The sequence below is a fragment of the Pinus tabuliformis genome, chromosome 4_1, assembly GCF_031772625.1.
Source record: "Pinus tabuliformis cultivar Carrire ecotype Pingquan chromosome 4_1, CPIR1, whole genome shotgun sequence".
NCBI classification, from domain to species: domain Eukaryota; kingdom Viridiplantae; phylum Streptophyta; class Pinopsida; order Pinales; family Pinaceae; genus Pinus; species Pinus tabuliformis.
The window spans coordinates 199428208-199500296 of record NC_142303.1 but is presented as its reverse complement, the minus strand read 5'-3'; positions in this window follow the sequence as shown (position 1 = coordinate 199500296).

Sequence of the window (72089 nt, the reverse complement as noted above, 5' to 3'; positions counted from 1 at the left end):
TGCACTTTTGAAGAAATTGAATAAAGCTTTGATGTTCTCAACATGGAAGGAGATGTGAAGTAGATGTCATGGAGCATATTAGGATGTAAGTAGATTAGATTTCATTTTGTAAATATTGCTTTGTAGAATGTAAGGTAGATTAGATTTTCATTCATGCAATTTTAATTTATGCAAGTGTGTTTAATTTTTCTTTGATTTCATAGGTAGAAGGGGGCCCCTGCCTTGTACAGTTTGAATTACTGCATTTTATTTTCTCCCGGGATTTTGTGTGTTGTATTTGCTTTAATATCTAATGGTAGTTGCAGTTGTCTTATTCATAGTGCCGCCCTTTTTACTCTGTTTTCTAGATTAGCTTTTAGTTTAGTTTTACAAGTTGTATGCTAACTAATTTATGGTCTCTTTATCATGAATTATTTATCTTTAAGAGAACCGAATACTAATGAATTACAGATTGTTTTGAAGTATTCTTGGCTTGTAGCACTAATTCTTTTTCCACTTGTTACACATAATCATGTATGTAGGAAGCAGTATGATGGAAAAGGCATAGTAGTGTTATAATTTTTCATTTAGAGTTTTTATCATTTCTTGGATTTGTCTTTAGCTACTTCCTAATCGTGTTTTACACAGTACTATGTGATAGAAGCAGGGAGTTAGGGAGAGATAACCATTATCATCAGTCCTTGAAGTGATTTTCTTATTTCTTTTATTTGCAGCAATATGAGTAGTGACTAATGCCATTAGAATGTGGTCATTTACTTTCAAGTCATTTCAAGTTTCTTTGCTTTCAGTTTCATTTCAAGTTATTTCTTTCAAGCTCTTTCTTTGCAAGTTTAAAGTTTGATTACTTTCTAGACTTATTTCTAACTACTTCTTAATCGTGTTTAACATAGTACTATATGTTGAAGCATGGAGTTAGGAAGAGTTGAACATTATAACTGGTCTTTAAAGTGGTTTTTCTTACTCGTCACCTTAGAGCTTGATTACTTTTTGGACTTATTTCTAATCATGCTTAACATAGTACTATATGTTGAAAGCAGAAGGTTAGGAAGAGTTGAACATTATAACTTTATAAAACAACGAAGTAAGAAAGAGGTTAACTAAGCACATATAGTGCACCACACTTCATCAGTTTACGATACCCGGATTGATAATTTATGTAGAGAAATTTAAGACATTAAATTGACTAAACATTTTGGCGCCGTTGCCGGGGAAGTGTAATTAGGAGACCTTATTTCTTACATCTGAAAAAAAAATTAATAATCCTTGAGTATGCTCTCCTCCTGCACTTTGTGTGATCTAGAGGATCAGAAAAAGGATTGTTAAGTAAAAAAAGACAAAATAATAATTCTTGAGTATGCTCTCCTCCTGCACTCTGTGTGATCTGGAGGATCAGAAAAAGAATTGTTAAAAAAAAAAAAAAAAAAAAAAAATAATAGGAGACAAAATAACTTCAACATTTCAATTGATGCAATAAAAAAAATGATGATAAAAAAATAAAACTCAAGTGCTTTGATAGGTTCAAATTGTCCAAAATTGTCTGGTTATGCTTTGTAGTGGTCTTCAAAACACTGTATCTTGTTCAAATGAGGTTTTGCAACTTAGTTGCAGAAACTGCCCTGATCCCGCAGCTATCTGACAATCCCGCAGCTATCTGACAATCCCGCAGCTGTTTCAAGGTTTAACAGGTTACATGCATCTAATGAAAACACCGACCACATGGGCATCTCCAGAATTGTCCTGACATGGATCCTATCCTAGTCATCCAGCTCAGATCGATGAAAAACCAGCCTAGGACCTCAGTCAAAGTCTTGGTTTTAGCATGTTTTTCTTGAAGTGTTTGCTTGCCCTCTTTCTCTCTGTTACTAATGGAAACCTAGAGGGAATTAGTAACTTCTGATTGAAGAACCATTTGCTGATCAACGGCTTAGTAATCTGCTCCCCCAAGTCTTCTCCTAGGGTTTTAAAGTCCAGCCCCACATACTCTTCGTCTCCATCTGTGACACTTTCCCTTTCACCATCTTCAAGCACTCCAGTGGTATCCAACACACCTTCTGCCAGCTCATCATGGTTAAAAAATACCAGAACACTGAGTAATATAAGTGGGAGTTCTGAAGCTGCAAAAGAAAAATTATACAGAGGGAATTCACACGTAGAAACTCCCTCTATGGATCTCGGCAGCAATTCTGGTACAGTAGACCAAAACAAGAATATTATACAAGAAATGTCTATGTTCTTGCAGCATTGCAGAGAATTGGATGAGAGGCAACAGTCATGGTTGGTGCACAAGAAAGAAACTTGCTGGAGACTGAAACGACTTGAGCAGCAGCTTGAAGCTGAGAAAATTCATAAACAGCCGAGTGCAGAACAGAAAATTAACTTAGAAAAAAAAACGCAAAACCTGAAAAATGTCAAACTTTACACGCTCTATTTTCCCAAATGGTAGGGAATTTAAAAAAAATAAAACATGGGTTTTTTTTCCAGGTGGGTTAATTAGATAACCCAGAAACCGTTTGGGAAAATTCATGGTGGTATGGGAGAAATGTTCGGTTCTTTGGAGCCCATTTTTTACTGCCGCGCGTGAAAAATTGAGTTATTAACTGGTTGTTTGAATAACTCCGCGTGCCTGAGGGAAAGAGTTCTAATAGGGATCAATTACATGCAGGCATAAACAATAAATTACACGACTTTACACCTGTTAGAGACGTGTTTCAATTAAACACGACTCTCTGTCATTAATCGCTGCCGGTTAAATGTTGGGTATCCAAAACACTAACCCTCCTACGCTCATAACACTCCATTTCACGCTGTTCCATTCTCTCATTTCCTTCATTCCGTTCCATTCACTACGTTGCCCCCATAAACCATACTCTGTTTTCTCCTCTCTGCTAATTCTGAGAAACAATGAATACATATAACCAGTGAACGTATGTTACGGTTGTATTACGACTGCTAAGCCACCGTTCCACTGTGTTAAAGCTGTTAATCCACCTTTTCACTATGTTCAAGCCGTGAATTCACTGTGTCCAAGGCTATTGCTGAAACCATACAACCTCTTTTCCACAAAATTCTGAACAGAGCCGAGAATTTACTGTGTAAAGCCACCATTGAAGTAGTGTTTTAGAACAGAGCCGTAGAGTCAATGGGGAAACTTTTAAGGGCTGAACCAGAAGGTTCAAAATTCCTGGAAGCATATCCTCAAGTTGAGGAGGCATTGCAGAAAGCCAACTGGCTACAGTGCATCAAGAAATTTAAAGGCTACCACAAGGAGGTTACAAAAGCCTTTGCAAGGTCATTCAGAGATAAAGACAGTCAAGTGGAGGTGGAGGTTATTAAACCCCGCAGCTCTGTTTCAAACTCCACAGTTCCATTTTTCAGCCGAAGTTTGAGATGGAGAAATTGCTTAGCTTGTTCGCACACAGCCACTCCATTTCACAGTATTTTTTTACACTCTGTAATCCCGCAGCCATTTAGTGATCCCGCAGCTGTTTTGTTAAACTCTAGGTTGTAGGTGTCATCAGGCAAAACAGGTCACATGGGTAGCTAGGGAAATGTCAGTACATGGATGGTGTCCTATTCATTCGGTCAAATTTGATGAAAAAGACCCCGGTCAAAGGGAAGTCAAATTGGGTGTTATCACAAAGTCGCCACACTGAGTCGCCACATTAAGTCGCTGCATGTCAAGAAAAAACAATAATTTTGAATCAATGAAATGAACAAGTTATTTTCTCACTTTTCTGAAGGTATTGATTAATTTTGGACTGATAATGAAAATTGAATGGCTAACTTTTTATTCAAGATTTTTAGCTACAGAACTGTTCCTCAATTCCGCAGCCAGAAAAACCTCATTGTTCAAATCAGCCTATCTTTCTCATACAGAATCAGATTTTGATGATTTAAGTACCATTGGAAAGATCTCAACAAGATCTATACAATGAGAAATATATCATTAGAGTTTGAAATGGCAAATAATGAAATAAATTGCTGAAAAGAAGCAACATCAACTTGAGGCACTAATTCCAAAGCAGGTATAAATTCTTTTGATTTTTCCTTTGAGAACTTGTTTCATTAATACAAATTCTTAGTTTTGTGTGTAAATATCATAACTAGAGAGATTGATCACCTCTCTCCTTTGATAATCTTACATTCCATTGCAGAAGAAGTATTAGTTTTTTTGCAGGTTCCAGGAGGAAGGACAAATGACTACAAGGGAATGATGTCTCTCTAAGAGACCAATTTGTTTCATAAGAGAATGATCAGCAACAAAGAGGAAATATGTTGATGCAAAATCAGATCCAAATACTTGAAAAACTTTCAGATACTATTGTCTCCATCACATCCATACTCCATAATAAACCATTCACCTCATTCCACTCCATATTTTCCATTTTCATTCACATACACTTTCCATCTCTTTTTGTCCATTCATAACCCACCAATAAAAGCAAAAGGCTCATTCACATGCTTATTGCCCATTGTCATTTCTGTTCTCCATTGCCATTTTCCATTTTCACTTTCCATTCCTTGTCATTTTCATTCCGCAAATAAGCCCTGCTTCAATGCAAATTATTGAGTCCATAGTCCTTTGAGTCTAAGTTCTTTGTAAAAACACCTTGAGACTTGCATGCCTTAATGGCAAGTTCTCATGCTGACAAACAATGGGAATACATTAATGTCCCTTGTTCGTTAGATCTTCTAGGTGACTCGACATCAGCAAATTCATTCGTACCTAGCAAGATGTGTTTGGGCATCTTGACTCTCATTGACATCGATGGTGAGAGTACTCGTGTTGACTAGTGGCATCCATTAATGGCCACTAAGCCAACAATTTCCTACTATGTTCGACATCAGAACATCTTTTCACATAGTAGGAATTGTGCCAATGAGTTTTGAAGACATGAAGACTATTATTTTTAGCATTTTGGAGCAGATTCAGCAAGTTTTAGTAGAAGCAATAAAAAGCCATCTTATCTCTCTATCCATGACTCCTCTTGTTCAGCCACTTGAAGAAGAATATGATCAGAAGTTTTCAGCCACCACACACATACAACTCATCCATTCCAAAGGGTAAGTGAAGGTACGGCATTTTCTAACTTTTAACCATAGAATTCCATAAAAAGCTAGAATGATACTTGTTGGAAAAACATTTCTCTTCCTCATTTCATAATATTGCCAATACCATCAGTTGGGGGGGGGAATACATTCATATTCATATCTTTCCATGTCCATAACATATTCAAGAGCTCACATACTTCCAATATATATTAATTATTACATTGCTATTATGAGCATACAATGGCTTTTGAAAAAATGCTTAAAGGATAAATTGGATACAAACAAAATCATGGTTGTCACACAAGAACCATCATGCAATCCAATAAAGATATACTTTGCAACAATAATTAAAATATCATTAAGCAAAGTTCAAAGATCAAAATAGAAGGCAACAAAAAAAAAATGGTTGTAACACAAGAACCAACCATGTTGCAATTCAAGTGAAACACTTTGCAGAAATATGAAGTTATCAAATGATATCATGCAAAGTTAAGCCAAAGCTCAAGAATCAAAAGAGTCAATGTAATATATGTTGCATGAGGACATGCAATAGCTTCAGTTGGGGGGTATGTTGAGTCTTGAAAATGTCATTCATTTGCATTACACTTTCACTATTATGTCCATTATATCACCTCTATTTCACCTCCATTTCACTACTATGTCACCACATTCATCCCACTTTCATTATCATTGGGCTACCTTTATGTTTTTCCAATATTTATTATTTCTAAGCCTTTTAAGTGAATTTGTGGTTAAACATTAGAAAATAATGTGCATATGCTTATACCTAACAAATGGGTTGAGTTTGTTGACATGTGTAGGTTGAAAGGAGACTTCTAGAAGACCCTTATGTGGCACTCTAAGGCCAAATTCGAATTTGGTTGGAAAGAATCATGGGATCATGAGGATATGTGTCACATCTCCTAATTGTATTGTAACTCTCAAAAGACATGTGTCTTATCAGTTCCTATTTTGATTAGGACTCTAGAGGTAGAGGGAGAGATTCATGGACTATCATTAATGAGATGGCTCTCATCTTTTTGTATAAATAGGAGATCTCTCTCCTTCATTAGTTAGTCTCTCTTTGGTCTTTCCTTTAGTCTTTTCTTAGTCCTTTTAGTTTGTTAGTCCCATGGCTTTTGAAAGCTTTGGAGAGCTTTGTTGTACTTTGCACTTTTGAAGAAATTGAATAAAGCTTTGATGTTCTCAACATGGAAGGAGATGTGAAGTAGATGTCATGGAGCATATTAGGATGTAAGTAGATTAGATTTCATTTTGTAAATATTGCTTTGTAGAATGTAAGGTAGATTAGATTTTCATTCATGCAATTTTAATTTATGCAAGTGTGTTTAATTTTTCTTTGATTTCATAGGTAGAAGGGGGCCCCTACCTTGTACAGTTTGAATTACTGCATTTTATTTTCTCCCGGGATTTTGTGTGTTGTATTTGCTTTAATATCTAATGGTAGTTGCAGTTGTCTTATTCATAGTGCTGCCCTTTTTACTCTGTTTTCTAGATTAGCTTTTAGTTTAGTTTTACAAGTTGTATGCTAACTAATTTATGGTCTCTTTATCATGAATTATTTATCTTTAAGAGAACCGAATACTAATGAATTACAGCTTGTTTTGAAGTAGTCTTGGCTTGTAGCACTAATTCTTTTTCCACTTGTTACACATAATCATGTATGTAGGAAGCAGTATGATGGAAAAGGCATAGTAGTGTTATAATTTGTCATTTAGAGTTTTTATCATTTCTTGGATTTGTCTTTAGCTACTTCCTAATCGTGTTTTACACAGTACTATGTGATAGAAGCAGGGAGTTAGGGAGAGATAACCATTATCATCAGTCCTTGAAGTGATTTTCTTATTTCTTTTATTTGCAGCAATATGAGTAGTGACTAATGCCATTAGAATGTGGTCATTTACTTTCAAGTCATTTCAAGTTTCTTTGCTTTCAGTTTCATTTCAAGTTATTTCTTTCAAGCTCTTTCTTTGCAAGTTTAAAGTTTGATTACTTTCTAGACTTATTTCTAACTACTTCTTAATCGTGTTTAACATAGTACTATATGTTTAAGTAGAGAGTTAGGAAGAGTTGAACATTATAACTGGTCTTTAAAGTGGTTTTTCTTACTTGTCACCTTAGAGCTTGATTACTTTTTGGACTTATTTCTAATCATGCTTAACATAGTACTATATGTTGAAAGCAGAAGGTTAGGAAGAGTTGAACATTATAACTTTATAAAACAACGAAGTAAGAAAGAGGTTAACTAAGCACATATAGTGCACCACACTTCATCAGTTTACGATACCCGGATTGATAATTTATGTAGAGCAATTTAAGACATTAAATTGACTAAACAGTACCTAGGTAGAAACATCCCTTACCCAAGTATGTAGAAAGAGTATTGCCCAAATTTGACCCTAAGAGGGGAAACACCGTTGATAACCATATTCACCCTTTCTTCCTAGCCGTGCGCATGTTGGGGGTAGCCGATGAGGATGTGGTATGTCATTTGTTCCCTTTTACTCTGATTGGTTCGACTTCCACATGGTACTTTAGCTTGAGAATAGGATCGATTACCTCATGGGGTGTCTTTCAACAGGCCTTCTTAGACAAGTTCGATGATGAATAAACACCTACAACCTTGGTTTTAGAGCTATCCCATTTGAAAATGGACACCAAAGAAAGGGTCAAGGATTTTAACATCTAATTCAATACTTTGTTCAACAAAATCCTGGCCACCGCTAGACCTACTGATGAGGCGCTCATGGAATTCTACATCTCTACTCTCCCTATCCCTACTGCAATGTCGGTCAAGAGAATTAATGCACAAACCTTACAAGGTTCTACTGATGAAGCAATAAAAATCGAAAATGAAATGATTAGTCTCACAACATGTCATTAGATGACCAAAGGAAAGAAAGCTTCTCAGTCATCCAAGAAGATTAGTGGGAGTGATAACAAAGTGGCTTAGGGAAAAGAAAGGGACACCATAGATGTGGAAGGTTTTCATCGGATCATTAAGAAACTAACAAACACAATCATAAATATGAAAAGGAATTCTGAAGAGAGTACTAGTGGTAATGGAGGAGATTATAACAATAGAAAACCTGTGAAGCCTTTCTATCGTAAGAATACAGAAGGTGGGCATGGTCAACTTGCACTTCCTGCACCACCCGATGAAGGGAATTTAAACATGGAAGAGTTGGCTCTTATTAGATCGTTCTTTAACAAAGAAGAACCTATAGTGGAGCCAGAGCCAGAACAAGAAAATGAGGGAGAATATCATGTAGAAGAGCCCTTGGACGAAGAATCTCAGATCAATGTACTGTGGGATTTCTATACAAATGAGAATGATGATGACAAAGGAGATAGTTTGGTAGAAATCCAGACTAATTAAATCCACACACGAAGTAAGGGGCCACTTGCAGGTGTAATGAAGCCTGTAGACCAGAAAAAGAAAGATGTTCACCCTTTGAAGGCACCCGCTCCAAAATTTCTTGTTGAGAAGGGTAGGCCTAGTGGTCAGACCAAGAATACCCTAGTTGCAAACCATTCAGAAAAAGATAATACATCTCCCACTGTAACGAAGGCGACTCAAAATGGTAAACTCCCACCTAAGACCAACAAAATTGGTATGTTTACTCTACCCTGTCCTATTTATAACATTGATTACAATATTGTGGATGATCTTAAGAAATCTAGGGCTAACATCGCATACTTTGATTTGCTAAAATTAACGCAACAAAGAGATCTGCTCCCGAAAGCTATGAATGAGTGGAACTGCAAAATTCCGACCATCCCAAGTAGCCAAACCAAGAAGTTAGTGTCCAGAGCTTTCAAAACCTCCATTACAGCCCAAATGTCATCCACTATGGAAGCCACTATGTCCAAAATGAATCAAATCCCCCAAGACATCATTGCAGCCATGATAGGGAGAAAATCAAAATCCATGACCCCACCTTTCCTTATCACATTTGAAATTCTCAACATGAACGTACACAATTTCTTGGTAGATTTCGGTGCCTCATACACTGTGATGCCTTATGCTATTGCTAAAAGACTGCAAGTGATACCCAAGAAAACTCGGACTCGAATTATGCAATTGGACAAGACAAATGTGAAAGTAATTGGAGAATTGAAAGATGTGTTGATTCGGATGGCTGCTAAACCACAATACACACATGCCATTGACATAGTGGTAATCGATATACCCGAGGCTTATGGAATGCTACTTAGTAGGGACTAGTCAGCAAAAATGAATGGATATTTCTCAACTGATTAGTCCCATCTCTTGCTCCCTCAGAAGGGAAAAGGTGATATGCTGAGAGTTGATCAAGAAAGATACATGTAGTATGTGGTAATGGAATTAAATGGCCCCAATGAACCTATAATGTTTACCAACTCTATCCTTGGGAATTATAGTTTCAATGTTTATCACATGGAGACCTGTTTTGAAGAATTCCATGCAGAAACAATTGAAGAAATTGCAATAAACACTCAGTTGCAAGCTCTCCCCTGTAGCCCAATTGATGAACCACCTTGTAATATAATAGATGATAGAACTAATTTCATAGGAAGCAATTCAATTAATGTAACATTAGACTCTACATTTTGGACACCCTATTTTGATGGCTCTAACTGCCTTGAAGGTGTAGGTGCTGGGAGCATTCTCATTGACCCGCAAGGGAACCAAAATTTGATGACCAACCTGGTGGGCCCCAGTATTGTAGCAATAATGCTACAACTCCTGGAACTCCCTTCTTTAATTTTATCAACCCGGTAGTTCGTAACAAACTTGGAAGCGACGGTGCTGTATGCACAAGTACTAGCTCTTGCCGCAGCTGTCACTTGGTCAGCTGGCACAAGTCCACTAGGAGCTTAAGCCAACTTCTATGAGCTCTTAGAAGAAGCTTTTTAATTGATGGATGAAAGCTAACTCGAAGGAAGCTAATCTAATTGCAAAAAGAAACTGAAAGCCAAAAAGAAACGCAAACCCTAGCAAACCCTAATTCTACCAGCTAGTCCTACTGACGCAAAGGAGAGCATGCAAACTACTAAAAGAGATGCCATTACTTCTACGAAGGTAAAATACATGTGTCTAGACTACCTCTATCTGAAGAAAACATCTTTTTGTATTTTCATTTAAGTTGTTGGAATTATCATGCATGTGCTTCTAACTATTTTTTACTGTGCAGAGGTGGATCAAGGAGGAGAAATGCTTGGAAAAGGTTGGGAAGGTTCCGAGAGGGTCTAAGGGGTCCCTAACACCCTTCCAGAGAGTCTCACAAAGTTTGGCTGCCAAGAAACCGTGTTTATGAGCTTCTACAGGAAGTCTGCAGGGGTTTCTACAGGATGTTCAGAGATTTCTACAGGATGTTCTCAAAAGAGGATTTTGGAGAATGGATGGAGGGAAAAAGATGGAGGAATGAGTATGGAGGTGAAATAGGGGTGTGAAGAGGTCTAGGGCTTGGTGGATGAGGCTAAGGAGCGATTGGATTTGTTCAAGGATGGATGAAGCGATGTTGCACAAGAAGATGAGAATCATGGCAAAGTAAGCGGATGAGGCAAATGTAAGGTAAGGGCTACAAGTGAAGGGCGAAGCAGGTAGGTTGGATGGAGTATGGGCAGGTAAGGAAGGATAACAGGTACTCTGCAAGTGGTTTTTCAAACTGACCAAACAAAGACATGCAAGAAAACAAAGATCTAGTTATAAAACCTATGACCTAGTTACTTCACTCTAATCTGACCTAACAGCAAAAGGAAATGAACAAAAGTTTATTTGCAGTGAAACCATGTGAAACAACTATGAAACTAAGTGATCATAAACCTAAGCATGCATCCAAACTGATATCAAGTTCTACGAATGAGATTCAAACACTAATGATTGCATGGTGAAGCAAAGAAAGTGTTTTTGTTTGGGACAGCATGGTTACTTCAACTCCAGCCCCTGATCCAATAAGGAAGAGGTGAAACCAAAAGCGTTTGCTGACCCTTTTTTGGAGATTTTTCCTGTTATTATCCTACCAATATATTCTAAACATAAACAGCTACTTTAACCATCAAAAGAAATCTAAATAACGAAGCAAGATCTAAATCTAGATAGCAGATTTTATTTTAAGAACGCAGCAAAACACATAAAGATAAACAACGGAGGTACTGGGCGCTTGAGATGGGCCCAACCCCAAGAGCTACAGCCTCCAAAGAGAGATTTAGAGTTGGTGCAAAGCTGGATTCATCTTTATTGATCAAGAAATGAAGAGTTACATCAAAACTGTCCACAAGAAGGACTTGAAAATGAGCTGAAAGCAAAGCTAATCTATTGCATAAAAATCGAACTACAAGCTAGCTAACTATTGGCTACAAAATGACTAACCACTAGCTACTATCTACTGGCTAACTAGCTAACATCCACTGGCTAACAAAATGACTAACTGGCTAACCAAAATGAGGCCCTAAGCCTTCTTATTTATACAAATTGAGGACCCAACAGTCCTCCTAAAATTTAGGGACTTGGCTACCCAAGACTTGTAGTTAACAGCAGTCCTACTTGACTTGCTTGGCTGCCCTTGTGCTCATTGATTTGGTGGCCTTTGAACTCCGAGCTGATGGTGGAGAATTCGAGGTAAGGGCCCATAAATGAGGGGGACACCTTCCTACAAATCCTCTAGCTTGTTCTCCCACGAATTTGGCTGCCAAGTGCTCATTAAGACCTTCAATTTTGTCTCCAAGTGGACCAAAAAGGCTACACAAAGCACCCATTAGACTTGTTAGCATAATGACTAACCAAATTCACTCTATTAACATAAAAATAATCAAAAACATGCAATAAACCAATGAGAATGGTGGATTAAGTCAACTTAGGAGGTTGAATGAGCCCAAATAATTGTCCATTTTTCGGGCTCATCATCACCCCCCTACTGAAAGTGTTGCTCATTCAACCTCGTCTTTGATGGCCCTGGTGGCCTCCTTGGCTAAAACCTCGGCCAATTTCTCCTTCTGCTGCCCTTTCTCCAAACTTCCTGTAGAAACAGTTCTCTGTCTTCCTGTAGAAACAGTCTGCTAACTTCCTGCTGAACCAATTTTCTCTGATTTTGCTTGCTTGGCTGGGGGTGCCTTCTCCTTGAACTGTGCTGCTGGTTTGATCCTCATAGTTATTATTCTCGATGGAGCTTGGTGGACTTTGGGATCCAAAAAAAACCATCTCAATGAGGTCAATCTCCCTTTTGATCTCAGCCTGGTTAGAATTAATAGAATTATCACTCATATCATCATCTATGTTACAACCCAATAGCATATCAAGGTCAATATTTTGATCAGATGAATCACCATCTAACAGAAATGGGAAGTTGATGTCAACATCAAACTCCATTTGAAAAGATCCACCTCCTGCTACTACTACCTCAGAGTAGTCAGTCTTGTCTGGAGATGTGACTGCATTGGCAGATCCAGAACCCTTTCCATTACCAGTACCATTCATTACAAATTCACATAGAGGAATGCTATGGCTGCTGTCCATGGGAAAAGGGTTAGGATAGTTTTCTGGGTTGAATGTAAATGGCTCATCATCTCTTTGTGGAGATCCATCATCCTGAATCAAATGCAGGGTACTTGAGACAGTTGATCTAGGATCTCCATGATGGTGATGCAGTTCTTCTTGAGTTTGCATATTCATGATGGAATCACCTCTTTCAATTTTCTGCATATCCCCATGATGGTGATCCTTTTGTTCTTCAGTTTGCATGTTCATGATGGGTTCACCTCTTTCCATTTTCTGCATATTGAAAAACAAAGAATTGTAGGAATAGGAGGAAGCTATATGAACATTTTCTACGTCCCAGGGTTTCCATACAGGGATACTTACCTTATTGTAGTTGTTGGGAGAAGAGGCCAGGCAATGAAACGCATTGTAGTTTTCTTGCTGCAGTTGAACCTGAACCTGTAGCAGCTGCTCATGTTGCTGCCGATCCCCTTGATCTGAATTAGATGACATTGCATCTGATATTGGTACCTCTTTCCTATCCTCATTGCAGGGCACTAATTTCTTCTTCTCGGCTTCTTTCAAATTCCTTATGTAGTCTGTTAAAATCGAACTTCTGTGTTTCCTGTCATCTATAGAGCCATCCAGAGTTCTCCTTGATCTTCTGCGAGCAGTTTGCCTGCGTTTACTTGCATTCCAGTGGTTTTTTATGGCATTCTCCGTTCTGCCCGGAAGACGTTTGGCAATTTCTGCCCACTTATTCCCCACTTCTGCGTGAGCCTTCACCAATATTTTTTCTTCTTCTTCAGTCCACAAATCTCTCTTTCTTCAAGCTCCAAACTTGATGAAGAACCTTAGGCTTCTCTGCTCTGGAAGTCTCTGCTGCACTTTCCTGTAGAAGACCCCACCCGTTTCCTGTAGAGTGTGATTCTGCCTTTGAGTGAGCCTGATGCACGAGTGAAATTCGAGAACAGGTAGGAAACTCAGCGGAGGATGATAGGTTAAGCCGATTGTGGAAGCAGAGGATGTACACTTCGAGTTGAACAGGATGCAAGTGCAAGTTAACAGCAGTCTATGAGTTTCAGCTGAGCGCTCAGATTTCTGCGTGATTTTTGGAGTGAGGTGGCAAAACGTGTGCTGGCCCGGATGAACTGTTGTGCTATCATGAACTGCATGTCTTCTTCTATTTGTTAATCAATTGATGCCCTGTGCACTGAAGTTCAACAAATCTTCCATTTCCTGCGTTTCTCAACTTCCACGTGAATGACTATCCACGCATGCTGTGTGATTTTCTCGTGAGTGCTAGAGAACTGAGTGTCTTGCTACATTCATGGCTTAATTTCACCATTCCATTCGTTCATGCAATGCTTAGACTAGATTCATGCAATAGATGAACAAGGTTTAGTCACGTACCTGAAGTCAAACGGCTGCTTGTGAAGCTTTTTGCTGCTGCATGCTCTGATTCTGCTGCTGCATGCTTGGATCCTTTGTTTTCATGAGGCTTGGCTGATGATTTTGATTGCTTTTCCTTGTGCAGGTGTCCTCTGGCCGGATCTGAGCTGCATGCAATTGTTTTCATGTTCAGATCTGCACCTTCAAGTTGCTGCTGCTGCATGGTCACAAAATCAGAACTTGTTTTCGCCATTGCTCTCAAACGGTAACCCGGATTGATATGAAACTTGGTGAGCATGTTCCTATCATCATTATGCATCTCCCATAGAAAAATCATGATCAATGGATGCACGGATTTCGAGAAAAATGGAAAATGGCTGAAGATTTCAGAGCTCGATTTCTCGGAAACCGTGCATCGGAATCGGCTGAAACTTCTTGGGTAGGTTACTATCACCCATGTGCATCTCCCCATGAAACAAGTTTTTAAACGGAAGCACGGATATGGAGAAAATGCAAAAATGGCAGATGGTGATGGAGGCTGATTTCTTGGAAACCGTGCACCGGAATTGGCTGAAACTGCTCAAGCATGTTTCCATCACCCTTGTACAATTCCCCATAAAATGGTTTGTCAAATGGATGCATGGTTTTCAAGTTATGGCAAAAACAAATTTTGTTCGATGGATTTTTGCCTCAAGGCTTTTTGCAAATGTTTGCATGGAAGGAAAAACTGAGCTTGGGCAAAAGAGATGATGGAGGAGGAGTTGGAAGATTACATGAGGACTTCTGAACCCTTGAGGAAGCTACCATGTTCACCAAACCACTTTTTGAAATCCATGTCTAGTTTCCCACAATTTCTATAGGAAGTTCCTGTAGAAGCACAATGAGAAGCATAATGAGGTGGAAAAAATGATGGATAAAGGCAAGGGATGGACACACAAGTGCTTGTAGGCCTAATCAACAGATTCCCACCATCAAATTCCATTTTAGACTTGAATTTGGTTCGTCCAAAGGTTCTACAGGATGTTTCCTGTAGAAATACAGAGCTTCCTGTAGAAGGCACAAGAAAGATTCCTTTAACCTTGATTTGAGTGCTCCTCCTGTCATGAAACGTCCTTCTTGCAACCTGCAATGTCATTGCTGCAACATGAAATTATTCAATGGATATTAGCTTTATTTTTCTTTTTCTTTTCCTCTTTTTTTTTTTTTGAAAAACAACTAGGGCGCCTCATGGAGGTTTTCACCCTAATTGCCTACCTTGGGCACCTCCAAGGGAGGTTTTCACCCAAAGATCTTATTCTCTTTTCTCTTTTTTTTCCAACCCATTGACCGCCTCATGGAGGTTTTCAATCAATGAGCCAATCTAAGGCGCCTCCGAGGAGGTTTTTCACCTTAGATTTCTATTTTCCTATTTTTTTCATTTTCTTTTTCTTTTTCTTTTTTCTTTTTTTTTTTCTTTTTTTTTTCTTTTTTCTACCCTACCCTACTTGAAAAACAAAATCATTTTCAAGTATAAGAATACTTCCAATGGAGCCATGTGCACATCGAGATTAGAGAAAAAATGATGTGAAGGCTCAAAATGCATGCTTTGACAGGTATCCAGATCTCAGAGACCAAATGATCTGACTTTGAAGGGATCAAACATAGCTGATGAAGAGAGTACTGCTGCAACTTAGTGACTGTTTGGAACCATGTCTCAATATAGCTCTGATATCCTTGGTCCTTTTGCTGATCTGGATCATGTTTCATGTCACCTTCTAACATGACTTCCTCATCTTCCTCTTTTTGCTGATCTGGATCATTCTTCATGTCACTTTCTATCATGACTTTCTCATCTTCCTCCTTTTGTTGATCTTTCTCTGGAATACATGGAATATTTGATGGTAACCATGAGGAAGTTTTCTCGATCTCTGATTCTGATCTCTTCTCTTCATCAAGTGAAACCCATGGTTCTTTGATCTCCTCTTTTGAATCTTCTTTTGCTGGATGTGATCCTTCAATGCTTTCAAGATGATCTCTTTTTTGCAATGATTTTCCTGAGCTATGGTGAAGATCATTGAGCTCAAGAGGAGTTGTTTGCATATGTTGTGCCTCAGCTTTGCAATTGGGTTGAGCTGCTCCATGGTATGGCTTTGGAAATGGTACGGGTAGTTGAGTGGAGGTGTGAAATTGAGATGGAGGTGGATGGCATTGTGGTTGGGCAGGCATTTGGGGTTGCCTTGGTGGAGGAGGAGGCGATGGTTGTGGATGAGCAGGTGGTGGAGGAAACGAAGTGGGAGGAGTGTTGTACTGGGGCCTCCACTCTTGATAAGGTGCATTCCACTGAGGCTGTGGTTGAGCATAAGAGTGAAATGAATGAGCAACTGGTTGGGCATAATATGGATCTGTGAAGGAACAAGGAGAATATGACCAAGGAGGAGGTGTAGACCAGGAAGGATGAGCAGGGGGACCCCAAGAAGGCATGAAAGTGGCTTGATAGGGGTCATAATAGGTCTCGGGTGTCCCTTGCAGTTCTTGCTGGTAAGATCTAGGTCCATGCGGCCAACTTTGGTTCATGTAATAGAGTGATTCAGTGGCTCCTTTGGCTCTCTGATATGCAGCTTTGAATCTGGGTAAAGAAGGGCACTGATCTGTAGGATGGTATTCTTCACAGATGAAACACACTTCTAGGGAGTGCATTGGACATTCGTTCCTAGGATGCTTTCTAGTGCACCTGGGAAAAAAGATGACCAAAGCCCTCTTGGCTTCTTCTTGCTTCTTTTGGATCCGCAAGGTATCCAGTTGCATGGCAAGAAACTGCCTCATATCACTCTTGAAATCTTCGATCTGATTTGCAACTTCGTGTTGGGACAAGGTACTGCTCCCAACATTCCTGCTTGTAGCCATTTGCTTCAGAGGAATGGTTTCTTCTTCTTCTCCCCTAGAGGTTCTTCAAATATGTCTTGATGTCCACCCAGGGGTTCTTCTTAGTCACAGCCATCGAAGAAGAGAGAAGATTGGCCGTGTGAAGCAATGGGGGGTGTTGTGAAATCATTTTTCTAACTTATCTCTACTCCTACAAGGCATGAAATGAAATCTTTTTGGTTGATTTTTGTTTTTTTTCTACTTCTACTTGCAAAACTGAAATAGATTGAACTGCAACTAACTATCTTGCTAAAATGAAAATGCGGAATTGAAATGAAAGCAAGAAAGGACTAATCTATTTTGCTCAAATGAAATTGCAGGAATGAAATGCTAGTCTACGCTTGCAGAATTGAAATGCTAATCTACGCTTGCAGAAATGAAATTGTGGAATTGAAATGCTAATCTATGCTTGCAGAAATGAAATTGCGGAATTGAAATGCTAATCTATGCTTGCATAAATGAAATTGTGGAATTGAAATGCTAATCTATGAAAGCGGGAAATTCTAATCTACTTTTGCATAAACGAAATTGCATAATGGAAATGAAATAAACTACTTAGCAGAAGATTGTAGTGGAAAATAGAAGAAAAGTGACAATCACCAATACTCTGACGCTTCCCCGGCAACGGCGCCAAAAAGATGGTGGGCCCCAGTATTGTAGCAATAATGCTACAACTCCTGGAACTCCCTTCTTTAATTTTATCAACCCGGTAGTTCGTAACAAACTTGGAAGCGACGGTGTTGTATGCACAAGTACTAGCTCTTGCCACAGCTGTCACTTGGTCAGCTGGCACAAGTCCACTAGGAGCTTAAGCCAACTTCTATGAGCTCTTAGAAGAAGCTTTTTAATTGATGGATGAAAGCTAACTCGAAGGAAGCTAATCTAATTGCAAAAATAAACTGAAAGCCAAAAAGAAACGCAAACCCTAGCAAACCCTAATTCTACCAGCTAGTCCTACTGACGCAAAGGAGAGCATGCAAACTACTAAAAGAGATGCCATTACTTCTACGAAGGTAAAATACATGTGTCTAGACTACCTCTATCTGAAGAAAACATCTTTTTGTATTTTCGTTTAAGTTGTTGGAATTATCATGCATGTGCTTCTAACTATTTTTTACTGTGCAGAGGTGGATCAAGGAGGAGAAATGCTTGGGAAAGGTTGGGAAGGTTCTGAGAGGGTCTAAGGGGTCCTTAACACCCTTCCAGAGAGTCTCACAAAGTTTGGCTGCCAAGAAACCGTGTTTATGAGCTTCTACAGGAAGTCTGCAGGGGTTTCTACAGGATGTTCAGAGATTTCTACAGGATGTTCTCAAAAGAGGATTTTGGAGAATGGATGGAGGGAAAAAGATGGAGGAATGAGTATGGAGGTGAAATAGGGGTGTGAAGAGGTCTAGGGCTTGGTGGATGAGGCTAAGGAGCGATTGGATTTGTTCAAGGATGGATGAAGCAATGTTGCACAAGAAGATGAGAATCATGGCAAAGTAAGCGGATGAGGCAAATGTAAGGTAAGGGTTACAAGTGAAGGGTGAAGCAGGTAGGTTGGATGGAGTATGGGCAGGTAAGGAAGGATAACAGGTACTCTGCAAGTGGTTTTTCAAACTAACCAAACAAAGACATGCAAGAAAACAAAGATCTAGTTATAAAACCTATGACCTAGTTACTTCACTCTAATCTGACCTAACAGCAAAAGGAAATGAACAGAAGTTTATTTGCAGTGAAACCATGTGAAACAACTATGAAACTAAGTGATCATAAACCTAAGCATGCATCCAAACTGATATCAAGTTCTACGAACGAGATTCAAACACTAATGATTGCATGGTGAAGCAAAGAAAGTGTTTTTGTTTGGGACAGCATGGTTACTTCAACTCCAGCCCCTGATCCGATAAGGAAGAGGTGAAACCAAAAGCGTTTGCTGACCCTTTTTTGGAGCTTTTTCCTGTTATTATCCTACCAATATATTCTAAACATAAACAACTACTTTAACCATCAAAAGAAATCTAAATAATGAAGCAAGATCTAAATCTAGATAGCAGATTTTATTTTAAGAACGCAGCAAAACACATAAAGATAAACAAAGGAGGTACTGGGCGCTTGAGATGGGCCCAACCCCAAGAGCTACAGCCTCCAAAGAGAGATTTAGAGCTGGTGCAAAGCTGGATTCATCTTTATTGATCAAGAAATGAAGAGTTACATCAAAACTGTCCACAAGAAGGACTTGAAAATGAGCTGAAAGCAAAGCTAATCTATTGCATAAAAATCGAACTACAAGCTAGCTAACTATTGGCTACAAAATGACTAACCACTAGCTACTATCTACTGGCTAACTAGCTAACATCCACTGGCTAACAAAATGACTAACTGGCTAACCAAAATGAGGCCCTAAGCCTTCTTATTTATACAAATTGAGGACCCAACAGTCCTCCTAAAATTTAGGGACTTGGCTACCCAAGACTTGTAGTTAACAGCAGTCCTACTTGACTTGCTTGGTTTCCCTTGTGCTCATTGATTTGGTGGCCTTTGAACTCCGAGCTGATGGTGGAGAATTCGAGGTAAGGGCCCATAAATGAGGGGGACAACTTCCTACAAATCCTCTAGCTTGTTCTCCCACGAATTTGGCTGCCAAGTGCTCATTAAGACCTTCAATTTTGTCTCCAAGTGGACCAAAAAGGCTACACAAAGCACCCATTAGACTTGTTGGCATAATGACTAACCAAATTCACTCTATTAACATAAAAATAATCAAAAACATGCAATAAACCAATGAGAATGGTGGATTAAGTCAACTTAGGAGGTTGAATGAGCTCAAATAATTGTCCATTTTTGGGGCTCATCACAACCAGTTGGAGTTCATGTGCACCAACAACATGATAGAATATGAAGGCTTGTTGCAGCGCTTGAAGAAAGCCATTGGTCTGAAGGTGAAAAATCTTAAAGTTTTTGGTGACTCACAAATAATCATCAATCAAGTAAGGAAAAGGATACACTGCAATTCACCACACCTGGTAAGGTACCGGCATGTGGTATGGAGCTTAATTAACAATTTTGATTCTTTTAATATCACATACACACCTTGAGGGAAAAACCAAGACGTCGATCTGATGGCTAGTATGGCTGCTAAACTTTTCCTTGATTTTAGATTGAAGAAGAATAAATTTTATATTGAATTGATTTTCAGACCATCCGTTCGTGATGACATCTCAAATTAGCAGGTGTTTGAAGATGACGAGAAAATCCTTGAGTTCTTGTACTATGAGAAGGCATTCAAGAATGCAGTCATTGATGAAAAAGAGCATGACAGGCTTATGAACGAGAGGAAAGATAAGGAAAAGGATCAGCCCAATGTGATTCCCAAGTCAGTTGTCAAGATGGATCACTTATATGACTTGAATGATAAATTCAAGAAGCTGAATAACTACAAAATGCATAGCTCATCCATGAAGCATGAATCGGTCAACCTTGGAACCAAAGAATACCCAAAAAATGTCAACTTGGGCTTGGGGTGCTCTCCACATGAAAAGGTTGCATTTGTCAAGCTATTTAAAGAATACAAGGAAGTCTTTGCATGGACATATGGAGACCTAAAAACCTTTGATACTAGCATTATGCAACATGTAATTCCTTTGGAAGAGGAGGCTAAGCCCTACTAACAAAAGCTTCGTAAGATGCATCCAAGCCTAGAACCATTGGTGAAGAAGGAATTAAACAAAATGCTTGATGATAAAATCATTTTTCCTATCAGACACACCCACTGGGTAGCCAACCTCATGCCAATAAGAAAGAAAAATGGAGACATCAGACTTTGTATTGATTTCAGAAACCTGAACAAACCATCACAAAAGGATAACTACCTTGTCCCTTCTCTGGAACACATTCTTCAGTGCATTTCTAGATCTGAAATGTTATCCCTATTAGATGGGTTTTCATGATATAATCAAGTGCTGGTATCTAATGGGGATCAGCTTAAGACAACCTTCAACACTAAATGGGGCACCTACCCATATCGTAAAATGCCTTTTGGACTTATTAATGTAGGAGCCACATTCCAGAGAGCTATGGACATAGCTTTCTAAGGGTTGATTAACATATCATTAGTGGTTTACATGGATGACATCACTGTGTATTCGTATCACAGAAGGGATCATATTTAACACCTGAAATATATTTTTGAAAGATGTCGAAGGCGTGGAATATCGTTGAATCCCAAGAAGAGCATCTTCGTAGTCACAGAAGGGAAACTACTGGGTCATATCCTCTCCAAAGAATGGATTTTTATCGATGCTGAAAGAACAGAGACCATCATGCAAATAAAACCTCCTGCAAATAAAAATGCAATGTAATATTTATTTGGGAAGATCAATTTCATTAGGAAATTTGTCTCAGGTTTCGCAAAAATAGTGCACCCCGTGCAGCTAATGATGAAGAAAGACGTTGAGTATAAGTGGAGTGATGAAGCCAAGAAATCGTTTCAGCGAATTAAAGAGGCCATCACAGAAGCCCCTGCATTGGTTAGTCCTGATTTCGACAAATAATTCCTTTTGTACACTTTAGCTTTTGATGTTTCATATGCTGCAATAATCACCCAAAAAATGATGAGGGAAATGAAGTCCCTATTTCCTATATGAGCTCTAATCTCTAGGGAGCAGAACTAAATTACCCCGACGTGGAAAAACAAGCCTTTGCAGTTTTTGAGGCCATAAAAAATTTCCGCCCTTATTTACTAAAGGCTAGGACTAAAGTGATCATTCCCCATCTTGCTATAAGAGCCCACTTCGTGCAAAAAGAAATGGGGGAATGAAGAGGAAATTGGATAACTTCACTTCAAGAATACGACCTAGAGATTAAGCCGACAAAGATAGTTCAAGGGCAGGGACTGTGTGAGCTTGCAGCAGAAGCCTTGGAGGAGAAATTAGGTGCGCCCAAGGAACCAGAAGCACAAAACCTATAGAATGCACAAGTTGAATGCAGGGGGGAGCCCCTATGGATTAATGAAGTGCTGATGTGGGAATACGAAATGTCAGACACCCTTTTGGACCCTGAGTCGTGGTATTATGACATTCGCTTTTATCTTACACATGGATCATGTCCTGAACACATGGATGCATCATAACGGCGAGTGCTTATATTGAAATCTAATCAGTATCATCTGGTCAATAACACATTATACAAAAAAAATCTATGATGGAATCTGGTTGAGGTGTTTGGAAAAGGATGATGCCAATCATGTCTTGAAGGAAATGCACGATGGCCCAACAGATGGTCACTATGGTGGAGAGACCACTGTTCAAAAAGTACTGAGAGCTGGATATTATTGGCCCACACTATTTAGAGACTCGCACGCCTATGCTCGCAAATGTAAGGTGTGTCAAACCGCTATAGAACGAGAAAGAAAGCTAGTCATTCCCCTCAAGCCTGTTATGATTTTTCACCCATTCCAGCAATGTGGCCTAGACGTAATATGCGAGATCACTCCAAGCTCTTCTCAACAGCATAAGCATATACTCATAATGACCAACTACTTCACCAGATGCACCGAAGCCATCCTGCTTCGGAAGGTAAACAAAGACGAGGCAATATCATTTATTGAGAAATTAATTATCAATAGGTATGGCATCCTTGACGTTCTCATATTTGATAATGCTTCCTACTTTTCATCACTAAATAACTAAATTTTATATTAATAAATAAATTCACATAAGGTATGCATCAAACTATTATCCCTAGGGAAATGGAGTTGCAGAGTCTTCAAATAAGAACCTCATAGGCATAATCCGTAAGTCTGTCGCTGACAACCAGAGTAACTGGCACAATGCTCTAACAAATGCCCTTTGGGATGATAGGGTCACCACAAAGATGGCCTTAGGAAACTCCCAATACTTCCTTGTCTATCGACAGGAAGCCATCCTGCCTCCTAACGTTACCCTTCCCTCTTTATAGCTCTCCCAAGCTTCAAGAGGAACCCCTTCAGCTTTACTTCCAGATCGGATCAACCAACTGATGAGGTTGGAGGAATTGAGAGATAAAGCCAGAAATAAATTTAGAAATCAGTAAATTATCATGAAAAGATGGTTTGATCATCATCTGGCAGGAGATAAAGATTTCCAAGTAGGAAAGCTAGTCCTGAAATGGGACATGATGAGTGAGCCGAAAGGAAAACAAATAAAATTCCAACACTTATGGCTAGGCCCATTCCAAGTTGTGGAAAAAATTGGTCAGGGAACTTATAGATTGAAAAATTTACAGGGAGAAACTAAAAAAATCCCTGTTAATGGCCAACATCTCAAAAGATACTTCTCGTAGCCACCACATGGTGGTTACTTCCTGAGTAATTTAGGATTCATTTTATTTTTGCTGTTAGTTTAGATACATTTCCATCTTTTCCTTTCTTTTTTTTCTCCAAAGTTCATTTTCCTTCTGTTTTGAGTTACAGTCCTTTTCAACCAACTAATTTCGGTCCTCCAATCTTGTTTTACCTTTTTAGATTGCCCTCATTCACCACCTTCAGCTTTTTCCTCCCTCATTAACCTGTTGATGAGTGTACTGATCCTAAACCCATCATTACCTTGCAAATCAAACAAATTTTCAGCCCATGAAAACTAGAAAATCAGCGGTGGAACTCAAACTAAAGCCACTCATTGACATATGTTGAGAACTAGGTGAGATCTATTGATAACCTAGATATTTGGAGCATGTAAGGGCATCTTTATAAAACAAAACGTGTAGCAACAGCTGGACTGGCTAGGAGGAACACTGCATTTTTAAATAAATCCCACTCAGACCTCACCTATGATTGCTCATAAGGTTTACAGTCATCCTCCATTTGTCCCATCCACCACACTAAATTGTCCAATACCTGTTATCTACAAGTAAACCTTCTTTCATGGGCTAATATCACTGTCATATACCCTATGGAAAATCCAATTGTGCTCTAGTCCTTATGCCTGAAATTGGAAGGACTTATTTAAAAGAAAATGAAATGTCAAGCCCTTGTGCCAATCTGGAAGGACAGGTTGCTTGGGAAGCCAATTAGACTAGGGACTATTGTTGGGCTCAGAGTACCAGTTGACATAGCAAGCCCAACCTTGCTTAAGTGGTTTAAAAATATGGCAAGATCCATGACTACGCCCCATTCAATCATATGAGAATATAGCACTAAAATTCTTATATAAAGTGCAGATAAGCATATCTACATCAAGTTTGATGAGCAATAAAGAGCTGAGGTACACACCTAAATAGGTATTGATACATCCGAGATGGCCCAAAAAAAAATTTGAACGTGGGAAACAGGTAAAGGACAGTCAATAAATCCCATAACACTACCATTGGACAATTCCTGTCAAAACCCTATCAGTAAGTAGAAGCTATTTGTCTCTATCCCACCTGACGCAATTAATGTTGAAGTGGAACCCATGCTTGTCCATCTATACAATTTACATTTCAAGTTTATCTCAACACCGTGAGGTTCTATTGATCCAAGGTTACTTGGAAATAGAGATAACTGGTTTGCATAGCAGTTCGCCATTTGTTGTGGCCACAACCACCACCCTATCAAAACATGCCTTTGTAGCAATTTTGAACGGGACCCCTAAAAGTTGATCTTTGACCTCTCCGAATGATCTGTTGTATCCCAGAGACTTTAACTTGTTGCCAAGTCAAATCTCCAATTCCTAATGGTTAATCCCCCCTCTTTAAATATCTGCTAAATGATTCATCTCTAACCCTCTCTAAGCCCTTCATTCATATCCTCATCGAGACATTTTCAACCCTCAAAAACCCTCTATCACACCTTGTTTCCATTTTAACTCTTTGTAATGAAAATCCTCCACAAACATGAGTAAATCACCCCTTTTCGCCTATCAGAATCAACACGAAGGCATGATGCATACCACTATACTTCAGACCCGACGGATTTATTAACCATATTATATAAATATCAGGTTTAGAGCCATATCACATATCGCTATTGATGGGGTCCGGGGCTTATACATAAAAGGTGTGCCACTATACTCTAGAGTCGATGGCATTATCAACCATATTACATATGTATATCGGGTTCGGAGCTATATCGCATATCACTATCGGCTAGGTCCAACACTTATACATAAAAGGTGTGCGACTGTTTACCAGACCCGATGGCTTTATTAACCACAATATATATTTTTCGGGTCCAGAACCCCATGGCTTATCACAATCGGCATGGTTTGGGGTTTTTATATAAGACACACAGCTACCACCCAAACCTGACGATAATTATAGACCAAGATACATATTATTTTGAGTTCGGCCTTATGGCCAGACGCGGTTTTCCCATGTATTTTTGTGTTTTTTGAAAAACATTGAAGTCAGGGTTTTTGAAAAGGAAGGCGTATGTTGCAAATCCGAAAGGATTATTAACCATAGCTCATATGTGTATCGGGTCCACCTCCCCAATCCCTTATTGCAATCGACAAAGTTCGTCGTTTATACATATAGCGATTTGTGATACGGCGGACCCGCCGATAATTATAGGCTATGGTATATAATTTTTGAAGTTTGATTGTAGGGCCCAGCTACAGGGTTTTCACGTATATTCCTGTGTATTCGATAAAATGTTGTGGTCATGATTTTTAATGGAAAATCCCATATGGCGGACTCGATAGGATATAGGTTCTCATCTATAATCCTTCAAGTCCGGATTTCGGGTCCGGTTCGGTGTTATGCAATGATTTTCAGTGTAAATCAGATTTTTGCTTGCATGACTTAATCAATGCATGGGTTAGAAACCAAGGGGAGATTCTTTTGTGCTTGTCCCTTTTGATGTTATAAATGCTTCATGAAGGCAAGATTTGTGTTTTTTTAAGAACTTTTATCATATTTGTGTAAGTACGACTGATGTTGGTTATCTCTGCATGTGAGGACCAAGAGAAGGCAAGCGAGGTTGAAAAATGGATGCATAAGCTTCAAGTATGACTCCAAATAAAAGATGCATGAACGAATACAAAGACTTATCTTTGCAGATATGTTCTATTTAAATATTTGGCTTTAGGTGTTGGCAGTCATGTTTCCAGGTGTTGCATGTGTATTCCGAAGGTGAAATTGCCCCAAGTTTCATCATGAAGAGATGACACACAATCATCCTCTCCTAATAACATCAATTCATTTACCTGGGAAATGAAGCACTCTAGTGATAGGAAATGCCTTCTACATGTCAGCAGTGACAACGATGGCTCTACATTTGTGTATTCCGATCGACATTGAAAAGAATAGGGGAAGACGAAGGGTCATGGAGACGAGGCATAAATATTACCTCCAGATAAAAGAGAAGGGATTTTTGTTTGGAGAAAAATAACTTTGATTTATTGTGAATAAGGAACCTTGTTTGGTTCAAGAAGGAGCTTGTTGTTTCAGATTGATTTTCCTATTCTCTTATATATTTCGAATCAGAATGTTGTTGCTCACATAAATGCTAATGTATATTTGTTTTGTTCATATTGATAACTTATAGTTCATGGTTATGCCTGGTTATTCGAATATGATTCAATATCATGGTTAAATCATGAAAGGTTGTTGATTAGAAACTCTATTAAACATCAGTTGCAAGTGTTATTTGTATGGAAAGGAATGTGTATGCCTGTATAAGTAATTAGATTGTGATTATGATTTAATACAGTCTTGTTCTTATGTGAACTAGTAATTGATTCATTTGAACTTGGAATTTTATATAATGTTTAACCTCCTTTTGTTATGCTCCTGCAGTATAGATTAGGATAGTTAGGACTAACTTAAGTAGTTTAGATAGGAGTTGATACATTTGATGCATATAGGTTAGCTATTTAATTTTTTTTATTTAATTGAATTCTTCCTCCTAGAAGCAATCTTTCAACACATTTAACAGTTTACGGTATCCTTTAAAACCCGTTGGTGCTAGCCATCCCAAACGAAAGTAGATCTAATTGGGGTATGTGATTGGGTTAGTTCCCCTTGTTGGCATAGTGAAAATTCGTCGTGTCAACATTACCAAGCTAAACTATGCCAACTCCTTTCTCCACTTAGAAATAATGTGCCAAGACTTCTTTGATTTCTTTACTCTGCCTTGCAACTATACCTGATTATCCAACATTTGACAGTGTATACAGATCTCTGAATCCACTCTGCTTTTAGTTTTCAAACTCCTTCCAACAGGATCACACCGATCTCGAATAGTGTTACTATAGAATCAACTTCACATTACTTCCTGAACCAAACCCAATAAACTCTCAATCGATTCTCCACCATTATCATTGTTGCATACACATTCGTTATAAGTGAAAACACTTACATCCACTGTTACAGAATCATATTCAAGCATAGTCACAAGTTGTGTGATATATAAACACAGACATTATTGGATTTCCTCCTTATTCACAAATACACGGACATATCCTTCGAATAACCATACATACAGACAGATCATATACAAACCCTCAACCAATATTAACTCAGAATATACGAAACCTCTATTTGCTAATTAAAAAATTACATAAAATCAAAGGCCTCATTTACATTTAGTTAGTCTTTCTCGTTTCAATGCCCATAGGCTCATAATCCAACCCTCCTGTCTGCTAACTCTCTCACTAGCTCTCTCTTTTAAGCCTTCAAGGCTTACAAATTATCCACAAAAGGATTATGTTAACCAATTTTGGTTAAGATCCTGAATAATTTCACCTGAATCCTAAATATCCTAATATAATCCCTAAAATCATGAAACTAACTCCTAGTTCCTCTAAATCACTCACTATTCTTGAAATCTCTCTTAACGAGAATATTTCATTAAAATATTCCTCACTATTATACAACTGTCATAAAAACATAGAAAATAAATAAACAATCACTCTTTATGGAATCAAGTCCCTTGAAACACAAGACCCAATGCTTACTAAAATGCAATGGTTTTTCTGAGTAGGATGCTCCTGCATCAGATTTTCCGTTTGAGTCCCTTCTTTTGATTTATTTCCAGATGAGATGTCATCAAAGGTGAAAATTTACTTTCAGAAAATTGATGTTGCATGGAAATCTAAGCTCAACCTTGGCTCTGGATCCCTCATCACTATTGTGAGGTTATAAGAATTCCTAAAACTCTTGGATTCTTAAGAAATTTTGATGAAATTTATTGATGGCGACCTTTGTGAACTAGTCCTTTGCATTTTGTGTAACACGTCAGAAACTAAGGATTGCCTTGCATTCCAGCTCAGTGACAAGATAATTTTCCAATTTCTGTTTCAACCTGCCTTTAAGAGTAAGTTTAGTTTAATTTTTTTACCACCCAAATTTATCTTACGGTTAAATTCCAGTTCATACTGTATATCTAAAATAAATTTTATACCATTTACGGGCAGCTAGGGTTGGCATTCCCTATTTGGTGAGCTTGAATGTTCATCCATTTTCCCTATAGTGATTTGTTTCAGTTTATGTTCATTTCTAAAATAATCTTCCTTTAGGTTAGGCATCAAAACTTCTTAGTTTCTGGTATATTTTTTTCCTGTCATTCCTTTTCTATCATTTCTTTTTCTTGCAATTTGTATTTTTTCTTGCAACTTAATTTTATAAATTGTTGTTCTAGTTAGAAAATATTTTTAAGTGATCCAGCTACTTCTTTTATATTACTTTTTCTATCTTCATTGTATATTTAGATCAATCATTATTAGTTTAGGTTTTGTTTTATATTTTAAAAACCTTGAGACGGGCATATCAAATAAATATCATCCTTAATGTTGTAGTCTATTCAACACTAATCTATAGCAACTCTATTAAGTTGTGTAGTTTGTAGGGATGTTTGGATGATAAACTAATACAAGGAAATAATCATAGATTTGTTTATATTCTACCTAATAACTATAATATCATGAATCAAACTTTCTTCAATAAATAGTGTTGAGCATATAATGTTAATGTAAGGAAATAACATATCTTATAACAAATCGTTGTCCTATATCTATTCTGAGTCCCTTCAAATTCAATACCAACTCTCTCTCACACCCACACACACACACACACACACATGTGTATATATCTATATATATATATATATGAAATGACTATATATTATACAACTTGAAAAAATTCTTTATTACGTAAACTATTGTTAATTTTAGTTAACAATGGTACTTTTTTTGCTTAGAACAATTACTTCAATGTTCTTTAGGAGCCCAATGACAAATTCCAATTTAGTATCCCAATAGAAACCACATTAACCATAAATCATGGTGACAACAAATTTAGATCCATTATGAATCACAAATATGCAGAAGACAAGTCGAGACAAGAGGCCATTGGTAAATGCCATTGAAAAACCCCAATATGGGAAAAACCCTTTGATCAATTATTTTATTATTATATCAAATGTTGAGAAAAGATAGAGTGAGTACAAAAGTCAGAATTGACTTGCCATTGTTAGGATATTCCGACACATAGGAAATAGTTAAGTATAACTTGGCCTAGTGTAGAGTTAGGTAAAGCGCATTTCTTTACTATGTACTTTTGTAACTTACAATCTGATAGTCATGATATGTAGTGATCCGACGGTTCATTCTCTCCTCAGTATTACCGACACCTTGTCCATGGCTTAACACTTGATTGGTCCATGATCTCTATTTGAAGAGCATGGAGGGTCATTTGTAGGGTAACCGTTCATGAGTGAAACTTATGTAAATTTTTATTCTTTTATTACTAAATTTCCTGAAGTGGTCGCGTTGGCTTAGGCCTTGGATTGTTTCCCTCTTTGAGCATTTTAACCACGTCAACAATACTGGTGTATTGATCTGTGATCTGTTTGTGAGCGGTGTCCTTAGGTATTCTGTATAAGGAACTTACCCTGTAAGTTCCTACATGGTATCAGGGCCAAGTTGAGGGCCGCATCCATTGGTGATCCAAATCTGAAGCCGATAGAACTGCCTCCGACTGTCGTTTCCTAGATCTACTGTTTTTGACTACTTTTGAGCCTAGATTACTGCTCTATTGTGTCAGGAGCATATGTTCCAGTGAGGAACCCCTTTTGTTTCATGCAAAAAGTTTTTCAGTATCCCTAGCTACATCATTTTTAAGATCTAGAGGTATACAATGTTTATTTGTAGTTTTTAGTTATTTTCTTCCTGTTTATTTTGGTTTATTTAGCTCTTTGTTTTTTTTATTACCGGATCTATAGCTTTCATTTTTGCGTATTCTCTTTGCCCCACGACTCTATGTGATCTGGGTAAATCAGAAACAGAAAGGAAGGATTTTTCTCATGCGCATGCTCTTTTCTGCTACGCCTTAGTGTGATCTTGGAAAATCAGAAACATTGAGGAAAATATTTAGTTTCCGGCTAAAGCTAAATTCAATCCGTAAGGTTTGTTTTTTTTTATTTTGTATGTCCATTTTAGGTTTTGTTTTTTTTTTTTTGTTTCGTAGGCTAAAAAGAGCTTTCTCAAGTAAGCAAGCACCCCAAAGGTTGAGTGACTAGAAAAAAAAATGCCTTTCCTCTTTTCCAAAAATTATTAACCTTTTAATCTAGCTCACTTGGTCCAAAGCTACTTTATGAGAATAGAGGTCTTGAGTTCAAGTCTTTCTTTTTGTTGAGCTAGTTAGCTTAAGTTTGGAATGGGGGCGGATTCTTTTTTTAAATATAACATTATCATTGATTTCCACATATTCGCGCACTTCGTCGACATCTTAAACAATGTTTCTTCATAAATCCATAACTTCTTCATCTAGAAGCTGTTCTTTTTAATCAGCCTATTTTTTCGAGATCTTTCCATTGGAAGAATTATTTTCAGAATCTATAGCTTTATTTTCTATTAAAATGGAAAGTCCATGCCAAATTATTCTTGACAACACCAACTACTTCCAATGGTTGTCCTACATTGTGGATTTACTTAGAAGTAAAGGTCTTTACATAATAGCCTCAGGCCAAGAAACCAAACTGAATGATGAAGATAAGGTAGCCAAATGGAAAAATAGGCAAGATCAAGAACGTGGGTTGATGGGGATGTCTATTTCTCCAGACCTTAGATTCTATATTGCAAAACTTGATACTCCTAATGAAGCAATGAAAGAGATCACTAAATTTTTTGGAATTAAAAATGAACTTAGAGCCCATCAACTTGAAAATGAGTTGCTTACATTGGACCCCAATAATTTTTCTTCCATTGAATATTTTCTTTCCAAGTTCGAGACCCTTAGACTTCTCTTAGAAGGTGTTAAGGTTAAGAAATAAGATGGTAACCTTATCTATTCCATTCTTACTGAGTTGGGACTAGCCTACTCTATGTTTGTTTCCACATTCTATTCTACAAGAGAAGCCTTCATTTCTCAAGGACAAGACTACAAGTCCTCTTCCTTGATTCCTTTCGTGATTCTTTAATAAGAGAACACAAAAAACTCTTACACCTTGGCCTTATTAATCTTGGAAACTCTTCTAAGAAAGCCTTAACTGCCCAACAACAATTGAATTCAAAGAATCCTAAGAAGTTGTATCCTAAAAAGAATGGTCCTAAACCAAACAAGGGTCCAAAGAAATTTTAGCCTCAAAATGAAAATTCAATTCAACAAAATGATAAGGAAAATAAAAACAAAGGGAAGAAGACTGATAGAAATTGCCACTTTTGTAATCGAGATGGCCACTTAGAATCCAAATGCTTTAAGAAGATGGAAGCCTTGGAAGCAGCAATGAAGAAGCATAACATCCATTTGGAGAAATCTTTAATTTCAACTTCATCTTCAGAAATATCACTTTCTGCATGTGGTTGTCAAACATCTTGATCTGGATATGCACTAAATGTATCTTCTTCTTCTAATCCTCATGAGTGGCTTATTGATTTTGGAGCTTCTTATCACAGGGCCAAAACCAAAGCCATGTTTTCTTCTTTAAATGATTGTAACACCAAAAATATATATGTTGGTGATGATAGATCTCTTAGTGTTGTAGGGACTGGAACTGTTCATATAGACAATGGTCAATTTAATCATGTATTATGTGTTCCAACCTTATCCTGCAACCTTCTATCTGTATATCAAATAACGCATTTAGGTGAAGGTAAAATCGTTGAATTTCACCTCACAATGTTGTAATTAAGGACCTAAGAGATCCTATATAGATTTTAGCTACTGGAAGTGTTGATGATTCTACAAGGTTGTATAAGTTTAACAACTCTGGGTCATCAAATCTTCCCTCGATATTTGCTACTCATATTGATGAAGTGAGCGAACTTTGGCATGAGCAATTTGGTCACTTAAACTATCACTCCCTTCAAAATCTATGTAAAGAAAATATGGTGACAGGTCTTCCAATGGTATCTTGCAAAGATGGTGTTTGTTCTGGATGTATACTCAGAAAACATCATCAGGATATTTTTGAAAAACATGCCTCTTGGCACGCCTCAACCCCTTTACAGCTTGTGCATAGTGATTTATGTGGTTCACTTCCAGTTGTTTCATACTCTGACTACAAGTATTTCTTAGCTTTCTTTGATGATTTCTCCAGACACACTTGGGTATACTTCTTAAATCTCAAGAGTGAAGTATTTAACATGTTCTTGGCCTTTAAGTCCTTTGTTGAAAAACAATCTGGACATCAAATTCTTAAGCTAAGATTTGATAATGGCGGAGAATGTGTTAACAACAAATTCATCAACTTTTGCATTGAGAATGGAATTCAAATGCAACATACTATTCCATATACTCCACAACAAAATGGTGTAGCTGAAAGGAAGAATCGCGCCTCAAAGGAAATGGTTAATTGTATGCTTCAGTCTAAAGGACTTAGTCTTGATTTTTGGGCAGAAGAAATTAACTATGCAAATTATATAATAAATCACACTCCTACTAAGGTTTTAAATAATATCACTCCAGAAGAAGCATGGAGCTCAATTAAACTAGATGTAAGTCACTTTCGTGTTTTTGGAAGTGAAGCATGGGCCCATATTCCAGATGAGAAACATAAGGCTTTAGAACCTAAGAGTTAAAAATGTATTTTTGTTGGATATTATGCAGATGTCAAAGGATATAGACTTATTCCACTTAAGTCCAAAAATGTTATCATTAGAAGAGATGTAAAGTTTGCTGAAAATATATCGGCCTACGAGCCTAGTTCGGTGGATGTGCCACCTCTCTCTATCTCTTATACTTTTGAAAATATTTCTTCTTCAAGTGATGAAAGTGAGGAAGACAATCCTCCCCCACCTTCTTAGGATCCTCCTTCAGCTCCTCAGCTTCGAAAATGGGTCCATTCTACTCGGGATGCAGCAGGCACTCTTGTCGATGATCCTATAGATCAACGACGTACATGTTCTCAGTTCGATAGAGACTCTTATTTATTGGCTCAAGCTTCAACAAATTATGATCCTGACACCTTTGCAGAAGCTTCGGGCCATCCAGATTGGGATGCAGCTATGAATGAAGAATATCGTTCATTATTGGCAAATGATACATGGGATCTTGTTCCTCTACCAAAAGGACGAAAACTTGTTAGATGCAAATGGGTTTCAGAACCAAGTATGGACCAGATGGAAAAGTTGATAAGCTTAAAGATCATCTTGTTGCTAAGGGATTTTCACAAGTTGAAGGCATTTGACTATACTGAAACCTTCTCCCCTATTGAAAAAATAAACTCTATCTGCCTTGTTCTTTCCCTTGCTGCCTCTTTCAAATGGGAAGTCCATCAGGTGGATGTTAAATCTGCCTTCTTGCATGGGGACTTGCATCTTCGTGAGATGGAGTGGAGGAGTGATGAAAGTGGTGTTGGGGGGCCTCTCTCAACCTTCCCTAATTAATGTATGACCTTTTTCCTTCTTTCTCTAATCAGATCTGCCACCTATAGCAAATGTGTTCCCTCTTGTAACATTTGAGGAAAGCCTCATGTAAAAGAATTGTTTTATCCATATCTCTCAAATGGTAGCCTTGATTTACTTGAATTTTTTTGAGAATGTTTCCATCATTCTTATGCACCTCCCCATAAAATCTCTTGTCCAATGGATGCGTGAATATGGAAAAACATTAAACATGGTTCTAGGTGATGGAGGTTGATTTCTTGAAAAGTGTGCACTTTAATTTGTTTAAATTTCTTGAGCATGTTACCATCATCCTTATGAATTTCCCAATGAAACATTGCGACCAATGCATGCACTTTTTTCAAGATATGATAAGAAAATTTCTCTTTATTTTGGTCTCCTATAGGAAACTATAAACCTCCTGTAGCATTTTAGGACATTGAGGAAAATGCATGAGAAAGGATTGGGAATGATGGGTGGATGTTGGAAACAGATGAGGGTGATGGATTGACATGGTCTTGGTCCTATTGGAGCATCTGAGAAATGGAGAGGAAAGTCAAAGTTTGACTTCCTCTGAAAGGTTGTTTATCAATTTTTTCTTTTGGTGCTAAATTGTTCTTGGTGCTTACAAAGGATGAAGAGCACCTACATTCATCATAGAGAGATAAATGGAACAAATATTTTTTTCCCTTTTCATTTTTCATTTTTTTCTTTTTTCTTTTTTTGTCCGAGGCCTACTAGCTCCCTAAATGAGGTTTTCAACTAGTAGATCTTCCTCGGTGCCTCAAAGGTGGTTTTCACCTAATATATTTTCTTTTTCAATTTATTTTCTCTCTTTTCCAACCCATTGACTATCTCATGGAGGTTTCCAATCAATGAGTCAATCTCATGCACCTCAAATAAGGTTTTCACTTGAGATTTTATTTGAAGTAGAAGTAAGGAAAGGTTGTTTCATTGTTGCATGGAGACATTAAAGTTATTGTAAGGGTTGCATGTCAAGAGAGCATGTGTTTTTACACCGAGTGTATATAAATCTCTACCTCGATCTCTCATTGTAGTTATGATTCTCAGTTCACTAAAATTGTAACAATTGTGAATTATTAACTGTAACTAAGACAAAAAATTTAAATTTATGGGGTCCAATGGTTGTTTTCATGGGTAGGCTAAGGAGGCTCGTTACAATGGTATAGCTTTTTAGGAATAAGTCTTCAATTTATTTTATGGCTAACATGAAAAGGGAGTATTTTTCTCGGTATTACCACTTCACCATAGTATTTCTTATCTTCTTATATGTTTTCCTTGATTTACTATTCCTTTTTATTTTAAGGCACCAAACTTTAGAGCTATGACTTTTTAATTAAGTGGTATAGTTTTTCCTTTTTTTTCATTTTCTTAAATATTTTTTAGTTCTTAGTGTTCTTTGGTTGATTTTACTTAGGATCATCTTGAGTTTTCCTTTCATTTCTTTATCTCACCTTATTGGATGAGGCTTCATTAGTCATTCATAAGAGGGTATTATATTTTATGTGAACTAGATGGTTACCTAGGTGAAACTATGCATATTTTTATGTATGGTTATGATGTGGGATACACTATTAGCCTTGATATCCAATAATATACTTTGAAAAAATTCTAAGATACACTTATACTAGAATACTTGATATATGTTCCCAATGATGAAGGGTGAAAAAATAATAAAATATTTACTTAGTTAACAAGTGTTATTACTTAAAGGGGAGGATTCCAAGATGGGGGTGACTAACTTCAAGATGTGTTTCACGGGTGTGCAATGAATGTTCAAATAAGGCGGAAGGGAAGGAAGAACCCCATTTTGTGAGGTGTAAGGTGGTGCCAAATGCGAATTCATTAATCCTCTAGCTGAATGTGTCCTCGTAAGATTAGTGGGTTAATGATGAAATTTGGGTTCATGGAATGTGATCTTGGAGTGACACTGTGGAGGCTCGTAGTTTTTGGTCGCAGTAATGTTAGTTTGTCTCAATTCTTCAGTTCTCTCATATTTAGGGAGTGGTGTAGAAAATTTCATTTTGCCTTCCTCCACTATGAAAGGCCTACAAAAGCTTCAAGTTCTTATGTGTGTGTGTTTGGAGCTTTTGTCCACTTATAATCTTCTCGTTTTTCCTCTTTCTGTAGTCTTAACATGGAATTATGATACACATCACTAGGTGAGTAATAATTGGTCTCGGAGGTTGTATGGAGGTATAGTGGGAGTCATTTAGAATCCTTTTTGGCTTATTTTTGTCTCTCATCTGTCTGTTCTCAGGCGTTAAGGACTTTCACTCGCACCTCTATTTCGAGGAGATTTCTGAGTCAATGGAGTTGAATAACGATGAGTTTCGCACACATGGTTCATGTTTGTCGATGTCCTCGCCTCCCTCTAACAAAGACTGTGGTGCTTGTGAGTTCTAGGGGAAGGATTATGCAAATTAATCACAGGTGGGTGTCTTGTTCACTTTGGTCCTTAGCTTGCCCTGTGGTTTTGGAGATCATTGTTTGTCCTCCATTAGGGGTGTCTTCTTTGGCTCGTGTTATATGACCTCTACCATGTCATTCGCATTTATAGGCCTTGAGGGGGGGAGCTATGCTGAGTTAGTCGAGAAGAAAATGTTGCTCGGGTAGGGCTATGGAAAAACCTAAAAGGGGTGGGCATGCTGCTAGGGATGTAAGCGGAGCGTCGTCAGAAGATAGTGGTGCCAAACGTGGTGGGAGTTCAATTCAGGGTGGATGTGCAGTTGGTAGTGGTAAGTGTGGTGATGTCATCCGTGGGGGTGGAGCAGGTGTGAGGGGTCGAAGCAACATGGAGGGACGTGCATGCAAGTTTTCTCTAATACCTTCTGGGACATGCACCAGTCCATTCTAGGTCACCTTGATGCACACCACAATATCATAAATGAATAGCATGAGGTTGTCATTGCCACGATAAATTAGGTGTGTTACCCTCAATGCCATGTCATTGAAAGGATTGTGGTGATTTTGCGGGATTAGTATTTGCTCTTAAAAAAGGTAGAGAAGCTCGAAACATGGTTATCTCACTTCGAGCAACATGTTGTGTGTTCATATCGTCCCCTCCCCCTCGAGGGACTAGGCGAGACAATCCAACATCAGTTACTTATGATGATTAAGCATGACCACACGTTTTATTCTCATTTTGTTTATCTTTTGGTGCTTTTCATCTCTTAGGATTTTCTTTTATTTTTTTGTAATATGGTGATAGCATTGGTCAACAAACCTAGTTGGGGTGAGACTACTTGTATTTTGAAAACTAGGTACTCTCTTTTTTATTAATGAATATATCATTAGCTTATAGAAAGAAAAAGAAGAAAGGTTATTAGTTCAAAGTAATTATATGAAAAAACCTCCAAATGTTTTTGTGGACTGCAGGAAGTGGAATATCTCGGTCATATTATATCTCATGAAGGTGTTAATGTAGACCCTAGAAAAATTAAATCCATTAAGGTAAAATCCTAACATCTCCCCTATTGCCAAAATAAACTCTATCTGCCTTGTTCTTTCCCTTGCTGCCTCTTTCAAATGGGAAGTCCATCAGGTGGATGTTAAATCTGCCTTCTTGCATGGGGACTTGCATCTTCGTGAGATGGAGTGGAGTGATGAAAGTGGTGTTGGGGGGCCTCTCTCAACCTTCCCTAATTAATGTATGACCTTTTTCCTTCTTTCTCTAATCAGATCTGCCACCTATAGCAAATATGTTCCCTCTTGTAACATTTGAGGAAAGCCTCATGTAAAAGAATTGTTTTATCCATATCTCTCAAATGGTAGCCTTGATTTACTTGAATTTTTTTGAGAATGTTTCCATCATTCTTATGCACCTCCCCGTAAAATCTCTTGTCCAATGGATGCGTGAATATGGAAAAACATTAAACATGGTTCTAGGTGATGGAGGTTGATTTCTTGAAAAGTGTGCACTTTAATTTGTTTAAATTTATTGAGCATGCTACCATCATCCTTATGAATTTCCCAATGAAACATTGCGACCAATGCATGCACTTTTTTCAAGATATGATAAGAAAATTTCTCTTTATTTTGGTCTCCTATAGGAAACTATAAACCTCCTGTAGCATTTTAGGACATTGAGGAAAATGCATGAGAAAGGATTGGGAATGATGGGTGGATGTTGGAAACAGATGAGGGTGATGGATTGACATGGTCTTGGTCCTATTGGAGCATCTGAGCAATGGAGAGGAAAGTCAAAGTTTGACTTCCTCTGACTCAGTTGTTTATCAATTTTTTATTTTGGTGCTAAATTGTTCTTGGTGCTTACAAAGGATGAAGAGCACCTACATTCATCATAGAGAGATAAATGGAACAAATATTTTTTTCCCTTTTCATTTTTCATTTTTTTCTTTTTTTCTTTTTTTGTCCAAGGCCTACTAGCTCCCTAAATGAGGTTTTCAACTAGTAGATCTTCCTCGGTGCCTCAAAGGTGGTTTTCACCTAATATATTTTCTTTTTCAATTTATTTTCTCTCTTTTCCAACCCATTGACTATCTCATGGAGGTTTCCAATCAATGAGTCAATCTCATGCACCTCAAATAAGGTTTTCACTTGAGATTTTATTTGAAGTAGAAGTAAGGAAAGGTTGTTTCATTGTTGCATGGAGACATTAAAGTTATTGTAAGGGTTGCATGTCAAGAGAGCATGTGTTTTTACACCGAGTGTATATAAATCTCTACCTCGATCTCTCATTGTAGTTATGATTCTCAGTTCACTAAAATTGTAACAATTGTGAATTATTAACTGTAACTAAGACAAAAAATTTAAATTTATGGGGTCCAATGGTTGTTTTCATGGGTAGGCTAAGGAGGCTCGTTACAATGGTATAGCTTTTTAGGAATAAGTCTTCAATTTATTTTATGGCTAACATGAAAAGGGAGTATTTTTCTCGGTATTACCACTTCACCATAGTATTTCTTATCTTCTTATATGTTTTCCTTGATTTACTATTCCTTTTTATTTTAAGGCACCAAACTTTAGAGCTATGACTTTTTAATTAAGTGGTATAGTTTTTCCTTTTTTTTCATTTTCTTAAATATTTTTTAGTTCTTAGTGTTCTTTGGTTGATTTTACTTAGGATCATCTTGAGTTTTCCTTTCATTTCTTTATCTCACCTTATTGGATGAGGCTTCATTAGTCATTCATAAGAGGGTATTATATTTTATGTGAACTAGATGGTTACCTAGGTGAAACTATGCATATTTTTATGTATGGTTATGATGTGGGATACACTATTAGCCTTGATATCCAATAATATACTTTGAAAAAATTCTAAGATACACTTATACTAGAATACTTGATATATGTTCCCAATGATGAAGAGTGAAAAAATAATAAAATATTTACTTAGTTAACAAGTGTTATTACTTAAAGAGGAGGATTCCAAGATGGGGGTGACTAACTTCAAGATGTGTTTCACGGGTGTGCAATGAATGTTCACATAAGGCGGAAGGGAAGGAAGAACCCCATTTTGTGAGGTGTAAGGTGGTGCCAAATGCGAATTCATTAATCCTCTAGCTGAATGTGTCCTCGTAAGATTAGTGGGTTAATGATGAAATTTGGGTTCATGGAATGTGATCTTGGAGTGACATTGTGGAGGCTCGTAGTTTTTGGTCGTAGTAATGTTAGTTTGTCTCAATTCTTCAGTTCTCTCATATTTAGAGAGTGGTGTAGAAAATTTCATTTTGCCTTCCTCCACTGTGAAAGGCCTACAAAAGCTTCAAGTTCTTATGTGTGTGTGTTTGGAGCTTTTGTCCACTTATAATCTTCTCGTTTTTCCTCTTTTTGTAGTCTTAACATGGAATTATGATACACATCACTAGGTGAGTAATAATTGGTCTCGGAGGTTGTATGGAGGTCTAGTGGGAGTCATTTAGAATCCTTCTTGGCTTATGTTTGTCTCTCATCTGTCTGTTCTCAGGCGTTAAGGACTTTCACTCGCGCCTCTATTTCGAGGAGATTTCTGAGTCAATGGAGTTGAATAACGATGAGTTTCGCACACATGGTTCATGTTTGTGGATGTCCTCGCCTCCCTCTAAGAAATACTGTGGTGCTTGTGAGTTCTAGGGGAAGGATTATGCAAATTAATCACAGGTGGGTGTCTTGTTCACTTTGGTCCTTAGCTTGCCCTGTGGTTCTAGAGATCATTGTTTGTCCTCCATTAGGGGTGTCTTCTTTGGCTCTTGTTATATGACCTCTACCATGTCATTCGCATTTATAGGCCTTGAGGGGGGGAGCTATGCTGAGTTAGTCGAGCAGAAAATGTTGCTCGGGTAGGGCTATGGAAAAACCTAAAAGGGGTGGGCATGCTGCTAGGGATGTAAGCAGAGCGTCGTCAGAAGATAGTGGTGCCAAACGTGGTGGGAGTTCAATTCAGGGTGGATGTGCAGTTGGTAGTGGTAAGTGTGGTGATGTCATCCGTGGGGGTGGAGCAGGTGTGAGGGGTCGAAGCATCATGGAGGGACGTGCATGCAAGTTTTCTCTAATACCTTCTGGGACATGCACCAGTCCATTCTAGGTCACCTTGACGCACACCACAATATCATAAATGAATAGCATGAGGTTGTCATTGCCACGATAAATTAGGTGTGTTACCCTCAATGCCATGTCATTGAAAGGATTGTGGTGATTTTGCGGGATTAGTATTTGCTCTTAAAAAAGGTAGAGAAGCTCGAAACATGGTTATCTCACTTTGAGCAACATGTTGTGTGTTCATATCGTCCCCTCCCCCTCGAGGGACTAGGCGAGACAATCCAACATCAGTTACTTATGATGATTAAGCATGACCACACGTGTTATTCTCATTTTGTTTATCTTTTGGTGCTTTTCATCTCTTAGGATTTTCTTTTATTTTTTTGTAATATGGTGATAGCATTGGTCAACAAACCTAGTTGGGGTGAGACTACTTGTATTTTGAAAACTAGGTACTCTCTTTTTTATTAATTAATATATCATTAGCTTATAGAAAGAAAAAGAAGAAAGGTTATTAGTTCAAAGTAATTATATGCAAAAACCTCCAAATGTTTTTGTGGACTGCAGGAAGTGGAATATCTCGGTCATATTGTATCTCATGAAGGTGTTAATGTAGACCCTAGAAAAATTAAATCCATTAAGGTAAAATCCTAACATCCATAAAGCATTTGCGAGGATTTCTCGGGTTGACAGGGTATTATCGCAAGTTTGTTAAGAATTATGGGAAAATAGTAACACCTATAACAATATTATTGAAGAAATATGTATTTTCCTGGAATCGAGAAGTAATGAAGGCCTTTGAATATCTTAAAGAGAGCAAGGTGCCAAACACCGGTCTTATCTATGCCATAATTCACAAAAACCTTTATCATGGAATTTTATGCCTAAGGAAATGGAATTGGTGTTTTTTTAATGCAAGAAGGAAGACCCATTGCTTTTGAAAGTCGTCCAATCAAAGGAAAATATTTATACTATAGTTTTTAACTCTGTAGAGAAATTACCTGCATAAGAATTTGAAAACACAGAAAGTAAACAATAGCGAGAGCATAACACATAAAACAAATATACACAGATATTTCCCCTGGATCCAAAAATTGAGACTACCAGTTTGATTTTTCATTATCTTCCTTTCAGTGTTACAACAGATATATATACATGTTTAATCATCCAATACCATGGACCGTAAACCATCGCACCCAAAACCATTTGAGGAAACCATGCACAAAACAATAGGTAGGTCCCCCCACCTTATATAGGTTCCAAAAAAAATTATCCTGGGGGTTGCCCCGGACCCCGTAGAGGTGGGCTTACCTACCCGCTCAAGCCACCTGTAGAGGGGGTGCTTCTGCCCCCCTGTGACCCCCCCGCTGCACAATCAGCGCAAATGAAGGGGGGGATTCACCCCCCCTCTAACCATTGGGTTAACTAGGGCAGCTAGTCGTGGAAAATATATAACAAAACCCAACATTCTCCCACTTGTTGTTTTCTTTCCACAAGGGGACACATGAGAGATTAGTCATTTATCCATCCCTGCAACACCCATTTTTTATCTACACCAAGAGAAATTCTCAAAGCTCACATATTTTGTCAATGCATCTGCAGTATTCTTCAAAGTGTCCACCTTTACCAACAACACCTTCTTTTCTTCTATCATATCTCTCACAACGTGATACTGAACATCAATGTGCTTTGTCCTTGAATGTTAAGCAGGGTTCTTTGTGAAGAAAATTACACTTTGGTTGTCACAGTCTATCCTTATAGCTCCCTTTAATAACCCCATACTTGCACACAATCTCTGCAACCAAACTGCTTCCTTTCTTGCATGAATGGTTGTCATGTATTCTGCCTCTGTAGTTGATAGTGCCACTACAAATTGTTTCTTAATCATCCAACTGACTGCAACTCCAAATAGGTTAAACACATACCCACTTGTAGATCTTCTCTAACCCATATCTCTAGCCTAGTCTGCATATACAAAGCCACGAATATCCAACACGATGTCCAATCTTGATCTTCCTTGGTGGTACAAACCATAATCACTAGTGCCACACAAATACTTGAAAACCCGCTTCACTATCATCGATTTCTCCTTCCCTCATTTTGACATCAACCTGTTCAATACTCTCACTGCATGTGCAATGTCTGGTCTAGTACAGACCATCACATACATCAGGCTACCGACTGCACTTGCATATGGAACATGGGACATGTCCTCTTCCTCTTCTTATGTCTTGGGACACTATTCAGTAGTTAACTTCATACCTACAGGAATAGGAACCTTCACCAATTTACTATCATGCATATTAAACCTCTGTAGTATTGTCTTAACATACTTCCTCTGGTTTAACCAGAGCTTCCACTTTACCCGATCTCTTTTAATTTCCATTCCCAAAATATAGTTTGCAGCACCAAAATCTTTCGTGTCAAATTTGGAGGACAATTGGGTCTTCAAATCATGGATAATTTCTTCGTCATTTCCAACCAGTAACATATCATCCACATACAAGACCAAATAAATAACAGGGTCACCAATTAAATTAAAATACACAGAGTGCTCTTCTTTGCTTCTGGTGAAGCCATGTCCCCATATAAACGTATCAAATTTCTGATACCACATCCTTGGTGACTGTTTTAACCCATAGAGAGACTTCTTTAACTTGCATACCAGTTCTTTCTTACCGTTCACAACAAAAACTTTAGGTTTATTCATGTACAACTCTTCTTCCAGATCCCCATGAAGAAATGTGGTCTTCACATCCATATGTTCTACCTCAAAATCAAAAGCAGCAACAACAGATAAATGTAATCTAATAGAAGCTACCTTGGCAACATAAGAAAAAATGTCACCAAAGTCAATTCTTGGAACCTGGGAATAACCTTTTTGTACCAACTTAGCATTTGTCTTCTTCTTGAACACCCATTTGTTGCCAATGGGTTTCCTTCCAGCTGGCAACTCCACTAGATCCCAAGCCTCATTTTTGTGCAAAGATGTGGTTTCATCAACCATGGCCTCTTTCCAGAGCTTTCCATCCTATGAATCTACTACTTCCTTCATAGTTATGGGATCATCATCAATAATAGATAAATAAAAAGTTGAATAGAAACCAAATGGACTATACCTTTATGGTTGCCTTCTTTCTCAAACTAATCTTCTCACACCCAGAGTTCATGGCTCTTCGTCTTCTAATTCCTCTTCTGTTGTAGAGTATCATTCTTCCTCCTTTAGCTCAAAATATTTCTTCTCAGGTTCCTTTGGTTGGAATTCATGTTTAATAACATATTTCACCTCTTTGAAGACTACATCTCAATTGTACACAACCTTCCTTGTTACTAGGTTCCAAAGTTTATAACCCTTTAAACCATCCTTATACCCAATAAAGTGCACTTTTCATATTTAATATCCAACTTTGTTTTTTTTCTCCTTTGGAACTTGTACATATGAATCACATCCAAGTATCCTCATATGTGAAAGAGAGAGTTTCCTATGAGTCCATAACTCTTGTGGAGCCTTATCCTCCAACATTGATGAAGGTGATCTGTTGACGAGGTAACATGTAGTCTCCACCACCTCTACCTAGAATTCTTTTCCTAACCTGGCACCACTAAGCATACTTCTTGCCCTTTCCATCAACGTCTTGTTCATTCTCTATAAAACACCATTTTTCTCAAGTGTGTATGGAGTAGACTTCTGTTGTGCTATACCACACTTCTTACAAAATTCTTCAAATTCCTTCTTGCAAAACTCTCCACCATTATCTTTCTTTCCACCAGAGCCTTAAATTCTTTAAACGTGTCAAAGACTTCATATTTCTTCTTAAGGAAACATATCCATGTATTCCTTGAGAAGTCATTTATAAATGATACATAGTAGACAAACTTAACTAGTAATATTTGTGTCACCCTCTTACCACCAGAGAGGAAGCTCACCTGATTCTGCTTCCCATATACACAATTTTCTAATAAATCAAAATCCACAGAGCTATTAGTCATACCTTCTACTATACCTTTACCATGAATTATTCAAAGGCTCTTCTATGCAATATGTCCAATCCTTTGATTCCATAGCATGGTCTTTTCTCCAGAGACCACTATATTTTCTGCTCCACTTTCAAGAGCCACACAACTATTTCACCCATCAACAACAGTGCTACCTTGCAGCTTGTACAAAGTTCCAATTTGAACACCCTGTATCAATACCGATGTTCCCCAAACTATCTTGTAGGTATCCTTCTTGAACATTGTTTTTACACCTGCATCATATAGCTTGCTTACATAAATCAGATTTCTGGCAAATGCAAGAATATCAAGAACACAGAGAAGTTTTGTAATCCTTCTACCTTGCAAATTCAACTTAAATTTTCCGAGACAAATGATTTTAGCCTTCTTGTCATCCCCCAAGAAGACATCACCACTATAATATTTCTCATACTAATAGAACCACTCTCTATGGGAAGTTAAGTGAAAGGATGCAGCTGAGTGAATCAACCATATCTCATGATCTATATGTGTACTTGAAGAAGCCAAGTACACATTCCCACCTTCATCTGAGGTGGTTTTCACCTCTATAGAAGGAGCATCATTAAATCCATTTCCTCTGTCTGGAGCTCTAGATTTACAGTACCTTTTGTAGTTCCCTTCCTTTCTGCATTTCCAACACACCTTTAGAGGTGAGATTTAGATCTCCCTCTAGATGTAGAACTCCCACTCCATGACTTATTTTTGTTTTTGTTCTGGGACCATCCTCGTATAGACAAGGCATTAACATTCTCGCTCTCCATATTTTTCCATCTAATTTCCTCCATCAGTAAGGATGAGACTATTTCATCAAACTGTAAGGCAGTTTAATTGCTACCTATTGCAATAGCTATACTATCCCACAAATCCGGTAGAGAAGACAACAAATTGATGCACTTATCTTCATATGAAATTTTAATATCAAGAGATAGTAACTCACTTACCACAATATTAAATTCGTTCATATGCTCTGTCACCGACTCTCGATCTTTCATCCTCAGGTTATATAGCTTTTTCCATATGAATAGTTTATTCAAGAGAGGCTTAGATTGGTACAAAGTCCCTAACTTGTCTGACAAAGCCTTATCCATAGCTTCCCCTGATACATTAAAAAATACTAAATCTAAGACACACAATTGTATTGTGCTCTTTTCCTTCTAGTCCAACTTCTTCCATTCTTAATTGGACACTCTCATTAGTTTAGTACCTGGATCTATCGTGATAAACTTATATTTATCTACCAATAGATCCTCCGTCTTGAGTTTCCATAACTCAAAGCTCTCACCATTAAATTTCTTGATCTCTATCTTTCCACTGCTCGCCATCTTCTTCCACCACCAGAATCGATCCCACAGATATCCAACAGAACAGGGTCTAGCATAGGCTCGAGCGAAACCCCTCAGCAACAAAGGCATCCCCTTGAAGCCAGAATGGATTTGATACCAAATGTAGGTTCTAACCCTATACAGAAATTACCTACATACAAATTCTAAAACACAGAAAATAAACAATAGTGAGTGCATAACACATAAGACAAATATACACAGAGGTTTTCCCATGGATCCCAAAACCGAAACTACTAGATTAATTTTTCATTATGTTCCTTTCAATGTTACAATACATATATATACATTTTGAAGCATTCAATCCCATGGACCAAAAATCATCCCACCCAAAAGCATGTGCGAAAACCATGCACAAAACCATAACTAGGTCTGCCCACCTAATATAGGGTCCAAAAAAAGATTCCTTGGGGCACTTCCCCGGACCCCATAGGGGGGGGGTGTAACTGACACCCTCAAACCCCCCATGACCCCCCCCCCCATTGTGCAATCACCACAATGACGGGGGGGCTCTGCCACCCCTCTAGCCCACAGGTTAACTAAGGCAGCTAGTCGTGAAAAGAATATAACACAAACCAATATACAAAAAGCTATTTATGACAAGGAAATGTTGGGAATACTACATGCACTTAAAAAATGGTCACCTTACCAAATGGGAAGACACTTCAAGGTAAAAACGGATCACGATAGTCTTAAATACCTTTTAGGACAAATATTATCTTCAAAAGCATAGCAAAAATGGGTGACAAATATGTTGGGTCATCATTTTGAAATCATCTACAAAAAGGGGAAGAAAAATGTTGTTGCACATGCACTCTCAAGAAAGGGTAAGGATGTGAAATAATTTCTTTGTGCCATTTCTATCATCCAACTAGATTGGATAAACAAATCAAGGGATGAATGGAAGAATGACGAAGAAGTGTGGGGACTCATTCAAAAGTTGCACCAAGGTCCGAGTACATATGTACATTTAGTAGGAAATATGATTTTTTATGGTACAAAGATAGCTTATACCTCTATAAGAATTCCCAACTCAGACAAAATATTCTTCTCGAATTGCACAGCTCTCCCTTAGGACAACACTCAGGTTTTTAAAAACTTACGAGAGGGTTAAGAAGGATTTTTTTGGGATGGCCTTTTTTGTGGCAGAATGTTTGGTTTTCCAACAAAATAAAGTTGAGACAATTAAGGCCCCGGGTCTGTTACAACTTTTATCCATTCCAAGTCAACGTTGGGAGCGGGTTTCAATGGATTTTATCGTAGGTTTACCCAAGTCCAAAGGAAAGAGTGTCATCATGGTGGTAGTTGATATAACTACCAAGTATACACACTTTTTTCATTATATCGCCCATTTAGAGCCCGCACTATTTCTACTGCATTTATCGAAACAATTCAAAAGCTACATGGAAACCCAAAGATTATTGTAAGTAATAGAGAACCCATTTTCATTGGAAATTATTGGATTGAATTATTTTCTTGTGTGGGTACTTATTTAGCTCATAGTTCATCTTATCATCCTGAATTTAATGGGCAAACTAAGATAGTGAAAAAAAAATTGGAAGGATATCTTTGTTGCTTTGTATATGATAAACAAACATAATGGGTTAAGTGGTTGCCTCTGGGTGAATGGTGGTATAACACTTCCATACTATACCAAAAATGACCCCATTTATGGCACTTTATGGATATCATCCACCGTCCATTGCAGCATCTTTAAGAGAAAATTATAAGGTTCAAGCAGTGGAAGATCACAACGAGCATCAACAACAGGTTCTCCATCTCTTAAAGAATAACCTCACTTTGGCACAGAACAGAATGAAACAATAGGTCGATCAACATCAAAACAAAATAATTTTTGATGTAGGTGACTCGATATTTATACTACTACAACCATACAAACAAATGCCCCTCCACCAAGCTAAGAAGGATAATAAATTATCACCAAAGTATTTAGTCCATACAAGGCATTGCAAAATATTAGTACTATGGCATATAAAATGGAGCTTCCTGCATCTTCCTCAGTGCACCCATTTTTCCATGTTTTATAGTTAAAGACACTTATAGGTGACAAGCTCCGATTTTAATCAATATTTCTAGAACTTGATGAGGAAGGAAAAATTATATTGGAACCTGAAGCAATCACAGAAATAAGAACTCGGTAGCTATGCAATCAATCAGTTTTAGAGTATCTCATCAAGTGGAAGAACTTACCCACCGAAGATTCCACATGGGAGGATGTAAATTTTATACAGAAGCATCGAAAACTACTCATGCATTGAGGACACCACCTTTTTGAAGGAGAGGGGCATGTTAGGTCCCTATAATACTAGTGATTCCACATTACTATTGTTATTGTAGCCCCTTATTTTTATTTTTGTGCCCTAGTTCTTCCCACATTATTACTATTGTGCCCCATAGAAGCCCACTATTGTTATTGTTGTGCCCTTTATTATTATTGTTATGTTGGCTTTGATTATATTGTTCCCCCTTAGACTCCTATATTTAGAAAGGAGGCTTTGTCATTTGTATCTTACAAGAATTTTTCATTTGCGTAATGTAAAGGAGGTTTCCCACTTAAAGAGGATTCTTTTGAAGTTGTTGATTTATCCTTTATTCTATTTTGTGAGCTGGTTGCACAACATTTGCTATGAGAGCTTTGGATTCTAAGGTTTCGCTTCTCCAAGCAGGCCATCGTGGAATTTTCGCTACGAATTTTTTATACAATGTTTCATAAGATAAAAGTAAAACCCATTCGAGTCAAAATATTGATGACCCTTGGGTCTTGTAAGAGCTTGTCTCACTATATTTTTAGATATATGATCCAAGGAATTTAGGTTTTGTGCAGGATCCTGAATTACATCCCAAATATGTGACCTTGGGAAAATAATCATAACTTTCTCTGTGTGTATCAGATTGGAATTGGCTAAGATTTTATAGAAAGAGTACATATTGTAGTTTTTTGTGCATCATTTTTAGGTCCAAAGATTGAAACCGTGACACGTGGAACTTTGTACAAGTTATCTCTATTTAAAATGTGTATAATGAGGTCATTTTGGTAGTTTGGGAATATATCTTTCTTTGAGAATCCAATTTTGATCATACTGGTTGCATCGAAAAGAGGACTTAGTGGAATACCACAGTTCACAATTTCATACTTTGGAGATCCACAATTTTAGAGATACATCAGATGCAATATCGAGCTTGTACAAATAAAGAAATTGTGTGTAGTCCTTTTAAAAATTTGCATACGTTTTGTTTGAAAAATTAGTTTGAAGTGATTAAAAGGGAATACTGAAGATCTTTAGTTGATGCCCCAAAGAAAGAAAATGGAAACACCTAGTAAGAAAACCAAAGGCTTTACTATGACACATGAAGGAGAGGAGAAAGTCCAATAGGATTTTACCTTGTGATTCGAGAAAATCTCCTCTATCCATGTCAACAAAATTTGATCATGCCACAGGGTGTTGAATGTTTTCTCAATGCTTTCGCAAGTGAACCCTGTTGGGAATTATCAATTTTGAAGCAACTTCAAATTTCAACTTATGGAAGGAGGAGGAGGAGTGATTCTTGTTGATGAGTGAGGTATTCCAATTCCAAAATACATGTATTTTCTTATTATAAGTCTCATACTCACAACAAAACTCCACAGTTAAAATATTTTATGGTTATGCTATAGGATGTTTAGTGCAGGAATTTAGCAAAAATTCACATATTTTTTGTTTGTAAGAGGTGAGAGATAAAGTAATTCCCCCTTACTTGCAGCCTCCTTCAAAATTATAGGGTTTTGATTCCAACAATGTTCAAGATAGGGCCCATTTTTTCCTCTTGGGACAATCCTATAAAAGACAGACTATCTCCTTTAACACCTACTCTATGTCTTGTAGCACCTTTGTTTCTCCTCTAACGCCCATGCATGATCTTATAGCACCTACAAATAAATTGTATCTATTCTCTAGTACCATAGGCATCCCATGGTAGCATCTAGCTCTTACTTTTGTACATTCATGGCTTTCTCCAACTGTTTCTTGGGAATGAGTAATTGTGAAAATGAATTTGAGCATATTACTTTTATTCCCTTTTTTGGTAATCACTTAGAGTGTTTTTAGTGACTTGGCCTTTGCATAAATTTCCTATTTTTACCATTGTCCCCACTCCTCATAACCATCACCCTTATTATTTGACTTTTCCACATTCCATGAGTGAGGTAGTTAGCTACAATTAACTAGCTAAGGGTGGTCGAGACTCGTGACCTATACCTAGCATATAAAAACTCATCTCCCATGCATTGGAAACAAATTTATAGCCATAATACACTCAAGAGAAAATTTGAAGAGTATTTCATATGTCTACCTACGTGATGGTTTCTAGATATGCATGCATGATGTTGCTCGGATTCATATCATGATGGATTGAAGATGTTGATTGCCTTTGTTTTCTTATGTACAAGTCTTCATAGAAAGATGATTCTTTGAATGATAAAGTTTTTGTGTGTGAAGGATTCTTCCAAACTTTTAGTACACTAGAGTAGGAGTGGATGGATTATGAGTTGGTGTGCCCTTCTCACTTTATAAATGGCTTTAGGATGTTCAAGGTGGCTCACTCTTCTGCTCTGTGGGTGAAAAATTTTGATGTTCATTTATGTTGTAACTGTACAAGTTGTTATATGAGGAATCCTCTTCTAGTAGAAGTCATTTAATTCATGTTGGAGACCTCATTACTAAATGTGGTATTGATGGAAAGTCATAGGAGGTATAAGGAAATGGTTAAAATCATCAAGAGGTGGTGTAGGTAGTGGAAACGTTGACGACAAAGCATTTTCTGATATTTTTCATGTAAGGTAGAGTGGAATTTGAATATGAATCTTGGTTAGATGGAGTGGACGAGTGATGAAAGTGGTGTTGGGGGGACTCTCTCAATCTTCCCTAAATATGATATGACTTTTTTTCCTCTTTCTCCAATGAGATTTGCCTCCTGTAGCAATTATGGTCCCTCTTGTAACATTTGAGGAAAGCCTCGTGTAAAATAATTGTTTTATCCATATCTTTCAAATGGTAGCCTCAATTGACTTGAAATTTTTTAAGAATGTTTCCATCATCCTTACACACCTCCCCATAAAGCCTATTTTCCAGTGGATGCACAAATATAAAAAAACATTAAACATGGTTCTAGGTGATGGAGTCTAATTTCTCAAAAAGTGTGCAGTTGAATTATTTAAATTTCTTGAGCATGTTACAATCATCCATATGAATTTCCCCATGAAACATTGTGACCAATGGATGCACGTTTTTCAAGATATGATAAAAAAATTGCTTTCTGTATTTTGGCCTCCTGTAGCAAAATATAAAACTCGAGTAGCATTTTAAGAGATTGAGAAAAATGCATGAGAAAGGATTTGGAATGATGGATGGATGTTGGAAATTTATGAGGGTGATGGATTGACATGGACTTGGTCCTATTGGAGCATTTAAGAAAAGGAGGGGAAATTCCAAGTTTGACTTCCTTTGACTACGTTGTTGATCAAATTTTTCATTTGGTGCTAAATTTTTCTTGTTGCTTGCAAAGGATGAAGAGCATGTGCATTCATCAGAGAGATATAAATTTGATGAATATTTTTTTTCCCTTTTCATTTTTGTTTTTTCATTTTTTTTTCTAGGCCTACTTTCTCCCTCAATGAGGTTTTCAACTAGTAGGTCTCCCTCGGTGTCTCAAAGGAGTTTTCACCTAAGATAATTTTTTTTCACTTTCTTTTCTCTCTTTTCCAACCCATTTACCATCTCAGGGAGATTTTCAATCAATGAGCCAATATCATGTGCCTCAAAGAAGGTTTTTAGTTGAGATTTATTTTCTTATTTTATTTTATTTTATTTTCCTCTTTTTCCTTTTTTCTTGTATTCCTCTATCCTACCCTACTTGAAAAAAAGGAAAGTATCTTTCAAGTATAGGAATACTTCCAATGGAGAGAGATGCATAAAAAGATGATATGCAAACTCATGTGTAAGCTTGAAATTTGTGCTTTCACATGTACTTGAATGTGAGAGACAAAATTATTTGACTTTGACTGTTGGAGAGGTAAATCCCCTCTGCGGACAGAGGTGATCCCACTAGCCCAAAATGGGTCTAGCAATAATCAATTAATGCTACCATGCAAGTTCCTAGTTGCAAATTGAAAGTGGATTATGAGAACCAACCTGGAGTCCAACGCTAGTGTCGTAGAAGAGTTGATACTCTCGTTCCCTTGCTCCGGCAGGTCACGATCCTCACGATCTCCGCGAATGGATACCTGCACATGCAAAGAACGAAGCGAATACAAGCATAAAATCCACTAAATACAACTATATATCAGTCAGAAAGGATATAGATCAAACATTATCATAACGAACAATAAGATCGGAACCATAATGACAGTCGTTTATTAATGAATAATCAACAGAGAAAGATACAACCAAATTTCTGACGTTGAATCTCTCCTCAGGCTGGGCGAGCAGCTATATATGTCTTGCAATAGACCTTCCTCTCTCAGACTTTTGGCAGCATAACCTCCCTATGCTCCAAGACTCTTACTATCACTCAAGACAAGCGTTATCACTACTAGCACTACTCAAAAACTAGCTTGTCAAATGCATGAGGACAGACTTTTATAGATGGAGAAGGGGAGGAAGATACAATGCATCAAGACACCCATTATGGATTGGCATTATCTCCAAAAAGTCGCTGCGGATAGATGTAAGGGATAGATGATGACTCTCGACATCTAGAAGATGAGCTTTATCCTCAAAAAACTTCATGACTTGAAGGGAAAAAACATCTGGGCGCGCGTTTGTTAAAAATCTTTTCCAAACTTGGTTGGCGCGGGTGTTACTCTAAGACAGAGCGCCAATGGTCGCACCTTCTTTTGAGGATCTCGTTCACTGGCGCGGGTAGTACATTTTGGACCCGCACTAATGGAAAAAGGGCACTTTTCAGGGATATTTTGCAGGAGGTGTCTTCAGGGAACATGAAGTCCATACTTAGGGGAACATAATGCAAGTGTTTTTAAGTTATTTCACTACTCACAGGTCCCGGAATGAGTCCTCCAAAGTACGGGAAAGGGGTAACTGGGACGGTGACCAATGGTGACAAATTGTTGTGTAACAGATGCCCCCTAAAGCATGAGGCCCGAGAGAGAGAGAGGGGTGAAATGCTTTATTTGAACACATGTAGCTACCGCCGAGAATCTGCATCGAGAGATACAACTGATAGCTCAAGTACATGATATATGTGGTATGGTCGCAGCCATCCATAAGAGAGTACATAATAATCTAGATCCATAGTATGGGCACAGCCATCTTGTTAGGATCAATGAATCGACTCAGGTATGGTCGCAGCCATCCTGTGAATGAGTCATGTCACAAGAATCACGCCTAGATTACAACAGACAAAATCCAGGGTTTTGCGCTCCATCTCGACCCGAACAAAAGTACAAGTTCAAGCATGCGAATATATGAGCTGAAGTCGAACATGCATGAACATCGTCTGATTACCAGTCAATATTGAAAACTGTTAACAGACACGAGAGGTACCACCAATAATGACAATGGCCCTCAAGGTACTACAGGTACAATCTACGGCGTGCAAATTAGTGATCTGGCGTCGAACACCCGTAGAATCATTCGATCGGAGGCCAATGATGAAAACCTCACATCGAACACGAAGAACCTGCCATTGAGGCATGCAGGCTCCAAGGCACCAGAAGGGAGTCTCTAGATCAGCTTCCTGGATAATGAGCTGAGGTCGATAAGAAGTGAACTTGATCGAAGGTGGGCCATAATGTTTCCCACATCATCGACACGAGACAGAGAGATAATGTTGTGAATCAGGATTATGTGAGCTATTAGAGGGAGGTTGTTTTTCTGTAGAGGTCAACTTCTCTTGAACATATCAGCGGCACGACAGTGGAATTGGTAGCATTTGACATCAATGGATCAGAGGTCATGGTGATGAGGAAATGAGCAGATGAGAGGTCAAACAGGATTACCCAAATCCACGAAGGCAAGTGAAAAAATGAGATGAGATATCCCCACCCAGACACAAAAGCAGACAAGTGCCATGTTCAAGAGCGACATACTGCCGACACGACAATAATTATGCTTCCATTTTCCCCCCCGCCATTTCTGGCGAGTACCCCAATTATTTTTAACAAGCTTGATAGGGATAGCATAAGCTTGTGGTGCGTCATTTCGACAAAATCCGATGTCATCAGATTTTAACGAGTCTGACAAAGGAAGAACTCGGCGTCTTTTCATGTTTAGAGAGTTTGAAAAGACAACAGAAAAGGAAACTCTAGGGGTGTCCTTTTTCGTAAAGTTGTGTCTCTCGAGCCCGAAAAAGTATAAAACAATGCTCGAAAGAACCGCCTGACCATTACTATCGAGGAGTACTTTTCATAAATAGTGATTTCGACCTGAAAATTTAAAAAAGTGATCAAAACCACGTCGTTTCGTAACCATTAACGAGTCTGAAACGACAAAAACCCGGTAATCTTTTTATGTTTTAACGGTCGACAAAAAGAACTTAAAACGACCGCCCCTTATTAACGTTTAACGAGTCAAGAGGAGTAACTCGGCAATCTTTTCGTCTTTAAACGGTCAGAAAAGAGCTGAAAGCGGACCTCAAAGTAACCTTTTCACATGTTTTACCGAGCTTGAAAAAGTAGAAAAAAGGAGCTCGTTTCGTCGCTTGAGTTGCACCAACCCCTGTCATCATACCAAAACAGCGTAAAACCCATTTTGATAAAAATATTTTCAAAAATACCCAAAAAATAATATTTTTAATGTATTTTTAGGTCAAAAAATGCTATAAAATAGTGAAATGGTAAAAAACAAATTCACTTTTTACTTTTCACCTTGTGAGTTTACCATTGGAGGGTTTTGGGTGCAAACTTCGACCGTCAATTGTGATCAATCCAGGAAAGCAATCGAGCCGCCATCTGGAGCAGGTAAGAGGTCTTGTCCTTAGCTTTATTTTCGTTCCATTTTTTCAGTTTTTCATCCACAGACGGATCCCCTGCAAGAGGATTTGCAAAATTTAGTGTTGTGCCATTGGAGCGGGTTTCCCACTCGGGATCGCGCCAATGGGATTATTTTCCAAAAGGGGGCGCGACATTGGCGCGACTGTTTTCAAAACAGTCGCACCAACCGCGCGACCTAATTTTCCCGTGGATTTAACCGTTAATTTTGCAATTTTCCTTGAATTATGGTTTCACCAGTGATCTAATGATGGTATTTTCGACTTTATGGTTGCAGGGATTCGTCAAAATGGTTGTAGAATGGAGAGAAAGAGAGCATGATATTATAGATGCCCTGGCACTAGAGGATGAAGCCTGCATGGATGCTTTGAGGGACTGCGGCTTAAAGAAGTTTTTCCTCACCTCCTATTTGCGTGCACAACCGGAGCTTCTACGATTTATCGTGGATGCTTGGGACATAGAGGATCAGGTATTCCGCTTGCGAGATCAGACATTGGAGCTGGATGTTTCCGATGTCTACTTTATCACTGGGTTATCGCGGAGAGGTGCACGACCCATTTTGACTGGAAGTAGGCCTTTCGGAGAAAAGATGGGGGAGGTGATGGAACGGGTTTGTCCGGGGGCACAGTTTGGATCGAACAGTGCCAAGGTAGATATCGTCACAGTTCCAGACCTAGTGCTACGGGTGATAATATTCACTATCACACGGACGGCTAGGGTACAGGTGCCCCACGAGGCCAGCAAGAATCATTTACTGCTGGCAACCGAGTGTCTCCAGCCTACTCTGTTTGATTGGGCCACAGCTGTGACTACAAACATCAAGAGGCAGCTTACGAAGTGTAAGCGAGGGGGCAACAAACAGTTCGGGTATGGATCCATTGTGGTATCCTTCTTCTTGGAGCGACTGCCGATTTTCCGGATTCAGGGAGGCATAGTGGCAGATCCAGTGCCACGGGAACTGAGGTTGACGCGATGGGCAGCACTCATGCCCAGAGGAGGAGGGGGCCAGCAAATGGCCTGGAGGCCCGAGTTCTTCATATGGCTTCGTCACCAGATGATCGTTATAGAGGATTGGCCCTATGCGGGCACCGATTTTACTGGAGACCCAGATATCCCATTGCCTGTGGGAGAAGACTGGGATGAGAAGCTTGGTAAGAACTCGTTGTGTTTTTTATGTTTTTTATGTATTTAATTTTTTTTTTTGTAATACATGCATGTCTCTGACAACAACTATATATATGTATGCAGATGTTGGTGCAGAGCGACCAGCAGGTCTATCTCACATAGCACGGAGGGTACAACCCGCAGCCGACCCTCAGGTAGAGGGTGGTGTGGGTGAAGAGCTAGTACAGAACCTTGAGGGACTCACTCGAGGGATTCCAGACTATGCCAGATTGGCGGATGTGCCCTTCGCATACCAGAGGCACACAGTGGGAGTACCTACTTGCGTCCATCGTCTGCTGAGACGTTTGGTGCGAGCGGTGACATGCTATCATGAGCATCACCGTGATTAGATGCCTAGGTTTCATTTTTGCATATTTTTGAGAGACATGTTGTCTTCGGCCATATGAGATTCGGACATGTATTAATTTTTTGGACTATGTAATGTGCGCGGCGCAAACATTATGACACACACGTATATATATACATATGCCTATGGTTTATTATTGTGTTTTCATGTGCTTGCTTGTATAATGTTTTGAATACATGATTAGCCAATGCATCAAATAATGTGTTTAATTGTCATGGAATATGTTGATATGTGATAAAATCAAAGTTCCTTTCTAACAATCTCACACGTAAATACAACCTTAGAATGCGATGGTCTCTAAAGGAATATTGCCCGTTGAGCTTGTGGACGACAAGTTGAGAGTCTAGGTTTACTACCAATGCACGAATGCCGAGATTAATTGCTTCAACAAGTAGCTCGATTACAGCACAATATTCGGCGACATTGTTAGTGGTATGACCCAAACACACACCTTGAAAATCTATCAGCTCGCCATGAGGATCATAGATCACCCACGCCGCAGAGGACAAGTTGCGAGTACTGCGGCAAGCACCATCAGCGAAACCAACATAAGGTGCATCAGACATCTGCACAAGAAGCGAAAGATACAATAAGTGGCAGTTACACCTTTAAAAATGACACACACACACACAACACACTTGCTAGAGTACATGTATGTACAAAATAAAGTGTACAAGCATCATGCATAGTACTTTTTCAAATACAGCCCATTTAGGGGTTTCCCGAGAGGGTTCCCTTCATAATCAATTAGCTCGTAGGCCCCTTTTTGCAAAACTTTCTTGACAATGTAAGGGCCTAGCCACATAGGCTCGAGCTTTCCTGCTCCTAGCTTATCTTTTGCCTGATCGTATAGCAGGACTAAATCTCCCTCAACAAAAGAACGTGAATGTACAGTCTGATCGAAGTGAGTCTGACTCGCTTCTTTTGTGTTTCGATGGCCAAAGAGGCCAGGCGACGGGTCTCATCTAGTCGTTCCAAGTAAAGAAGGCGTTCTTCTAATGGAGTAGTGTTCGGAAGTAGTTTGACAGCCAATTTTAATGAAGGGATTTCACATTCGATTGGAAGGGTAGCCTCTAGTCCATAAACTAGTTGAAATGGAGTGAAACCAGTGGCATCCTTCATGCAGGTTCGGTAGGCCCACAAGGCAGGGAACAACATCAAATGCCAGTTAGACTTATGCATGCCAACGGTACGCTGAAGCATTGTAACCAAAATCTTATTGATAGCTTCAACTTGGCCATTGGACTGAGGGTAGTATGGAGTCGAACTATCATGTTGTAAGCCTAGCTGGGTTGTTAGTTCCGTCATCATGTGATTACGGAAATGCTTCTCGTGATCAGTGATGATGGCTTGAGGGACGCCGAACCGCGAGATAACATGGTTGAATAAAAATTGCGCCGCTGTGTGACCGTCTTCAGTCAATGTATGCATCGCCTCGGCCCATTTAGTAAAGTAATCGATGGCAACGATAATAAACCCATGCCCCCCGGCCGAGCGAGGGTTACAGGACATATAATCAATGCCCCATTTTGAAAAAGGGCCGATGGTGACAACAGGGTGCAATGGAGCGGAAGGCGCTCGCATCTTCCACTGGTATATCTAGCACTCATGACAAGAACGGACGACAAGAATGCAATCCTTAAAGATAGAGGGCCAAAAGTAGCCAGCACGGAGAATTTTTTGGGCGGTAGCATATCCGGACATATGACCACCACAGGCACCAGAGTGGTAGTCATTCAAGACACGCTCAGCTTCCTCGAGAGTTAGACAACGGCGGAGAACAGAGTCAGCGCCGAGGCGATATAGTGTATCCCCAATGATACGGTATGGTTGAGACTGATGACGAATCCTTCACCGAGCGTCTTTGGACATGTCAGGGCAAAAGGAGGACGTTTGCAGATATATAATGATATCTTCGTACCAGGGGTCGAGGGTGCTAATGAGAAATAAAGTCTCATCCGTAATTTGATCCTCTACGTGAGAGGTCGGGGAAGAAGATGGCAAAGAGAAAAGTAACTCAGCAAATACAAGGGATTTCTTGGACTTGGCAGTGGTAAATTCCAAGTCAAACTCCTGGAGGATGACATTCCACTTTGAGTACTTGTCCCCCAGCAACTGGCGTGACAAAATATACGTCATGGGGTTGCAATCAGAAATCACGGTAGTAGTGCGCAGCAGAATGTAGTGACGGAAGCATTGGACAGCACAAACGACGGCTAAAGCCAACTTCTCAATGTAAGCATATCGAGTTTCCGTGTGTAAAAGGTTGCGGCTGAGATAATAGATAACATGCTCGGTGTCATCATCGTCAGTTTGAATAAGAACCATGCCGATAGTGGTGTCGGCGGCAGCAAAATACAGAGTGTAGTCACGATAATAATTCGGAGGACGGAGCAATGGAACAGAAATAAGGAGACCCTTGAGACGCTCAAAAGATTCCTGAGCAATGGTATCCCAATGAAAAGGGACATCGCGCTTTAGTAATCGTGTGAAACCTTTGGCCACTTTGGCATAGTTTGGAACGAAACGTCGTAGAAAATTTGCTTTACCCTGCAAGCTTTGCAATTGTTGTAAAGAAGCAGGGGGAGGAAGATTCACTATAGCTTCGACTTTAAGGGGATCCAAACGGATGCCCTCTCGGGAGATGACAAACCCAAGGAGTCGGCCGGATTCAACGCAGAAGACACATTTGTGAGGATTAAGTCGAATTCGGTAGTATCGACAGCGAAGAAAGATCTCGCGAAGGTGAGTAGGGTGGTCCTGACATTTGGCTGAATGCGCTGGAAGATCATCCAGGTATGGCTGTACAATGTGTCGAATGTCATGAAACGCATAGGACATTGCACGTTGGAAGGTAGCACCAGCATTTTTGAGACTGAAAGGGAGCTTCTTATAGGCAAAAGTGCCCCATGGGCAGATAAAGGCGGTCTTGTGTTGATCAGCGAGAGCAATATTGATCTGGTTATATCCAGCAAAACCGTCCACAAAAGAGTACATTTCACTTCCGGCACACTCGTCAATAATTTGATCAATGAATGGTGTGGGAAAATTATCTTTAGGACAGGCCCAATTTATATCACGATAATTGACACAAACACGGATTGTACCCTGTTTTTTATTCACAGGTACGATATTGGAAACCCAATCTGTGAGCGGTATAGGATAAATAAAACCAGCTTTAAGAAGCTTCTCTACTTCGGCCTTAATAGTTGCAGCCTTTCGGGGGTGTGCTTGGTCCGGAAGGATTTGGCCCTACAGGGTTTTGCCCGTAGGGATTTGGGTTCTGCCCCCCAGCGTTCCATGGATTACCAAATGGTCCTGCAGGAGCACCATATGGTTGCGGATAATTCTGATAAGGACTCGCCTGCAGTTGTTGATAATTTTGATATGGGGCAAACAAAGGTTGCCCTTGAGGTTGCTGGTAACCATACAGTGGTTGGACTCCAAACTGAGTTTGAGAAATAGGCTGAGTTTGATAGACTGGTTGGGATTGAACTCCAACTTGCATTTGAGGACGAATGGGGTCTGGGGTCCAGCCTGGGGTAAAAAACCGGATTGAGCAGCGCCAGAAGAATGTCATGTAGGTTGGGCTATCTGGCCAGAAGGATGACCTTGTTGATATTGAGGTTGGCCTCCCTGCCCAGGAGGTTATACCTGCTGGGAGTGGAGTTGTTGTTGCACAGGTGAAGGTTGTCCTAAAGGACCAGATGGCTGAGTGGGCTGGGCAGTTGGTTGGCCCGATTGGATTTGAGGCTGACCGACTTGCCCAGAAGGTTAACTATATTGGACGGTGGGCTGACCATGTGGTTGAGTAGCTTGTCCAGATATTGGACCATACTGGACATTGGATTGGTTTGGGTTAACATATGATTGACCAATTTGTCCAGTAGGATAACCTTGCTGGATACCAGGTTGGGCTTGTTGAACAGAAGATTGACCCGAGTTACCAAAAGGTTGAACATAAGAGGTGAAAAACGGACCACCAGAGACAAAAGGGTTTCCCTGGAAGGATTGCCCTTGTTGGTCTTGATGAGGTGGTCTTTGGGGTTGCGCAGACGATACTTGGCCACGATGAAAAGAGGTGGAGCCCCAATCAATTGACAACGGAATTGAAACCTCAACAATCGATTGAGACGGCAAAGGCCTACCAAGATGTGGTAAATACTGATCGTATGGCCCTTCTGTTAGGACGTTTGACGTAGGATCAAAGACTCTGAATAAAGAAGCCAAAGGACGACTGAAAATAGGAGTCGAAGAAGCTACACATACCGTTGGAGCGGTTGTGATTGAGTTAACAGACGTACTGCGACTTTGTGGAGTAAAAGGCTCCGTGGTGGGAAAAGCGAGTTGTGACCAAATAGAACCCGTGAAAGGAGTTCCATAGGGCATAGCATCCCTTAATGCTTTATAGCTTGGAGGTAGGTTCCCAGTAGTAGGAGTGCTACTGACAAGTGTAGGCTCCGTTGCGGTGGGAATTTCACCGCTCGTCACAACGAATTCTTCAGTCGAAGTAGGATATACGTCCTCCATGTCGGAGTAAAAAGGTGGGACTGAAACACGAGGAGAAGTGTATTCCCAAAAAGGGATACCGTCCTTAGAAGGTTCCCAAACAGGGTTCCAATGAAACTCGTAAGTCTCTTCGCGTGGAGCACGAGAACTAATCGGTTGTATACTTGGAACAACAGGAAGACTTTCACTCACAACCGGTATCTCGGCAAAGGAAGAATACGAAATTGGTAATTCCGCCAGGATGAAGCTTCACAAAATCCTAGGGAATCTAACGAGACAAAACCCTACTCAAACTAACGCAAACAAAATCTATCGGGTAAATGTGTATCGTGGCCGAATAAATTTTAAGACAAAGGAACTGAACTTGACCTTTTCATGTTTTAAGAGTCGAGAAAAGGACAAAAAGATGACTCTAGTCTCCTTCGAATGTTTAATGAGCATGAAGTGACAAGACGCTCACTGGCACCTTTTCTTTTAAGGAGTCCGAAAAGGATCAAAAGTGACTACTCTGTAGACTCTAGGCAAAGGGTTTACCAAACAATCCGTAAAACTGCTTATACACCTTGGCAATCAGATGAAAACCAAGGACTTCCCGTACGGCAGTCAATCTTCCCGAATGTTGTGTTCAGTGCATTACGGCTTGTAAGGCGGCAGACACGGCTTCCTGTGGATAAAGGATGATAACCTAGTGGAGTCTCCCCTATATACGCGACGGTACGTGGGATCTCAAGTCCGTGCTAGACCACTATCGAGTCACAAGAGGAGGAATCAGCCAACCGTAGTGTGAAACAACAGTGACTAGGTTTAACGACGCCGGAACACGTCTCTAGCCTAGACCTCTAGAATGTATGCGTTAGGTTCCAATGCGTTTTTAGATTCATTCAGTTTATTTTACAGTTGATCTTCAGTTAGGTTTCAGTTTTTAGGTCCTACCGTATGTGATCTCTCAAAATTTCCTAAATGCAAACTATATGCCAAAATATATCATTCCGTTCAATGAATGCTAGCTACAGAAGAGTTGAGATCTTTCAAACAAACACAATGATCATCAAACAATCAACAAAGATCCTAATGCAGCTAATAGCAATAAATGAAACTTTTCCTTTTTCTCTTTTTTTAAAAAAATTACTAATTGCCAATAACAATGAAGAATGCTAACTAATATAATGCAAAAAGATCATTTGTTTTTTTCTTTTAAAATGGCATAATGCACTTAAACAAATCTCGAGAGATATTAACAAACGTAAACAGGCAAATTTCACTCAATGCAAATAGAACCAAGTCTGAAACACCAAGACAAACTGCCAAAACAAGGAGAATCACAAAGACCTCAAATGAAGCCAAGCAAAATCCAAACGAGCTAGAGGTGAATTGCTCGAAGCACAAAATAATAAGTTTTGACAACCACCAGACAAGTGCAGAAAACAACCAAAAAGTCGACTGGACAATCAAAGAACCAACAACTCCCACGGAAGGCTCGATATACAAAGCCACTAGATGCTCTAGGGCTGGGATATAAGATCGATGGAAATAGGCAAACACCCGAAGGATAAAGGTAAAAAACCAGTCAAACAGAGTTCTGACACACTCCAAGACGTAAAAAGACAGAAATCTAAGTTTAAAAAGTTTCCAACAAACAAACTGGCAAAGTTCACAGGACTGGCGCGACTGTCAGCCTGTAACTAGCGCTATTAAGGAATTAGCGCGAGTTGCTTTTGTGCAACATGCACCAACTGGCGCGACTGTCAGGTAGAAAAATGCGCCAATATAGTTTGCTGGCCTAAAAAATAAATCAAGCAGTCCAGGGTCTGGTCGACAGTATTCAAATAGATCAAACAGCAAGCAACAACTTGAAAACTAACCCAGAAAGCTTATTTACGCAAGCAAGCAAGAGAGAACCAAAATGCAAGACAAACTCCAAGATGTTCGGTTCGTAAACCAAATCGGAGATTGACTAAAGTGGCGTTGATCTACTTCGCTAATGCAAAGCAATAGCGTTTTGAAGGCTGCCTGGCCGTACTTCAGGCTCCGTCCAAGGTTTATGAATCAAACAACAAATAGCATCCCCAGTGGAGTCGCCAAATTGTTGGAGAGGCAAATCCCCTCTGCGGACAGAGGCGATCCCACTAGCCCAAAATGGGTCTAGCAACAATCAATTAACGCTACCATGCAAGTTCCTAGTTGCAAATTGAAAGTGGATTATGAGAACCAACCTGGAGTCCAACATTAGTGTCGTAGAAGAGTTGATACTCTCGTTCCCTTGCTCCGGTAGGTCACGATCCTCACGATCTCTGCGAATGGATACCTGCACATGCAAAGAACGAAGCGAATACAAGCATAAAATCCACTAAATACAACTATATATCAGTCAGAAAGGATATAGATCAAACATTAACATAACGAACAATAAGATCGGAACCATAATGACAGTCGTTTATTAATGAATAATCAACAGAGAAAGATACAACCAAAGTTCTGATGTTGAACCTCTCCTCTGGCTGGGCGAGCAGCTATATATGTCTTGCAATAGACCTTCCTCTCTCAGACTTCTAGCAGCATAACCTCCCTATGCTCCAAGGCTCTTACTATCACTCAAGACAAGCGTTATCACTACTAGCACTACTCAAAAACTAGCTTGTCAAATGCATGAGGACAGACTTTTATAGATGGAGAAGGGGAGGAAGATACAATGCATCAAGATACCTATTATGGATTGGCATTATCTCCAAAAAGCCATTGTGGATAGATGTAAGGGATAGATGATGATTCTCGACATCTAGAAGATGAGCTTTATCCTCAAAAAACTTCATGACTTGAAGGGAAAAAGCATCTGGGCGCGCGTTTGTTAAAAATATTTTCCAAACTTGGTTGGCGCGGGTGTTACTCTAAGACAGAGCGCCAATGGTCGCACCTTCTTTTGAGGATCTCGTTCACTGGTGCGGGTAGTACATTGTGGACCCGCGCTAATGGAAAAAGGGCACTTTTCAGGGATATTTTGCAGGAGGTGTCTTCAGGGCACATGAAGTCCATACTTAGGGGAACATAATGCAAGTGTTTTTAAGTTATGTCACTGCTCACAAGTCCCGGAATGAGTCCTCCAAAGTACGGGAAAGGGGTGACAGGGACGGTGACCAATGGTGACAAATTACTGTGTAACATTGACGATATAAAACACAATTTAGGAAGATAGCGATGCTCCATCTTGTTGATTTTCTGGAACCAAACCGCAATACAACTTTGATGCCTTTGGTTTGCTTGCTCATATGGATCATTCTTCATGTCTTCTTCTACTATGACATTCAAATCTTCCTCTTTTTGTAGATTATTCTCTTGAGTATATGGAAGATTTGATGGTAAACATGAGGAACTTTCTCAATCTTTGATTCTAATATCTTGTCTTCATCAAGTGCAACCCATGATTCCTTGGTCTTCTCATTTGAATCTTATTTCTTTTAATGTTGTCCTTCAATGACACCAAAATAATATCTTTTGTGTAATACTCTTCTTGAGCTGAGACGAATACCATTGAGATCAATAGGAGATGTTAGGAAGTGTTGTACCAGTTAGCTCTGCTACATAATCCAACATTTGAGGATCAAATGTAGTCCTGATTGGATTGTTTGTGCACAGAAGGATGCCCAAAAACGGATACAAAGTGCCCCAAAATCCTTCAAAATCCTCTTAAGGCCTCCACCGATCGAAATGGTTGCAAAGGAAAAGCCCTTGGGAGGGCGTAAATACATTATTGGGAGGCAAAAACACTTCAAAACCATGCCAAAATCAAAATCGCAGGTTTAAAGGTCCGAATTCATATTAGCCGTTGGATCTGGCCGATCAACGGTCCAGATCGCGTCGGCATATCACAATTGGAGGAGGCAGGCAGCAGCAGCGATGTGGGACATTTTCGATCAGCGATCGTCGATGGGTGCATCGGCGTATCGGCGGGTTGGAGCATCAGAGCATTGAAGGTATCGGCAGTAGCATAGCGATGTGATATAGCGATTCGATCAAGACCGTCGATCACGCATCCAGATCAACGACCGAGATCACATCGCAATATCGCTATCGGGATAGTCAAAGGGCCAGGGCTTTTACATATGATATGCATGCGACCCGATGGGCCGGACTCGACGGCGTTATTAATTTTTTTTGATAGATGTTCGGGTCCACAGCAATATCGCTATCGGCATTTTCAAAGGGGTGGGGCTTTTAAATAAGTTATGTTGCGATGAGATGGGTCAGACCCAATGGTTATACAACACTCTATTTCATAAATTTTCAAGTCCACCAAAGGGAAATTTTTGTGTTTTACAGTGTTTTTTATATATTTTCAGGTATAAGGAGAAACAGAGGATTGGCCGGCTGTGATATGCACTACGACCCAAAAGGCAGACCCGATAGAGGAAATATTGCATAAATGGACCTTTGATATTTAAAAGTGGCAAAGCGGGCAGGATTTCTTGGTGGCACGGAACTGGTTAAATGAAGGTGACTATGTTGTAAGGTTCAACTTCTAGAGACTGTAACTACTTTGTAACCTGCAGCGTCTAGCCTTCATTTCCAACTAATACAAGCTTCTTTTGTTGTTAATTGCTCACTTTCCACTTCTCTTTCTTGTTCCAGGCTGTGCCTGTTTGCATTGATTCATGTTCTGTTAATGTTTAGCATTAGAGGGGCTGTCATCCCACCTATGTGTTAGGATTTAGCATGTATCATTGAACGTGTATGCAAGTTTCTGTTGTTTAATGCATAGAGAGTTGTCATCCTGTTTATGTATTAGAAACTAGATTTACAGACATTTTAACTAGTTGTAGCAGGCCATCACAGGGTTCTGTGCATCTGCTGGTCTAGTCAGTCTTCTCCATTATCACCTTATCCTCAAACTGTGAGTAATTGGTGGTTAAAAGCCTTGTATTCTGGGGGTGTTCACCCATGTCTGGGGTCAATCATAGTAGAAGTGGTTATCTGGCTTGAATATGCAGCATTTGTTTCATTCATCCACCATTTATCCAACTATTTTGTTGAATTTGTAATGTTCCCGAGCATCACCGATATGCAACCTAGGTGAGTTTCTTGGGGTGATAACATTAAATGGCGTCGTTGCCGGGGAGAAGAGAATCGAAGCTCAGCTTCCCTGGGAGATGACACAGCTTCAAGCTTTGATGATAGACAAGGTTTGAGCACAGATTTTGGTTGTAATCATCTGTCTGGCGACTCCACTGGAGGAAGGCCATCCTTTGGCGACTCCACATTGAAGTTCTGGTGCAGCTGCTGAAACATGCACGAAGATATCTTCAGAATATCAGCTAAATCATTGCCTGATCCTGAGAAGATCGTTCAATAGAAGAAAATTTCGCAGTAGGGAGCATTAGGGTCAGGTAAGCCTTAAAAGTTCCATGTGTCTCTATTAGTGAATGTCACCTTCAGAGATTCATTCAGCTCCTTACCCATTCAGTTCCCTTTTGGACCTCAGTTGAAAGAATATTTCCATGTTGTCCTTTGTATTCCTCTGTTTCTGTCATGCTTTTCATTGATTAATTCCTCTCAGTCTACCAGTATTCTTTCATGTACCTCAGTCATGGCAAGCCAGCAAGCTCCCACAAAAATAGAAAGAATCATTTCTACTAGGTATAGACCTCTGGTCTTTCATGTTCCTCTAAATGCCATGCCTGCAAGAGATTATCAGGAATACATGCCAAAGTTTACTGGTACAGAAGGAGTATCAGCTGAGGAGCACCTCGAATCCTTTTATAACTTTGCTGATAACCTGGATATCTATGAAGAGGATGTATGGATGAGGGTTTTTGTCCAAAGCCTAGATGGGGACGCTAGAAAATGGTTCAATGAATTACCCCCTATGACTATTGCAGACATTGAGGCCCTAGATGATGTGTTTTTAAAGCACTGGGGAGATAAGGAAGATCTGCTCTATGATCATACTGAGTCTGGGAACTTTCAGAAGGGTGGTCTCTCATCATCCTCAGAGCATGAGATTGAAGAGTTAGCCAGGATGATTGAGTTTTTGGCCTCTGAAGTTTCCAAGTTAAAAGCTGAGCAGCATTTTGTAGAAGCAGGAGCTCATTGTTCCATTTCTTTTTCAGCTCCAATCAGTATAGAGAAGCCAATGGGCATATGCAGATCTTGCAGAGAAAAAGAGATACAAATGAAGATAAAGGGGAGAGGCCCCTTTTACAGAATATAGTCATGAAAGAAGTGTATCCTAAGGAGGAGGAGGTCTCTGGTTTGGAAGGTGCTCCTTTCCTAACCAGAGTTGCCTATGAAGAGGCATTGGCCAAGAGCACTACTCGACAATTTGTTGTAGATGCAGAACAACAAGTTGACCAACAGTGGTAGCTTGCAGAAAGCACCTGCCCCTTCCAGCAATCTAAGCCCGAAGTCAGCACACCTCTCCATGGCTATGTAGATCTGCAAATTTTCCAGCCTGCTATTGTCCCCAGTTCAGTGATTAAAAAGGGGGAGGAAAGCTCCCCATCATCTTTTGCTTCTCTGTCTGCTCAAGTGAAACTTCCTCTCAGTTGCCCCTTAAACACTGAGGCAAGAAATAGTTCAATGATCGAGGCTGAAGCTGATCATCTCAGTCTTGATATTATGAAACTTGCTCAGATGGCCTCCACACAGACTGAAGAGGCAGCTTATCAGTTAACAAAGGAAGAAAATGCACAGTCATGGGACTCCTCCTTGGATGAGGATTGTTCTATGAAAGATGCTGGAGAAGATGATGTCTTTGTGTCCCCTGCACAAGAACACTGTGGTTCACCATTCATATTAGTTGTGCAGACCACAGATAACACAGACAACTTTACACCAGAAACGAATATTCATCTCGTATACAAAGGCTCCCATGAAGAACATCCAAGGAGGAAAATACACAGAAAGGGAGTGAAATTTGATCCCTACCTACCTGTCAAGCTCAGATGTCCTAAACTCTTTGAGGTAGAGGATCAAATCAATCCAGTCCTGCTGATCTATGATGAACCGGGCTAAGAGCAGGAGAAACAGTTTGGTTGCCCTGCAAATGGGAAAATTTTGAAGTTTAAGTTTTCAGGCTTTTATGTTTGTAATTAAGTTCTTTTACAGTTTTATGTTGTATGCTTAGTTGATTCCATGCCCAATGGACACTAGGCAAGTGTTTTTATAGATTTTTTTGTATGAAGGCATTGGTCTACAGGTTCTTGAGACCTCATAGGGAGGATCTCATCCCCGAAAGGAGCCAGTGTTAGCTCTGCTACATAATCCAACATTTGAGGATCAAATGTAGTCCTAATTGGGTTGTTTGCGCACAGAAGGATGCCCAAAAATGGATACAAAGTGCCCCAAAAGCCTTCAAAATCCTCTTAAGGCCTCCATCGATCGAAATGGTTGTAAAGGAAAAGCCCTTGGGAGGGTGGAAATACATTATCGGGAGGCAAAAACACTCCAAAACCATGCAAAAATCAAAATCGCAGGCTCAAAGGTCCGAATTCATATCAGCCATTGGATCTGGCCGATCAATGGTCCAGATCCCGTCGTCATATCGCAATCGGAGGAGGCAGGCAGTGGCAGCGATGTGGGACATTTCCGATCAGCAATCGTCGATGGGTGCATCGGCGTATCGGCGGGTTGGAGCATCGGAGCATCGGAGGTATCGGCAGTAGCATAGCGATGCGATATAGCGATTTGATCAGGACCGTCGATCACGCATCCGGATCATCCGGATCAACGGTTGAGATCGCATCGCAATATCTCTATCGGGATAGTCAAAGGGCCAGGGCTTTTACATATTATATGCATGTGACCCGATGGGTCGGACCCGATGGGCCAGACCCGACAGCATTATTAATTCTTTTTGATAGATGTTTGGGTCCACGGCAATATCGCTATTGGCGTTTTCAAAGGGGCGGGGCTTTTAAATAAGTTATGTTGCGATGCGATGGGTCGGACTCAACGGTTATACAACACTCTATTTCATGAATTTTCAAGTCCGCCAAAGGGAATTTTTTGTGTTTTACAGTGTTTTTTATATATTTTCAAGTATAAGGAGAAACAGAGGATTTGTCGGCTGTGATATGCACTATGACCCAAAAGGCGAACCCGATAGAGGAAATATTGCATAAATGGACCTTTGATATTTAAAAGTGGCAAAGCGGACAGGATTTCTCAGTGGCACGGAAATGGTTAAAGCGGACATGGAGCAGTACAGCGCAGCAGGTAACCGCATGCAACTAACAGCTTGGCCGAGAAGGAAATAGGATAGCCTCGAGCAATTAAATACATTTATCAGTTATGGGGCATCTTTCAATTAATGTTCCATCTACCAGAGAAGGACAACAGAATATCAGAGAAGATCAATTTTGTTTACTGACACAGTCACGCTATAGCAGAGACCCATACCAAGCAGTTAGAACGGTTGGTGATCCATTATGATCCCTCCACGCATATGTTTAGCAGAGATATTTTGTAATGTAACACCATATATACCCAGAACAGAGATGTAATCGAGGATGAGTGTTAGATGAAGGTGACTCTGTTGTAAGGTTCAACTTCTGGAGACTGTAACTACTTTGTAACCTGCAGTATCTCGTCTTCATTTCCAGCTAATACAAGCTTCTTTTGTTGTTAATTGCTCACTTTCCACTTCTCTTTCTTGTTCCAGGTTGTGCCTGTTTGCATTGATTCATGTTCTGTTAATGTTTAGCATTATAGGGGCTGTCATCCCACCTCTATGTTAGGATTTAGCATGTATCATTGAACATGTATGCAGGTTTCTGTTGTTTAGTGCATAGAGAGCTGTCATCCTATCTGTGTATTAGAAACTAGATTTACAAACCTTTTAACTAGTTGCAGTGGGCCATCACAGGGTCCTGTGCATCTGCTGGTGTGGTCAGTCTTCTCCATTATCACTTTATCCTCAAACTGTGAGTAATTGGTGGTTAAAAGCCTTGTATTCTGGGGGTGTTCACCCATGTTTGGGGTCAATCATAGTAGAAGTGGTTATCTGGCTTGAATATGCAGCATTTGTTTCATTCATCCACCATTTATCCAACTATTTTGTTGAATTTGTAATGTTCCCGAGCATCACCGATATGCAACCTAGGTGAGTTTCTTGGGGTGATAACAGTACCTCAACATTATAAGTGAGCTGAGCTACTTCCTTGTGTGGGTTTTGAAATGGTGGTACAGGTAGTTGAGTGGGAGTGGATATTTGAGATAGATGTAGTTGGAGTTGTGGTTATGGTGGAGGTGGATGGTAGGGATAACATGGAGTTGGGTATGGATGATATTGATGATAATATTGAGGATATTGTGAATTTATACCATGAGGTCCTTACCAACCTTGTTTCTAAGATTATGTTTGGGTTGAGATGGTCAAGATTGCTAAGGAAAGGGTGTTTTCCAATTACTTTTAGATGGATGTGGATAACCTTGAAATTTTGAATTAGGTTCTTGCATCATACTAGGTTGACTAGGCTACCATGGTCCTCTTGAAGCTACATAACATAACTTTCTTTGGTGATTGAATTGCTCCATTTTCGACTTGGTAAACTTCCTTCAATCATGGTAATGATGGAAAATATTTAATAGTATGTGATTCTTCATGGAAAACACAAATATCAACATCTTATTTTTCCTCATCTTGCATTCTTAACATTTCTACCTTTTTGCTTAGATTGCTATGAATTTATGTTTTAAAGTTCTCAAACAAATTTCCAAGTTTAGCTTGACATACTGATCTTGATGTTGATTTAATTACTCTTTCCCTTCCTCTTAATATGTGTTTGCATGTTTCACAAATTTATTCAAGTGATAATTGTTATACATCACCTCTACTCACAAGATCAAGGAGATCAATCCACTCATCTATAATTGCTCTAAGTAAGAGGGTTTTTAGTCTGCTAGATCACACATGATGTAATTTTTCCCTCTTAACATTATACATGAACCTATCTATTAGATCCTAAAGGCTCTCATATTTTTTTTGATTCATTCTAAAGATTTATTCTTTAAGATCATGATATTTATACTTTTCTACAAATATCTTTTGCATATCATTCCATGATATTATTGAATTAGTCCATGAGCTCATGAACCATTTAAGAGCTCTATCATTTAATGTTGCCCAAAACAATATCAGCTTTTGAGTGCTTAGTAAGTCACTATAATATCTACAAAGACAAAGGGTTCTAGATCCTCTAAAATCATACCATGGAAGTTGGCAAGGAAATATGGAGGGATGTTGTTCATATGAACATTGCTATCATTATCTTGAATGGGAAATCTAGAGGAGCTTCTTCATTGTCATCATCTCCATTGATTCCTTCTACCTTATGTGTAACCTCCTCTTCTTATACCTACAAAAGTGGATAGTGATGTGGCTCTTACTATACCACATGATTAAATGGTAGGGGGGTTGACATTGGAAAAGTATTTTAATTTTTTGTTTTGAATAAGAATGCTAATGCAAAGCAATTTTCTGTTTTTTAAATGAAATATGCCTAATGCCAATATTTTTTGTTCTTGCAAAAAGTAGAAAAAGTGAATCAACTAGGCAAGAAAACAATGCATACTTTGACACCTCCCAAGAAATGACTCCAAAAAGTGATGAACCTAAGTATTGCAACAACAATGTTACAACTCCCCAGGCTACCAATTTTAATTATCAACACGAGCTTCATGTGGAACATACAATATGTCCTTATTTCGTTGATCTGATGTAATGGAGTGAATTTCATGAAATCAAAGCCTAAAATAATGAAATAAATGGAAATAATACTTTGAAAACAAATTGATCCTAGGCAAGAACAACAATTTGTAATTGAAATCCTAACAACATGAATTCAAATAAATAAGCTTAATCTACTCTATAAAAAGGCATGTCCTAATTAGTGTTTATTCTTCCTTAATCATGGATTTAGAGCCTATGGGTTATGATTCAAGATAAGAGACAAAAACCAATATTTTGGAGAAAATATGTTCAAGTTTACAAGTGAGAAATAGAATTGCTACACGCAAAACAAAATTGCCACACAGGGAGATAATTCACTGAATCACCAAGTAAATGAAATGAAAATGGGAAAAGAGAAAAATTGTTATTAATTAGGATGTCTTAGGAGTCCATTCCAAGTGGAATCACTCCAAAATACCTTTGTTAACATGTGCTAAAAAAGAGCATAAAATTACTACTCTAAAAGACATAAATTAAAGAACTAGTGAGCTAGTTAATATATCAAATGCCTAACCCAATCGAGTGCAAATCAAATGGTATAAATTTTTTTATTAATTTGAATAATTTTATTACATAATTCAAGTGGAATAAACTCAATGGAATCTCATTAATAAGTTCTAAAAAATAACAGAAAATTACAAATTTTTACTACAAGGGACTTCGAGAAATTCTAGATTTGTGAATTAGTAAACCCATCCAAGTAGCTCAATGATGAATAAAACTTTTAAAATTTATTCTAAGCATGAATCATGCTTTTTACTATCTAAATAACCTTCAAAACCACTCACTTAAATCATTTAACCCAATCCTACAACAAAAGAAGCATCAATACTAAATGCATAAATAGGAAAAACAAGAATTAGATATGCATCTCAATAA